This window comes from Xyrauchen texanus, chromosome 45 (genome assembly GCF_025860055.1).
Source record: "Xyrauchen texanus isolate HMW12.3.18 chromosome 45, RBS_HiC_50CHRs, whole genome shotgun sequence".
NCBI classification, from domain to species: Eukaryota; Metazoa; Chordata; class Actinopteri; order Cypriniformes; family Catostomidae; genus Xyrauchen; species Xyrauchen texanus.
The window spans coordinates 13,406,320-13,478,408 of record NC_068320.1 but is presented as its reverse complement, the minus strand read 5'-3'; the positions used below and the strand labels follow the sequence as shown (position 1 = coordinate 13,478,408).

Below are 72,089 nucleotides of genomic sequence, written 5' to 3'. Positions count from 1 at the left end.
CTGGAAAGCACATACTGTAGCTGTACTGCTGTTCTTACAATACCATTGCCTATTCCATCTGTCACAGTCACACACACACACACTGTGGGGAATGTCTGTGTGTGAGAGACATGTGTCATATCGCACTGTTGCTGCCTCACCCCCCTCTCTCTCTCTCCTTGAGGAGCTAAAGGCAGGTTGGGGTTGATTGTTCGAGTCTCCGAGCACCATATGGCTGTATAATTAGTTTTGGCCTGTGATGTGGAGCAATGCTCGCATCTCTGTTGACTCCCAAGCTTGCTCTGAAAGAAACGGTCCTGATGTGTGCTAATGATCAATCTGGACCAAATGCCTTCACACCACAGCACTGGGGCTTAAAAGCAGTAGCAGCAGGCTGAACCACCAGGAGGTTGGTGCCATATCAAACACATACACACACTCGCTGATTGGACATGTGAAAGGTGTAATGGGAGCCAGCTGGTACGTGCTGTGCATTGTGTAAAATCTCACTCCCCTGGCCTCAAGAGGCGCACTAGCGACTGACACTAGGGGCTATAGCCTATAGCCTCCTCTTTAGCATGCCCACCTCCCATGCCGGAGACACCGGCTCGAGTCCAGTTCGGAGTGGGTTAAGCAGGACCGGTAACAGTGGTGCCATGACCTGGATGGGAGTGAGGTTTAGGGGGTTGAGTGTAACTGGAGCCAGCTGGTACGTGTTGTGCACTGTGTAAAACCTCACTCCCCTAGCCTGAAGAGGCGCACTAGGGCCAAGATGCTTTTATGAATGACTATTGTACTGACCTGTGCATATTTTAGATTTTGGAGCACTCATGGTCTGCTGTCTTCACCCCAGATGATTAGTTCCTGCTCTTGGGTGCATGCTCAGGAAATGTTGGGGTCTATAACACAGGAGGACAGGCCTCCATATGAGTATGAAAGCATGAGCACAATGGTGGAGTGTCATTCTCTTGCAAGACAACCTGAAAAGTGATGTAATATATATATATATATATATATATATATATATATATATATATATATATATATATATATATATATATATATATATATGGCAAATAATTAATTAATCGATTATTTATTTAAAGAACTAATTTACAGAATGATAACTTGTCTCTACATCAGAATGTCACTGTCTAAGTTTGAAGAGATATAAAAAATTTTTTTTTAACAATTCAAAAGCACCACTATAAATTACATTTCTCCATAGTGCCCCCTTGTGTTGACTTATTGAAATGACTGATTGAATGCAGCATTTTGAACTGCTGAAGATAAGTCATTCAGTATTGTATTTCATTGTGACACAAACATTGAGCATATTGACTGCAGGGCCTGCCTGTTCCTCACGAAGTTGAACTAAGGTACTTTCAATGAAGAAGAGGCAAGCAAAGAGCATCAGTTGATGAATATTAATATTTAGAAGATATTTAGGTGACAAAGCCCTAAAGACCAGCCAGCAAACACAGCCATGTCCTCTGGCTAATTCACTTTACCTCTGTTTTTTTCTTTTTTACATAACAAACATCTAAAATTCTACCTGGTCTTTGAATACACACACACACACACACACACACACACACACACACACACACACATTCTTTAAAGTTATCTCATCCCGCCAGATGTTTTATTCTCTTAGTTACCTGTCTGTCAGCCAAATCTGATGGATGTCAGTCATTTTAGCAGCTTTGTTTGCATGTTTGTGTTTTGTGTGTGCGCACACTTTCTCTTTGCTTTGTGAAGCCAGACAGGTGCCACACTGCCTATAACCTGTCAGGGTGCAAGCCCTAACCTGTCCTGTGCCACAGGGCAATGTTAAAAAGCACACATAAACACACACATCTTGATGTCTTTATCCCTTTTGAATTGACTGACAGTAAATTGCTGAGTAAACATGGATAGGTCTGAGCTGAAAATGTTGTCAAAAGGGGACATGAGCTCCCTGTGTATAGGAGCTCAGAGCGGTGACCCGAAACTCTTGTAATGGCTCACCCTGACACTAATGATGCTCCTCTCTCTGATGCAAACAGATCTGTCTCACCTTTTATCTCCCTTCAATCATTCTTTCATTCACCTCATTCATTCTCTGTCCCAATTCATCTGTCTTAAACACCTGAAAAGAGATCCTTATGGCCATTCACATTTTCTATGTTGTTATGGTTAGTGAATCATCTAATCTTCTGTGTTTCAGTTCACTTTAAGCCCATAATTGCAGTAACTTCTGACATATTGGAGGTGTTTGCTAAGGCAAGAATTAATATTATTATTGCTCGTAGATTAATTGGAGAGTTGCTTAACTTTTTTTTAACTTTCTTTAATTTTGCGTGTAACTTGTGGCTTGTTTTCGAAGCGATCAGATTCCAATTTTTACTCAGGAAAATATACCATTGATTTACATTTAAAGGAATATACCGGGTTCAATACAAGTTAAGCTCAAAATATTGATTACCACAAATATTAATTTCAACTTATTGGAAAAAGCAAAAATCTGATTTTTTTTTTCAAATCTGTGTTCCAGTGAGGCACTTAATATGGAAGTGAATGGGGCCAATCCGTAAATGTTAAAATACTCACTGTTTCAAAAGTATAGCCACAAAACATAACCAATGTGTGTTAACATGATTTTAGTGTGATAAAAACAGCTTACTAACCTTTTTTGTGTAAGGTTATATCCAATTTTACAACCTCATTGCCATGATGATGTAATGTCAACAAACTCCTTAAACCAGGGGTGGGAAACGTCAGGCCTCAGGGCCGTATAAGGCCTGTGAGACTCTTTTACCCGGCCCATGAGGCCATTTGAGAAATAAATTGAAATGGCCTTGATTCAATTAACCTGAAAAAACTTTACTTTCAAATAATATTTAAAAATAATTTTAAATGATAGCAACACAAAATATTGTATAATAGACAGACCTTTTAGTGTTTTTGGTGTGTGAGCACGTAACAGAATGCGTACATTAATTTCAACCCACAATCAGAAATTGCAAGCAAAGGTATGGCCTGTGAATAATTTCTAAAATACTCAAAGGGCCCTTAATGGAAAAAAGGTTCCCCACCCCTGCTTCAAACGACTGTAAAAATTACGATTTAAACTATTTTACAGCTCAAATAATGCATGAGTTTTAAAATAAGTATTAATGTAAATTTTAAGCTTCACATTTTTGACTAAAAAACCCTCCAAACATTTGGCCCCATTCACTTCCATTGTAAGTGTGTCACTGTAACTTAGATTTTTGCTTTTTTTTACAGAAAAGGAGGGAAAAGTCTAAATAAATTTTTGTGGTAATCAACTTTATGCCACAAATGCTGTCGATTGAGCTTAACTTGTATTGAACCCAAAATATTCCTTTAAAGAGGGACCAGAATATTATAGTATCTTGGAGGTGGGATCTTTTGACATGGACTAGTAAATAACCACTTAAAAAAAAACATATATATATAAAAATGTAGATACCACATTCATCTGGTTCAGATACGTCAACAGCGCCGCCATCTTGGAACGGTCAACAAGAAGACCTGTTTGAATGCAAGTCAATGGAAAAGAAGCCTCAGTTCACTGCATCAACTGCTTTTGTGAGGGAACAGTTCATCATATAATAAATGGACTCACTACGCGTGCTAATATTTAACATCTTTGTTAAACATTGTAAACTGTAAAGGTGTATTTATATTTTTGTTGTACTTTTAAGAAATAAAAAAACTTGTCTCAGTTTAATACAAGCCCAACATATGGTTTATAATCAGGGATGTAGTGGAGGCTAAACGCACGTAAACGCCGTTTACACACCTCCCAAAATTCGGAAATAGCGTTTACCCACCTCCAAAGTGGGTTTATCCACCTCTAAATTGCGTTTATCCACCTCTAAATAGATAGTTCCTAAGCCATTTTAAATTAAGCTTATGTCGTTTTAGTTTCATATTGTTCATTATTAGTTTCATAGGTTGTTAAACCTAAGACGAAGTCTTTCATAATGCGCTGCTGCCAGTGTTTCCCATGCGCGAGCATCGATATTGACTAAAATCAAAAATCCAGCTGTATTCTAACAATAACTTAGCTCTCCTTATTAGCTAGGCTCCTTGCATGCTGGCTAATAAGTAATAACTGACAGTGCTGTGTTGGTCAGATTTATGCAGCGGTGTTCCATGACGGAGAGAGAGCGCGAGAGGTCAGTGTTGCCAACTATTTTCAATGGAAAGTAGCTAAAGCCTGCTCGAAAAGTAGCTAAATGTCGCCAGATGACGTCATGCGTCATTAGCATATTAATGACGTCATCGCGTCGTATTTGCATTCTGCCTAATTTGTCGGTACTGTAGCCTACTTCAGTTTATAATAACGGTTATCTCCCCTAAACCGTGCTCATACTGTTTTTATATAAGTATATAGCGAAAACGGTCAAATTAAATGTTTTGAATTAAAACAAAGGAGAAGGCAGCTGATATGTGATCACTGATTGGTTCCTGCTAACACAGCGTGCACATGCGCAGCTCATTCATGTCTATGTCCGCTGGCGTGCAGTCAACGGAATGTGCTGCTCCTCTCAGCCGCTCACTGAACAGAGCAGACGCAGCGGGGAAGTAAGACCTCACGCTTGCAGTACTGGCGATATTTGGAATTTGGAAAGTTGCTAAGGTTTGTCCAAAAAGTCGCTAGATTTGTCGCTAGTCGCTTTTTTGAAAAAATGTCGCTAAAGGGGTCTGAAAAGTCGCTAAAAATAGCGACAAAGTCGCTAAGTTGGCAACAATGCGAGAGGTACGGGTGAGAGAGAGAGAGAGAGGGACGAGCGAGAGGTAGCCTAGTGCTGCGCGAATGCGCTACGGCTCTCTGCAATCAAATACGATTTTAAATAGGCTTAGTAAAAAATAAAAAATAAATCGAAAATCAATGTGTGGCGGTCAGCGTTGATATTGTGGCCGGCCGCCACAAATAAATGAACGTATGGGGAACCCTGGCTGCATTACTGTCAGTGTTGACCAATCAGCAGGAAGCTTTTTTCTTAAAAAAAAAAGATAGCCCTGGATATAAGCCTCCCTCTCTATCTCTCTTAAATATTTTTGCTCTCTCTGTTTTGTCATTTAGTAAACTTTATAGATTTCAACCATATTATTCCTTCTTGGGTCTCTTTAACAAGAACTTAGATTAATGTATGAATTGAATAGTGATTGTGTGACCTATGATGAGGGAACAACCAGTGATACCCTTGGTAGTACCATCAAATGATAGCCTATAGCGATGTCATCAGGATACACATACACAGGCAGTGGCCCACCTTACCGGGTGACCACGTCATGGTTCACCAGAATTTATAGTTTACTCACCTCTTTTTTTACCACTACACCTCTGTTTATAATATATATGGATAGAAATGACTAAGCTATGTGAATGATGCTGCTATATACAAAATACCTTTACATTAATAACAAATATGTGGTTTAAATAAACATTTATGATTATGATCTATACAACCTTTGCATTCACTAGTCCCATCACTTTTATTAGACGCTTCAAGCAATCAGTCGGTGATCAGATTAAATATTACAAAAAATTAATTATTGTTATATTTTATAAGAGTTTTACCAATACTGCTTAATTCAGACTTTTGTATCATCTATAATATGCAGAATTGTCTGACGTTTATGACAAATCTAATCTTGTGAAAATTGGTCTCAGAAAAGGCTGTTTGTGCTTGTAGCAGACGCATCTGTCAGTTCACTTTCATGTGTTTACAAGTGGAACTTGACCTTTTTAATATGGTGGACACACAGACCACAATATGTGGTCCATTGGAACGATAGCTAAAGCAATATCAAAGTATGCTAGAAACTACCAAATACACACTGGCAAACCAACCAGAACACCCAAGCAACTACACAGCAACAGACTCAGAACATCCTAGTATCGTTGTGGCAAGTTTTGCATCACAATTACCTTCAGAAAATGTAAAAAATATGGTTAAGACTGTAGTATTTCCTTTTCAGGCCTTATCAGTATCACAATTGACTTGCACACATCCCTCAACATCCACAAATCCAACTATCAGGCTAACACGCATTAGCTCTGAACTCAACCTTTATGAAAGGGAAGCATTTACTTGCAGGAGCTGTTTAGAGTCCTCTGAGAGTAGCATTGTGTATTAAACTCTTAGTGTCTTTGACCTTGTGATGGTGTTTGTAGCCTTATGTCGGGCCCGAGGCCCCAGTGTGTGGGCTCTTCAGGGACCTGCAGGAAATGACATGACCCCCTGGCGTCAGGCAGCCCACACTCCTGTTTCACACTGCGGTACGCACACACCGCCTGTACTAATGTCATTAACCTCCTGTGTTCGTTCCGGACAGCCTTGTGACGGAGATAGGCCAGCGTATGCTCATGAATGTAGGGCGTCTGTAAACCAGAGTCCCAGATGGCCTTCACCAAGAAATGGCCTGCAAACACTCCTCAGCCCCTTCACAAACACACGTACATCCATACACACACACACATTTAATAGCACTGCTTCTGTGTGAACCCTCTGCCGGGGGGAGACGAGGCGATCAGAGGCCAAACAGAAGTGTGTCTCTGTGCCTCTGTCTGCAGGGAACAGAGGAGTCCTCTCAAAAAGGCCTGACGTCTAAGAAAGCCAGGCTTAGCGCTAACAAGGTTAAACCCCGCTGAAAAAGAGTGACTTTTTCAATCAGCCAGATTTGTGTTTCTGTCCGCGCTGTAATTAGCTTTGCTGTGGGACAGGGGGATGTGGAAGAGAGGAGAGGAGGGGAAGACATGACAGTGGGGAGCATTGTGGAGTATCTAGGATTGGGAGGACCAAATCTGATTAGCCGCTCGTGTCAGAAGCCAGGCTCAGATGCAGCTTAGCATTCTGAGCAACTTTCTACTTTCTTCCCTGGCAGACAATGAGGCTACTTTTTCCAACTCCTCTCCCTCACTCTTTATTCTGCTTCAACTTCTCTCTTAAACTTTCAGTCCTGACCGAAGCAGCACATTCCATCCCATAGAATACTGAGCAGGCAACCTTGATCTGAGTTCATAAAGGATGCCCAAGTGTGGTATAGTATTTTATAGGGTTTGACTTATAGTGGATTTTGCCAATAGCAATATATAAGGTGGTGGGAAATGCCAATAACCAATTCATTTGCCATTGATTTTACAATCCTGTCCTCATTTCCAAAAAATTTTTATTATACTTTTCTAACTATGGCAGGCACAGAGAAAGTGTCCAAAGTTAATAAAATCCCAGATGAGGTTTATTAACCAAAATCCTACAAAATATTTTGAAAATGCAAAATTATTAAAAACTATCAGCAACAATCGGCACAGATTTTTGCCAACAACCGATAGTTCCAAAAAGCAACAATCGGCACAGATTAATCGGTAAAACCAATATGTCGGTCTACCTCTAGTATTTTAAAAACTTATCTTTAACAAGAGTTCCAAATAAAGCTGGTATGTCAGTTTAGCTCACTAATCAGCTATTTTGGGATTATCGGCATCGGCCGATATCTGTGTGCACTTTGTCGAGTGGTATTTTTCTTTTGTAACAGTTTCAACATCTAATGACAACTTTAACAATGGATATTGTTTTTGTAACTTTGGGTATGTCTTTTTGTCTAAATGCTATTCCGTATGCTTTGTCTAAATGCCTTTACATTTCAGAAAATAATTCTCTGATCATTTACTCACCCTCATGCCATCCCAGATGTTTATGACTTTCTTTCTTCAGCAGATCACATTAAATATCAACAAAATCTGAAAATATCTTAGCACAGTAGTTCCTTAAAATGTAACTGGATGGAGATCCAACCTCTGAAGCTCCAAAAAGAACACAGTCAGCATAAACGTCATCCATTAGACTCCACTGGTTAAATTAATGTCTTCTAAAGCAAACCGATCGCTTTTGGTGCCAAAAAGATCAATATTTAAGTACTTTTTAACTATGAATCATCACTTCCGGTTAGCAGCAGTACGCACGTGTGACATAATCGCGTTTGCATGTTTACGCGAGAACAAACTGGATGTCTCCATTGAGAGAAAAACATGAGATTACATCTGTAACATGCCACAGCACACAAGAGACCACGTGAACTCCACCCTATTAGAATATGCATCCTGCTGCTTAACAGAAGCAATGATAGTTAAAAAGTTCATACATTTTTATCTTTTTGTTGTATGGATGACATTTATGGTAACTGTCTTTTTGGAGCTTCAAAGGTCTTGCAAAAAGTGTTCTGCTGAAGAAAGAAAGTCATACACATCTGGGATGGCATGAGGGTGAGAAAATGATGAGAGCATTTTCATTTTTGGGTGAACTGTCCCTTTAAGGAGCAATATTTGCCCCATGGATTTTATTTTCAGGGGCATTTTTGACCTTCAGTGGGCATTTTTCATTAGTTTATGTCAAATACTTCAATTTAATCAATCGATTCACTAATACAAATTCTAAAGATTGTGAATTTATTACGTCTTACCATAGGAATTAATTTTCTAAATTAAATTTGATATCAATTCATTTCATTTTGATATGTGTAACTATAACAGAATATTATGAACTATATCAGATTATATAAAAAAAAATTAAAAATAAAATTAATTCCTAGGTTTTTTTGTTTGTTTGTTTGTTTTGCCTCACAAATTTCAGGGGCATTTTTTCATTTTAGGCATAGGCGGAAATTGCAGGGGGTCGGGGGTCAGCACCCCCCCATCTGAGGGTTGTCCCCCTAAAATATCATTAAAATATGTGTATTGTAAATAATATAATGATATATTCTTAAAATAATTGTTTAAGAAATAAAATAATACAAATGCAAACGGGGCAACAACAAAAAACCCCTTGGCGTCCCCTTCAAAAATTGCTCTTGAGAATTTTTATGTTTATTGTCCCCCCCCCCCAACATTTTGATGAAATTTTCGCCCCTGATTTTAGGTGCCATTTTTGTCACAAGCCCCTCTAAACTCCTGACCCTGCTATACAGTGTCCCAAAAAAGCATTTGGCTTTTCTCAGAACCAGCTTCACTTTTTTCAGCTGTTTTTGTCAAGTTGATTTTTAGTTGTAAAACATGAAGTGAAGTTAGTTTCCTTCAAGTTCACACCAGAAAGTTTCCAAATACTTTTTGTCTCAATTTAAAACAGTATTTCTATTGTTTTAGATTTGTTTTATCAAATAAAATCTAACCAATTTATTTTTTGAGAAAAGCTGTGCTTAAAAAGTGTGCTTATGCTATCTTTCTTTAAAATAACCGGTTTGATATTTTACCTAATACAATGACATTCATGCATTTAAGTGTGGCTTAAGTGTCCAAATACTTTTTGGGACCATTCTATATCTGCATTATATAAGCCATCCTGCTTTCTAGATGACAGTATCAACATCGGCCATTGAAAAACACATATCCATTGACCACTACTCCAAACAATATATTTCACTGATCCTAAGTCAGAATTCAGGCATGCATTGAATCCCGATCGGATGCCACTGTAGTTTGAATGCCGCTTGCCATCCTGTGGCCACCAGCTTTTATACATACAATATTGTCTGGGACTTATAGCTGCACTCGTCAATAAGAAAGGACTTCATACCAAACAGAATGCATCCAAACCCCAACCCAAATCACCAAACCATAAATCACATTGTAAACAAGAGCGTTTGTCTGTGTAGCGAGGCGGGCCCAGGAGTGTGTTTGCCCACCTGTGCGTGTGTCATCGTTTCGGTGAACAGTATTCATGGCCCTGTCGGCACTCTGATCCTCAGTGATGTGGTCCTGTCTCTGTGGCCACAATGTCCATGGAAACCGTAAAGTATGTGGCCAATCTCTTGTTCTCAATAGAATGTCTGGACTGGAATGACCCTGTAAAGTTCAGAGATTTTGAATGGGTGATGCAGCTTTATTGTTGATAGTGTACAGAGTTGATTTAGGGGGCAAGGAAAATGTGTGTTCCAGTGTGGGTGTGTGATGTTTGGGGATGCATAAAGTGGTGTTTGGGGGAATGTCATGAAACCGTCAAAAACATGCACTCACAAGTATATTTTCAAGATTTACACGTTTCAATTTTATAGCAAATTTCCATCAAATTAAATTGAGCACACTATAACCAAATTATATTAAAAAGCTTAGGTATTTCTAAGTTTTATTAATTTAATTTAGTTAAAGATTACACAATTAAGTTTGATGGAAATTTTTTATAAAATTAAAATGCGTAAATCTTAAATAATAGGCTTATTATTTATTTTTTTGTGTTTCAGGGTCATATCTTTTTTACAATTTTCATTACCACAATGCAAAAATATACAAAAAAATATACAAATATAAAAAATTGTATTACAGTACTTTTGCAATAAACAATAACTGTATTAAAATGATGAGAATCTAATGAGAATCACCTTTGAGAATAATGGGAATTACAAACAAAACAAAACAAAAAAACAAACAAACAAACAAACAGTAAAACATCCAGACGCATTGAGCTAATACAAATTTAGGGTGAAACTTAATTGACATGAAAATGTCACTTATTGTCTTAATGGCCCTTAAACAGCTTCATTATCTTCCTGCAAAATGTAATTTCTTACTTTTGTTTTATTATTATTTTGGGAGGTGACAGTTTTATTATGTTTAATCCTCATTAATATAGTGAAACATGACAAAAACCAACTAGTGAGGACATCGTAGGAGAAAGAAGACCTATAAATTGGCCAAATCATGTTCTTCTTTATATCTACTGATATCAAAAGGTTTCTGTGGGGTTAGGTTTCCTCACTAATATAGTGAGATAAACTTCTTTATACTTATGTGCTAGGCTGATTGTGTGTACTGGTACATATATGTATAGGGGCAAGTCAAAGATGTTAATTAGACAGTAAGAGGCTGGTGGATCTTTGTCCCATTTGTTTTCTGTTTGTTTAAGCAGAGGCCAAGACAGGAAGCCAGCTCACACAAATCGGTGTCCCCATGGTAACCTTTCTGTAGCTTGTGGCACATTCACAGTCTCTGTTTTTTTAAGAGAAAGACAGTGAGGTGGATATGCACAGGTCATCAGTGCATATGTGTGTGTGTGTGTGTGTGCGTGGTTTTGTGATTTACGAGGACAATTTTGTAAGTTACAAATTAGTAATTACAAGGGTATTATGCTATAAATGTGATTTATGAGGACATTTCTAGTGTCCCCATAATTCAAATCGCTTAAAAATCATACTAAACAATGTTTTATTGAAAAAGTAAAAATGCAGAAGGTTTTCTGTGAGGGTTAGGTTTAGGGGTTGTGTTAGGTTTAGAGGATAGACTCTATAGTCTGTACAATATAAAAGTCATTATGTCTATGGAAAGTCCTCATAATGATAGGTAGACCAACATGTGTGTGTGTGTGTGTGTGTGTGTGTGTGTGTGTGTGTGTGTGTGTGTGTGTGTGTGTGTGTGTGTGTGTGTGTGTGTGTTTGTTTGTAGATGTCACATTTGTACATTAGTCTCATTAGAATGTATTGAATGCTAAATTAAATTGTGCTAATTTGTTAAATGTTGAAGCTTTATTCATTTGTTAGACATGCGTCAGACTTGTGTCTTTACAATGAAAGTTTAAGGCACCATTTCAGACAGAGCTCGTTCTTGTGTTTAAAAAAAGCTAGACGCAGCACAATGAATGGAACAAAATTGAAGCTCTTTAAAATGAAAAACATTTCATGGGCGAAATGCTGAAAAACAGTGAGACTCAGTGCAACAGTCAAAGACGTCCGTCAAGCACATGTTTACATAGAAAAACATTTAAATAGCACAAACGGAGGAAAAACATGCTTGTGTAACTGGTGTTCTAACATTAGTACGTGACGTACATGGAATTGAAGACTCACCGTATGATGCTGTCCTTTGTACCGCTTGACACACAAACCAAAAGTAATACGGTGGTGCCTGAGGAACACAAAGCAGGTTTAGATATGGCTAATATTGACATTAATTGAGATGTTTAGTAGTAAAAACAACACAATTAATCTTGCTCTAGTTTTAGCAGTTTGTTCTCAGATTTGGTGTGTAACCCATCCTGCTACAGATGTAAAGAAGGCACATTTGTTGAAATTGTCTTTATAGGTGAACTTTGCCACATCATAAATTAATATAAATATAGACTGCTTTCCTGAAAATTATCCCTGTATGCCTATGGTCAACAACAGATCGTCTCATCCTAAATTCACACTATTGGTTGAGCCAATATCGCTGTGTCAAGATAGTCTCAGTGTTTATGCTTTCTGGGGTATCTATAAACATTGAAGGATTACACTTTTCATAATGTTTCTTGCTTGGTCTCCTCAGATTTTAAGCACAAACTCTAGCTAAACTCAAACACACACACACAAACACACTGTGATTCATAGACCTCCTTCTAAGAGTGTCAGTTGACCCTCTGCCTCTGTCTTTGCCTGAGAGCTGTGTTGCATCTCAATAGTGAATACAGAGCACTGCAGCAGCATTTCTGTGGAGTTCATCATGCCCTCATCAGCTATCTTTGCCTTTAGCTAAGACACAGCCAGCCTGTGGGGGTCTCTACTCCGTCTATGTCTCAGCTCTTTCCTTTCACTTAGTCTGGGCCACTCTCATATGTGCGACCTGTAGCCCAAGGCTCCAGCAGAGACTCATCCATCAAGAGAGAGACATCTCTCCATCCCTCTGTCTATTAGTCTCCCTATCCTATCCCTCTTCACGGAGGTCACGTATCTCTCTCCTCTAAGGTCATCAGTTTCGCTGTGGCAGATGCCAGAGCTTCTGAGTCAGCTCCTGTCTGGTAGCCTGGTGGTTTTTCTCTCTGTCACAGTGGTTGCACAGTGAGGCAGGGAATTGTGGGATTTGAAGCCACCAGCCCACCTGTGGACGACGAGTGGGACCTGCAGAGTGGGACCAAAGGAAGAATATTGATTGCCTGCTTGAACCTGTCTATTGAGGGAGCATTAGGAAAATCACTATTGACATTTCATTGTTGTTCTTAAAAGGTTTTAGGTTGGAACCATTTTAAGGTTTGGTTTAGTTAAAAAATATATATTTGGATAGCTCCTTCAATAAATTCTGATTGAATGAGCCACATTCAAAGATGCTGGAAAATGCAGACAAACACACACTTGTTACTGCACATCCTCTGTAATGTGCCAAGTTTCTACATTGTTTGGGAATTGCAAACAGTCTGCAGTTAGGCTTATGACCTAAATAAGCATAAGCTTAAATGTCAGAACAATTGTTTATTCTGATTTTTAATACTGTACACTTTTACACTAACACAAAAAAAACCACACACACACACACTCAAAAAAACATATAAAAAAAACACCACACAAACCCGGATTATTCTGTTTTTTTTTTATGTCAAAATGTACACAGTCATGCGTGCAACACTTGGTTAAGCCACTAAGCAAGCCAGTTAAGAGGCCTCAATGCAAGAGTGTAGATTTGGTTTAAACTTTGGGGGTGAGGGGTTGCAAAGTGAAGCATTTACATGTTTTCATTGATCATGGTATAAATATTGGAGGGGCTTTTCTTGCTTGTATTGATAATGCCTCCCCCCATCCCCCTTGGAATCTACGCCCCTGATTGTATGTAAGTTAATTTCAAACAATCATAAATATTTGGGATGTGCATGTTCATTCACAATTATCATAATCCACACCCATGAAAGCACATGACTTGTTAGTAAATGCTCTTAACATCTATGCAGAACAGTAATGAAATCATGCTTATGAATGAAGTGCATTCGCTTTGTAAAATATTTATTTAGCAAACACAACAGTGTCTCAAAGAAAGTGAGGGCTTACAGTAAATCGCATGTTTTTGCTGTCATCAGAGGATCTTTTATGAATCAAACAGTTTTGTAAGTCAATAGAAATGGTTTGACATGAGTGTAAAAAAAAATTGAATTGAAGTCAGCAACATTTGTGAAACTTCTCCTGTAAATCATGATGGTAACTGTGATAAAGGCTACTTGCATCTAGAATCTTTAGAGAAATTAATAGAATACTTGAAGAAGATCTTTGACCGAAAGTCAGAAATGCTGTATGATCTAACAGATTTGTGTCAGACTTTTTCTTATTTCTTCCCCGTTGTATTGTGTAGGCCTACGCACCTGTCCGTGATGTGTTTATTTATGGATTTAACAGCATTAGCATTGGCCATACATTATCAACTGAACACAATTTAAAAATGCCTATATTCAATTATAAAGCCCAAATTATAGAGCTCATATCAGATAAATTTAAAAAAACTGTTCAGCCAGTCATGTTAGAGGGCATAAATTATTTCGAAAAAATCAATCGCAAACTGTGTCTTTCAATTAACCTTTTCACCCCAAGGCAAGCAATACTGTTGGAAAAACTATACTTTGAAGATGAATGCAAGCAGCAAAGAAATATTTCTTAATAATTATAGACTATGGTTTAAATAGAAAACCAGTATAAAATAAAAAATCTTTTTTTTAAGGTTAAATACACTCATATAATTATTAGCTATGTGTAATTTCACTTATATTAAAAAGTAATCATGGCAGTTTTCCTAAAAGAACATAAGTTCTGATGTCTTAGGTACGATTTACACGTGGTCTGGAGCAGAATGTAAACTTTGGTCATACCAACTAACATTTTGAAAATTAATGAATACGAGAATTTACATCAGAACAGATTTACGAACGATTTATAAAAAAAAACTATGCCGCTCGTGTTTCATGAAAGGTGTTTTCATGCAATGCAAAATTGGGGTAATGGGCAAAAATCGACACATTTCGATCAGATTTTGCTTAAAATTTTTCCTATATCGGAAATATTTAAGTCATTTACATGATCACACATATTGAGCCTGTTCACAAAAAATCTGCTTATTTAAAAAAATCCAACAAAGCAAGAAAAACGCATTTATGACTTATTCTCTGCTTTTGATATCAATATGTGGAGGCTAGTGCACTTACATGCATTGGGACAGTCAGTAAGAATGCCTAAATAATATTTAAGTCCTTTTAACTATAAATCTCCATTTTCACTTTCAGAATGTAAGAGTGAAAGTGGAGATTTACAGTAAAAAAAGGATTTAAATATTGATCTGCTTCTAAACCACACATATCATATCACTTCTGAAGACATAGATTCAACCACTGGAGCCATATGGATAACTTTTATGCTGCCTTTATGTGATTTCCGGATTTAGGATTTCATCCTAAAAGTGTGCGTATGTACAAAAGTCCTATTTTACCTCCTTTACATACAATTACCATATCCATATCACCATCAAGACATTGACTACTGAGTTTAATGGTACGAGAAGCTATTAACACGGGAGATAATGCAGACTGTAAATGCCACAAGTGCCCATAAGTTAGTTGCTGGTGCTAAAAATTATTTCTTAATATTTGTCTTGTTGTAGATTAAAATATCTAGATCTTTAAAACAAGATCTGTTAACCTGAGAAACATAATTTTTTTAAAGATATGAACTTGTTTTCAGAGAATACATCTTTTCCCTGGACAATTCTTTATTGTCTCGAGAATAAATCTATGCCATTTTGCTTTTCAGACAATATTTTAAATAGTTTTAAAGGTGTTTTATAGAGAAGTTAAATATGTAATACTGGAAGCAAAACAAAGATTATAAAATGATGTGTGCAGTGGTAAACTATTACCTAACATCATTGTATTACTAAAAGAGCTTTTTTTAAATAAAATGTACCAGCTATGCATCCACCACCAGTATTTCCTTATTACAGCTTACTGTATATGTGAATGCCATATTAATTAGTTGCATACAATTAATACAGCCTAAAATGATCTGGATAACAATTCATTTTGATGCAAGTGCTTCACTACATACTTTTTTATTCCATATGCTGTCTGTTCAGTTCATTACTTGTCCAGCTGGAGTCACCAATTCTTTTTGCTTTAATAGCTTTTAACTAGGTCTGGTTCTAAAACTGTAAATGACCGTCTACCTGTCTCTGAACATCATTGCAGACAATATTCCTGACTAATGCCTCTTATTCATAAAACACCCCCTAATTTCTGCTCTTCACTTAAATGATTGCTGGACGATTCACAATGACCAAATCCCTTAGCTGAATTGTCACCACTTAGTGCACAAAAACCAGCCCTCTCTCTAATTACTCCTTGAAATAAAATAGGTTTGGATGCAAATGGGCTAGTTAGGGATAGCATAGAGATTTTGGAAAGGAGACCAGAAGGAAAGAGTGATTGTATATTTGGGTGTACAATGTTGTGTATATTTTGTGAAAGACAACTGTAATATTCAGTTTTCACAGATTGGCAAAGGGACAGAAAAGGATCTCATGAGACCTAGAGATTCATTAAAAGTCACAGTCTGCTGCTGCTCAACACCACAGGCTGTTTAGAAACATCAGGAGGGCAGCTTGGGTGAACAGCTCTCATGATTAGATGTCATATTCATGTTGTAATCCAACTCACTGCTGTAGAGGGCACTGGGTGAAGGGCTTATTCAAAAATGAGCTCTCAAGCAAACATAAATGAGTCCCAGAGAGCAGAGCCATACCAGGTCAAGTCAGCCCACACTTTTCTGCCCTGCTCTCTGAACTCCTCATGATTGAGTTCCATAATGAAATTGGACAGGCGTGATTGGTGTTTTCTGTATTCCATCGTCCAATTCACCAGATGAGATTAGACCAATTCCAGGCAGATGGGCTTTCCATTGCTTCTGTGTCTCAGGGGCGCACCAGTGCCCCTATTCTGTGGGCTCTTCCTGTCAGGGAGGCTGTTTACCATTGCATCATACAGACTGAGGCCAGACAGGAAATGCTATGCTGCTGGTCCAGAGTCACAGGAAATGTGAAGCTTATCAATAACAAGTAGGTGGAAAAAGGAAGATCAAATTACATGATGTACTAATAGGCAAAGTAGTGTCTTCTTCTTCCCCTCCATCTTTCCCTCTCTTGGGGTTTGTGGGCCATCTGTCCATCTTTTAAAGAAAAAGTTCACCCAAAAATGAAAATTCTGTCATCATTTACTCACCCTCTTGTTGTTCCAAATCTTTATGACTTTCTTATGTAGAACACAAAAGGTGATGTCTTAATGAATATCCTGGTCCTGCTTTTCAATACAATGGCAGTTGACTCAAAAGTATCATAAAAGTAGTGTTTTAGTGCCAAACAATGCAAGTTCTCACTAGAAGAAACAAGCAATGGTGAACATGCAACTCATGTCAAGATTTTCACTGAATAATTTCTTATATTTCAGGCTGTTTCAAACCAACACATGCCTTCAGAAGACTTGGATATGATGCAGGAGTCCTGTGGACTACTATTATAACACCTTTGGGTCCTTTTTAAACTTTAATGTTAGTGCTATTGTCTTGAAAAGATACACTCACTAAGCACTTTATTAGGAACACCTGTGCGCCTACTTATTCATGCGATTATCTAATCAGTGGCATCATTATCACAATCATGTGGCATCAGTGCAATGCATAAACTTAAGCAGATATGGGTCAGGAGCTACAGTTAATGTTCACATCAGCATCAGAATGGGGAACATTTTTTATCTCAGTGATTTTGACCGTGGCATGATTGTTGGTGCCAGACGGACTGGTTTGAGCATTTCTGTAACTGCTGATCTCCTGGGTTTTTCACATAACAGTTTCGAGTTTACTTAGAATGGTGCCAAAAACAAAAAACATCCAGTGAGTGGCGGTTCTGCAGACAGAAACACGTTGTTGATGAGAGAGATCAAGGGAGTATGACCAGAATGGTTTGAGCTGAAAGAAAGGCTACAGTAACTCAAATAACCACTCTGTGCAATTGTAGTGAGCAGAATAGCATAAGAATGCACAACATGTCCAACATTGAGGCGAAATTAACCAATGAACCATGTTATTCCATTTTTTTCTAACTTTAACCGGTAACCCAAACCTAAACCTAACCATGATTTTAATAGGAAAATCACTGTTGTGTAATACGGATTGAATATTGTAATATTGTATTGCAAAAAGTAGTGGCTCATGACCACAGTTACAGATATAGGTGGGGCAGATCTAGCTTTATTTCTTTTACATTATTCAACTTGTTCCTCGTTACTCAAACAAGCTGAAACAAAATGTGGTGTCCTTGCAACATTCCACCACAAGATGGCATTCTTAGAACATAACGTTGATTCTAATTTGAAATTCGAAATATGCTTTATCTTAAAATGTTGACTTGTTGTAGATCAAAATCGAAATCAAATGTTGTTTTATAATGTTAAGTGATGTTGAAGAACCCCAGGGAAGAGAGGAAGAGAAACAGCTAATGCCTAATCTAAATGCCATTTACACATTTCCACAGTACTAAAAACTGAATGTTTATAATGATAATAATGTTTTGAATCATAATAAATTTAAAACAGAAAGTTTCAAAAGCCAAGGCTTTTTGACATACAATTTTCGACATACAAAACATACAACGTCTTATCACCTACCCTTATCTTTTGATTGCCAAACTATTTTTTATGTCTGAATTGTCAGGACTAAGTTGTTCGATGGACAATTTGTCTTGAATTTGCAGAAGAAATGACACATTGTTACACACGCATTTATCGATAGCACTCACCATGTTCGCAATCTGTCACACTGCTGGCAGACACTAATATTAAAGTTACCTTTGGCGCTACATTAATAAATTTCTGCCCCAATGGGTATCAGTTAGCGCTCATAGCAGTACCATATTTGACCACAGAATTCCATTGGAAAAACTGATGTGCGCTGTGGAGTACAGGAAGGCAGAAGACTCTCTGCCCCACATGCTAGTATCTATATAAAACACTGTGTAATGGAGTATTCAGCTACTTTCTGACTTACATATAGGATAAAACGTATTATATTATAGGATAGATCTATGTTTTCAAGTGGATGAATATTTGGGTGGAGCTCTGCTCCTGATTGCAGAAATAAATATTTAACGAGTAACCTAATTTGTCCACTAACGTTTACTTTCTGAAAATAAAGTTTTGTATAGGAGGCTAATTAAAATGTTATGCCTGTATTGTATCAATTTAAAATTCTGTTTGTTGATTGCATGGTCTATATGGGAATAAAAGTTGCCAAGTCATACGATTTAGCCATTTCATGCAAATTTTTACTTGTCATGAGACTGTATTGGACTGTTCTATCCTTTAGTGTTCTGCATGTGAAAGAAATTCAAATGAGTTTGAAACAACATGACGGTGATTACATTTTGACTGAATTTTCTGTCAAAATATTCCATCTTGATTTTCAATAGAGAGGACTTTTCAATCTCGCTTGGAGATGATATAATCAAATCACTGTCCAAGCTTACATTGCATTCTCTGACAAACCACATTACACTGATGTCCATGGCTGAGTCCACAACAAGAGAATTACCAAGCTCATACACCACAAATGCACACCCTTACATCATCCACACACAACCTTACAACACAGAACATCAATCAAACCACAAAGGGATGGAGAACACATGAGGAAATCCTTTTTCCCCAAGACAATGAGGTCTCCAAAATGCAACCCTATTAAAAGCCTACAAAAGGGGACAGGCCTTGATCCCCAGCATGGAGCAGACTAGCATAAAACACATGCACAAAACCAACGGCTCACTGACGCTCGCTGGGTTAGCTATGATGAGCTATGAATGTAACCGTCCAACCAATCTGGCTTAATAGAGTCCATCCTCGCCAGCTTTGCAGAGCCAATGGTGTGTGTGCGTGTTGACTCGGAGGGTCAAGGGAGCTCCACAGGTTCCGTGACCCCGAAAGAAGAGGAGAGAATCAGAGGGGGACCCCCACAGCCAGGACAGAGCCCTCTTTATGACCTAATCTGCTAGCATCAGAGATCAATATGGTTAGTGGTACTGCTACAATAGCAAGAGCAGGAGTTAGCACCTTGCCCAATTTCGGAGACTCTCTGGGGGGGCTTAAACCAAAGTTTGCCTTGCTTGCCCAGAGCGGTCCCAATGACCTCTGGCACAGCAGCTAACCTGCTTAACATTCATTACTGAAACATGGGCAGATGTTTCGATTTTAGGCTTGCTGTCCTATCTTCTCAACATGGTGTTGATTCTTAGTGCTTTTTCATTTCTAAATCAGAGATCAGAGATACACTGACAGACCAAGCTTAATGTTATTCATGCTAATGGGCTTTGGATGAACCCAGGGAGGGTGGAGATTCACCATATTTCTCCATGTCTGTAGTTGAGTTGCCAGGCTTTGGTGTTGACATGTCGCCCTGGATAATGAGGGACGCCAAGCCGAGCTCATACAGATCAGGGTTTCCAGGAGTAAAACTGCCATCTACCTCCTTCTTCAGTTGTTAGTATAGTAATTTTTATTTTTCTGTAATGAAACTTATTTAACTTCAAGCTCCAAGATATAGGTGTTTAATGGGACAGAACAAGACCTGTCCCCTGTCCTCTGTGGCTCTCTCTGTTTCTGACTTCTTTTAGTACAGCTAATGAAATGATTGAGAGTGAGCTCATTGCTTCAGTTAATGATTATACTAAATCAGTCAGGTGAATCATTAGTTTTCAATCGAAAATTAAGAAACACACACACACACACACACACACACAAGTCCAAACCACATGAGCGGCAAACAAAGGGCTTTTTAGAGTGTGGAGAGAATGGGTGAGGATCGGGTTCTGTCCTGCTACATGCATAAATCTGCCGTTGTGCTTAATTAAATTACTGAGGATTTGCAGAATCGTTTTAAGGAAACCACACACACTATCAGTCCCACAAATCAAATCTCATTAGTGGGAATGTGTGCGAGTGTGTGTATGACAGTGGGAATGCTGTCTATCTGTCGTCTTAATCATATCTCATTAGCTTGAGAGACTCATAGAGGTTTGGATTTGTTGTGCTCATTTGGTCTTCAACTGAGCCAAAATTTCAAGGGGAAATATTAACCAAACTACTCAACCAAATGTTTGTTCCCATGGTGACACAATAGAAAACAAAGTAGAGGGATAGGTCACTGTATAGTGAAAGTTATGTCATAATATACACACATTCATGTTTTTCCAAACCCCTATGACTTACTTTCTTACAACATAAAAGGAAATGTTAGACTATGATCTGTCCAGTGGCAGATGGGTTTGGCTCAACTATACTCAGATTCAGAGAAAATAGAGTGACTATTTTGGCTGGCAATCAAGAAACATTTAGAGTCATTTTTTACAGTTTCAGAGTTGCCGTGGTAAAAAAAAACTTGATAAACCTGGAATCTGCATTTTGTTTCTGAGAGCTCTGGTACCTTAGGATCGGCAACATTATGCCGTCTCACTGACAAGCACCATCTCCAATTAGACATCTTTGCATCAGCTCCAGCATGGTTACCTTCCATTGTGGTTTGACCGCATTGTGCATTGACACTGTGCGCAATCCTGTGTTGAAACGCAGAAGTAATCGCATTTGCATTAGCGTAAAGAGCACGATTCGAATGTTGCGTTTTTTTCCCTCTAACATTAAATTTTTACTACAGTGATGGTTAGGTTTAGGTTGGGGGTACAGTTTTTAAAATATGCCTTCCATTTAACCCAGAAAATGAAGTTCACACTTTCCCATACACCCAACAGTACTTACTGATTTGGCCGTAGGGTGCAGTGTTTCGAATTTCGGTAAGCCGATTTTTTGACAGACTGATTTTAGCCAAGGAAAAATCTTTGGCTACTTTTTCTGATTGTTTGGCTTTGTTTGGCAGTGCATTTATAGTATTTAGGCATACACAGCCTGTTCTTATTGATTAAGTTTGAAACAGGAAAAACTATAAGTGATAAATGTTATCAAGCATATGCTACTTTGAAACATAATGAACTAATTCTGGTATGTGCATATAAGACTTTGAAATATACATCCTACAATCATAAGAAACCCTAAGTAAATGTGTTTAGTGAAAAAGATCTGGCCATTCTACAAGGTATTGTTACTTAAAAGCTGGAGGACAAAAGCTGGTGGTTTTGGGTTGAGCCCATCCCAGCAGGAGAACTGAACCCCCTAAGGGACAAACTCACTCTAGTTCTAAACTTCATCCTGGGCTGAGAGCCCACACTGGGCAGTTATACACCCGTTCCATCAATCTGTCAAACCAGAACAGACACATGCAGTACAATAAGGCCTCCCCACATCCCTGCTTTAATGTTCTTTCTTCACAATATGGTTCTTGCAACACTTTACCAGTGGACCTACTTCCACCCCACTGAGTCATGTTGTTTGTGAAAAATAACTGTGGCGTATATCTCGACCTCTACACTCTGAGCCTATGAGGGTATTTGTGTTTGTGTTTTGAGGCATTAGCAAATTAGAAACAGAATTACAAAAGCTTTGGCCTTTTTCAGCATTCTCTATATTTGTCATTTAAATAATACAAGATTGCTATCAGTGCACCTGCTACATTAAGATTAAAAAGTGTTCAGTTCACTGGGAATTAGAAAATCGGACAAAATATATGCTGCGTTCACTTTGTATTGGAATTCCTGTAACTACGAGTTTCTACTCAAAATGTATTTGTTTTTATGGCAACGCTCATAACACAAAAATTGATCCACATGTGGCTTTATTGTTATTAACATAAAAATAATTTAATCACTATATTAATTCATTAATTTACCCCTATATGCTCTTAAAAAATGTTTAAGAACAAAGAAAGCAAGTTTTGGTAGTTATCAGCATGTTGGTGTGCATGTAAACGCAATGTAAGAGATGTTTGTGTTTATAGGAATATTCTGGGTTAAATACAACTTAAGCTCAATTGACAGATTTTGTAGCATAATTTTGATTACCACAAAAATTATTCCGACTCGTCCCTCCTATTCTTTTAAAAAGCAAAAATCGTGGGGCCTAGGTAGCTCAGTGATTAAAGACGCTGACTACCACCTCTGGAGTCATGAGTTCGAATCCAGGGCGTGCTGAGTGACTTTGGTCCAGTCAGGTCTCCTAAGCAACCAAATTGGCCCGGTTGCTAGGGAGTGTTGAGTCACATAGGGTAACCTCCTCGTGGTTGCTATAATGTGGTTCGCTCTCATGGGGTGCATGGTGAATTGTGTGTGGATGCTGTGGAGAATAGCCTGAAGTCTCCACATGCACTACAACTCGCCACATGATATGATGTGCGGATTGTTGGTCTCAGACTCAGAGGCAACTGAGATTCATCCTTCGCCACCCAGATTAAGGTGAATCACTATGCCACCATGAGAATTTAGAGTGCAATAGGAATTGGGCATGCCAAATTGGGGAGAAAAGAGGAGAAAATAAAAATAAAAAAGCAAAAAAGTGAGGCACTTACAATGGAAGTGAATGGGGCCAATAAGGGTTTTAAGTCAGAAATGTGAAGCTTATAATTTTATAAAATCACTTACATTAATTCTTCTGTTAAAACTTGTGTATTATTGGAGCTGTAAAGTTGTTTAAATCATCATTTTACAGTAGTTTTAGGGTTTGTTGACATTACATCGTCATGGCAACCAAGTTGTAAAATTGGCGCTCTAAATTCACAGTACAATTTAGTAAATGATTTTAGCACACTAAAATCATGTTAACACACATATTGTTTATGTCTTGTGACTATGCTTTTGAATCAGTGAGTATTTTAATGTTTACAGATTGACCCCCATTCACTTCCATTGTAAGTGCCTCACTGGAACCCAGATTTTTGCTATTTATTTTTAAAGAAAATGAGGGAAAATTTGGAATTAATTTTTTTAGTTATCAAAATTATGCCACAAATGCTGTCAATTGATCTTAACTTGTATTGAACTCAGAATATTCATTTAATTGTGTTTTTGCATGTATGATGAAACCGAGAGGTGCGGCTAATTGAGGGAATGTGCAGAGGTGAGAAACTGTGAACATTTAGACTCTGGCCTGTACTTACTCCCAGACAAGCTACTCGCCCTATATACAAGTATAGAAGAAAAGAGAATTCCAAACTCTCTATAAAGTCCTTTCAGTAGTTAATTGTTATTCTCCTTTTCTTTTCTTTTTTTAAGATAAGAAGAAATAATTGTGGGATGGGGCTTTTAAGGGAGGAGGCCTGAATAAATTTTACATCCTCAAGGCAGTATACATAGTGATTGCTGCTTCACCTAAAAGTTTCTTTTCTCTCCCTCTTCCCTCCTTTTTTTTCAGAAAACACTTTCCTTGCTGAATGGCCATCTATTAGTGACTCCATTATGGAGGCAGAGCACTTCAATGGCTCCTGACTGTGAGGCTGTATGGCAGAGCCTGAGGCTCAGCGTAGCCCACCCCGAACAACCTCCCGCAGTCCACACTCACTGTATTGATAGGTAGACGCAGTGTGGAGTTGGGTGATGTGTGTGTGTTGGGGAGGAGAGCTCTTATCCTCCATTTTTGTGATCTCCAGGTGTTTGGGGAGAAAGTGTGGCTTTATAAGAGGGAGAGAGAAAGTAAAAAAAAAAGTTGGGGGGACATTGTGCAGTGCTTTCCACAATAGTCACTTAAAACCAGAACACAATGTTCGACATGCATTAGCTGATCTCCATAATAATCCCTCCCTACCCCCCGTACACATTCATATACACCTACTGTATTCAACATCTCCCAGCCCCCCCACCAAATACATGATGGACTTGTGGCAAACATACATTATGCACCACAGTTAAAGAAAGTATTCCTTATGGATTGTTACAGATAATGGATAAGGGAATCGTCTGTACATTGTTTTTTAGAGAGAAAGACAGAGACTGAGAAATAGTAAGATAAAGACTGATTACAAAGACCTCCATTTCTGATAATATTCTTCATGTTTTCATTCTATTTTTCTTCTATTTTCTTTTCTTAGAATCTGATTCTAAGTTCCACAGAAAGCATCACCGTTCTGCATCAGTCTCTAAACGAGATGGAGAAATTTAAATGAGATCTCATTACAGTAATATCTAAATTGTTTCTTTTAGACAGTAATGACATTAAACAGAGGTCAAATGGAGACATTTCCTTAAAGGGATAGTTCACACAAAAATAAAAATAAATTATCTTGCCATTTTGTTGCCCTCATGCCATCCCAGATGTGTGTGAATTGTTTCTTCTGGTGAACACAAACAAAGATTTAAAAAAGAAAATCTCAGCTCTGTAGGTCCATACAATGCAAGTGAATGGTGACCAGACATTTGAAGAATCTAAAAGCAAAAGGCAGCATAAAAGTAATACTTAAATCTCCACCCCACACACATTGCACATTTTGTGGATCTCACTTTTCTGACACATCCAGTTCAGGTCTTGGAGTCTCCACTAATGATCTGATCAGTTGAATCAGTTGTGTTTGATTAGGGAGATATCCAAAATGTGTAATGTTTGGGTGCCTCAGGAACAGGATTGGGAACCACTGCTCTAGTGGTTTAATCCGTTTCTTCTGAAGTGATATGATAAGTGTGGTTGAAAAACAGATTCATATGTAAGTCCTTTTTTTACTATAAATCTCCACTTCCACTTCCACTTCCACATTCTTCTTCTGTTGTTTTTGTCGATTTGCATTCTTCGTGCATATCAGCACCTACATATCCTCTGCAGGGAGGATCATTTATAGTAATTCTCCAACTTCTTAGATTTTTACTCCTGAGAAAAAGACCCCAGTAATCTCACCCATCTCAAAAGTGTCTAAAATTGTGCTCAAAGTCTAAGAGTTTTATATGAACTCAACCATTTGTCATCGTAGACTTCCAAAAACAAATTATTTGAACTTTGATACCCACATTAATTTTATAGATCTGTACTCTTACTGTATGTCTAAAATTGTCTCATTTGTGCCCATTTTTATTTCTTCTAAGGAATTTTAAACATCTAAGAGATTATACTTAAATTATTTTATTAGGTCTCCTGAGCTATGAAAGTCAGTTGGGACAGCAAATTCTGTTAAATAATAAACCATTAATCAATCAGCCTATCAAATACTGAATGCCATTACAATGTTTTATTTGCCATCTGTGTTTTGATCCGTACCCATGTAGTGTGCTTGTGCCATAAAAGCAGGCCGACATTTCTTCAGTGTGACCATGATGAAAGGGGAGCACATTAGTGCTGTGTGTGAGTATGATCATGTTTTTGTGATTAGGGCAGTGTGATGGTGTGTGTGTTTGCTAAAGGAATGGAGAAGGCTTCAGCTGGGTGAAAATGGCTGTGTGTATGTTTTGGTGAAGTCTCTGTGTAAGAGTTCAAATGGGCTTGTGTGTGTGTGTGTGTGTGTGTGTGTGTGTGTGTGTGTGTGTGTGTGTGTGTGTGTGTGTGTGTGTGTGTGTGTGTGTGCGTGCGTGTGCCTGTGTGGTTATGGAGAGAGAGAGTAGAGTTTAGAAAGAAGGGCTCTGTGTTGAGTATGGAGTTATTGTTTAGCCATGCTTACCTCCACGGGGAACCATCTGCTCCCTGTCAATGCATCACCTGCTCGTCTGAGCCGTCACCACAGTAACAGGGGGAGGAGGATTAGGAGAGGTTAGGCCTCTGAGGGGAGGGCCCATCCAGGAATATGGAGGAGGTTGCCCTGGGAAACAGTCTGACCAACTGAAAAAATGTCCCCCTCTTCTGGTTAAAATGTCTGGTGTAGTATGGGTTCAATGGGTTGTACTATCCAAATGTTAGATCATGTTTAATTAGCACAATCCATGTGTTCCAGAGTTTTTTGTACACTGGAATTTTTGTCATTACATACATTTTATGTTTCCTCATAGCGTTAAGGTGATATATAAGTGTGGATAAGCTAGGATAGACCAACAGACAGTTTCTTTGTGTTTGTATATACATATGCATTACAGGATATGTGCTGATGCATGTATCATATCATAGCACTCTAATATCTAAAAGGGACAGTTCACCCAAAAATAAACATTCTCTCATAATTTACTCGCCCTCATGCCATCCCAGATGTGTAAGACTTTCTTTCAACTGATGAACACAAAGAGAGAAGAAAATTTCAGCTCTGTAGGTCCTCATGTGAATGGTGACCAAACATTTGAAGCTCCAAAAAGGACATAAAGGCAGCACAAAATAATCCATAAGGCTCCAGATGTTAAATTAATATCTTCAGAAGTTCTATGATAGGTGTGGGTGACAAACAGATCAATATCTAAGTCAGTTTTTACCATAAATTCTCCTCCCTGCTCAGTAGGTGGCGATATGCACTAAGAATGTAAATCGGCAAAAACAAAAGAAGAAGAATGTAATAGCGAAAGTGGAGATTTATGGTAAAAAAGGACTTAAATATTGATCTGTTCTCTCCCACTGCTATCATCCATTGCTTCTTGATTTTACCACTGGAGCCTATGGATTACTTATTATGCTGCCTTTCTGTGCTTTTGGACCTTCAAAGTTCTGGCCACCTTTCACTTATATTTTATGGACCTACAGAGCTGAAATATTCTTCTAAAATTCTTCGTTTGTGTTCAGCAGAAGAAAGAAAGTCACATATCTAGGATGGCATGAGGGTGAGTAAATGATGAGAGAATTTTTGGGTGAACTATCCCTATAAGTGTCAAAGAGAATGTGGAAAATGGTTAGCTGGTTAGGCAACCGCTAGAAAAGCCAAACATTAAAACTCACCTAGAGACTTCAATCAGGGACCAGAGTCAACTGTTTGAGTGACAGGTGAAAGTGACTGCAGTGTGGTGAGAAAACATCCCTTTGTATTTGCTCAAGAGAGGATGGAGGGCTGTCACTTGCCACCAGCCATGTTCAACAGCCCACGTCCCATTACTGATGGGCTCCTCAGGTAGCTGTCGCACTGAGCGCTCTCTAATATATGGGAATATTTTAACACACTTATTCTGTGGGCTGATCATTGCTCTAGCTGGCCACTGACGTGCTGCTGTTTTCTGTTAACATTCATACCCTGAGGCAAGAACTCTTCTTATCTCTCCTACTATTTCATTAGTCCAACAGACCAGTGAGCTATAAATAGATACAGAACTGTGTTTTAAGCATTTGCAGAAATGGGAGTTTGTTGTTGTTATAGTGCAAAGGAAAGGTTTAATTTCCCATTTATCTGCTCTCTGTCATGCACAAATAAAGTTTTGAGCCAAATGGATTTTAAAGCCAACTTTCAACTTAAGTAGTTGTAAAAGTTTACTAGGCAAACACTGTAGGTGTTATAACATGATATAAAGCATGCCAAAACCACCACTAGTGCCCCTTAAAAAATTGGTGCATGACACCCCTGATTCCAGCTGTGCTAAAAGACACAGTATTGGAACAGCTTGTTCATGTACTGTAGCTACCATGAATTTCGCTCCGCAGCACTCATAGAGGCCCACTATTACAGGGATAGTTCACTAAAAAGTCAAAATTGTCATCATTTACTCATTCTGATATTGTTCCAAACCTGTTTGACTTTGTTTCCATCCATGGAACACCACAAAGTTAGATATTCAGCAAAACGTTAGAGTATGTCTCCATCATTTTTCCTTACAGTGAAAGTAAAAGTTGACTGAGGCTGTTATCCTGCCTTTTGTGTAACAGTGAAGCAAAATAATGTCATACAGTTTTGGAACAACATGAGGATGACTAAATGATGACAGAATTTTCATTTTTGTGTGCGCTATCCCTTTAGCGTAGGTTGACACGTTAGGGACTATATCTTCTAGTGTGGGGTTTTTTAAACTTGAGTCCAGGGATGCCAAGGGGGCCATAAGGGAGCACTAGAGGGTCAGTGGAAAATTTCAGAGAAAACAAAAATGTGTAGAAAAAAGTTTAATTCTGAAATGTTGAGCTGAAATGCTATAATTTTAACAGTAAGAAATGAAAACAAATTAGTATTTAGAATAATAGATACTTATTATTTATTTCTAAGTATTCATCTGTCCTTCTTTGCAGCATACATACATACTTTCAAGAATAGTTTGTATTTGTGTTATCTCTTCCTATGGATTGTCTTTGTCACTATCGCCTTTAGCTTGTAATAACAATTTTTAATAAATGTAATTTTATTACTCTAATAGTGGTTAGAAAATAGATACACCATCAACTTAATACAAAGTTAACATTTTCCAGATATATGTTTAATAATTTCATTTAGCTTTAATACAATAACCATGTAAAAGACAATTAGTCTTTATTATACTATGCTTATTTTTCTCACACATTATAAATGAGTCTTAATACATGCAAATATATACCTATTTTTATATTTTAGGGAGAGGAATCATAAAAAGTTTTAAAACCCCTGTTCTAGAGGAAAGATTGATTAATGAATTAATAACTTAATGACTTTTCTAAATAAAATAATGTTTAAATGAAAGTTTATGTCCTTAATGTTCTTTTATTATGTGGCTAACATTTTAGAAAAGTAAAAACTGTGTGTCATGCTCTTGCTTAAATAAAGTCCTGCAGAAAACCACTTGTGTCTGCAAGATTATTTTCTTAGAATTTGTTCATCTTCATTAACATTCTCTCTTCCTCTCTTGTGCTTGGCCTCTGGGTGAGCGTGATCCTGGGAGAGAGGCTGTCAGGGCCACGTGTAGGGGGGTGCACTGAGCTGGGTGTAAAATTTGATTAAGCGATGGGTGAGCATGTCCGAGCGTGGCTGTTGTGTGGACTAGCTCGCACGGCTGTGGGTTCCCAGCGTGCCGTTTGGAGGTTAAGTGCTGCAGAAAAGACTCTCATTATCCTGAGTGAGAACTGCCCATGTGGCTGCCCGCTCGACCCCCCGCTCTCTCTCACTCTCCTTCCTTCTCTTTCTGTCTCTCTCTGTCACTCCCTCACTCATTCATCCCTTCTTTTAGAGCTGCACCACTGAAAGCCTCCAAAATGTTTCATTCACTCTCCCTTGATCCCCTCTCTGTCGCCCTCTCCTCCAATGTCTCTCTCTGTGTCTCTCTAGTCTTTATGTGTAAGAAAAGAGCCCATACAATAGCAGAGGAAGGGCCAGAGCTGATTTTTCAGCACCCCGTGGACTCCACATTCCACATTCGAAGCATGTGCATAGAAGTTGTTCTACATCTATCAGTCAACACTGATTCACTTTTTCTGCACTTTTGCTTCATCCCCTTGAAGTTTTGTCAGTTGCCCCAAAATGTGTTTTTTGTAAACTTAACATGCACTTAAAAATGTTTAAATGCCATTGCATTATTCCATAACAAAATAGTGGCATTTCTTTTAAAGAAGGATAGGATAAGCACATTTTTTTCAAACAAAACACTTGTTAGGTTTATAATTATAAATCAATATAGCATTTGAAATGATGACAGATATGAAACTTCAAGTTGAATATATACTCACTCAGGGTATGTATGTATGTAAAGCCTGTAAAACTAGTTTTATCTTCTAATGTACCTCTGAACTGCCGATGACAGTAGAACTCAGGACATACTGAACAACATTTATTTTCACTTTTCACTTAACATTTCATTTAAAATTATCAGAAGGGGGATTTTTTCTAAAGCAATTCCTAAATGTCACAGAGCACATCTGTTCAGGCTTGTGAGAACAGATCCTCTGTGTTGGACCTCCATTGCCATTCTCAATGCTGTTGTACATTCAGATGTCTGAACCATAGAAACGCAATTGTCTGTGCATTAATGACATTTGATTACACTGTGCTCGTTAGAAATATGAGAGGCAGACGAAAGTGGACATAGCATTTAATGGGAAAATAAGTGTCGCATTGACGCAAGCAACAGCTGGGCCTTAAACACTTAAGTGGCCAGACAGAGTAGAGAGAACTCAAAGCAAAGCATATTGCAAAACGAATTTGTTTGGGTTTTATTTAAATAACTGTTCTTTAAGCTGGGTTCTTTTTGAAGCAGACAAGTTGTTGTTTTTTTCTATTTTTGTCCCATGAAAATGACATAAAGGAATTTGATTGATGCATGTTGGGCACATCTTAGTTATCAGAGTCATCAGGCAATCCTGTCCAGCGTGCCACCATTGCATGGGATGCTGGCGTGCTGGTGTCCCCACCAGGATTTTAAACTAGCCTAACCAGCTTCATCAGAAAGTCCATGCAGCACAATGTTTTGCTGGTGATATGCAGAATAGCACTGGAATTGCATGCTGGATAAGCTGGTCTTTTCCTAAGGGCGCTACAGGAAAACTAAACAAAGCAGCTACATTGCTGTAATGATTGAAACATTGAAGCATCAAACAAGCAATAAGAAACAGTTTGATATAAACGCACAGTGCATAGTTTACCTTTTTATTAGCTATGGAATATCACAATGCTCTCAATTTTAAGAGAATACAAGATGTTTACAACCAGCCAATGAGCTTTCTTTCGTGATGTACAGGCTTGTTGTGGATTTTCATTACATTTCAATTTCATTAAAAAGAAAAGTATCTCTTGTCCTCTTAGGCAGGGCCGTGGAAAGGTATTCTGGGCCCCCTGACACTATATTGCTCAGGGCCCCTTTCCTATTATAAAAATAAAGTTTAGAATTTGTCGTTGGCCCCCCTGGACCTGTGGGCCCCTAGAAACGTTACCACCTTTCACCCCACTAGCTACGGGCCTGCTCTTAGGAGAGAAAGGGTGTAGGGAGAAACTTTTCTTTTGTATGTTTGAACTTTGAAGAGCCCGGACGCCATAACATTTGTTTATTGTTTTATAGCAGCCTCTTGTGGAGGTTGTGGACATTGCCCCTGAATAAGTTCACAATAGGAAGCTATAGGAACCAAGTCTTAAAATATTGCAACTTGATTACACCACATATAAATATTTATCATAAAACGAATAGTTCTGTTCACCTCTTCACCTAGCTACTGTTTTTATTACTGCGCAGCACCCATAGCTGACCATTGTTTTTGTTACATCGCAACGCTAGCTTTTACTGTCAGAGACTATGTCTTCTAACGGAAGCATGACATTTAAAGATTTTGCTTTAAATATGTAACTTTTGTGTCTTAATAAAATATATATAATTACATTATAAGTTAAACATGTATTTTAAAAACACACACACACACACAGATTCAAATATATATATTATTAATTATCAGTTAATTTCTCAATCAGGGGGCCAGGGCCTCAGCAAATATCCAAGGGGGACTCAAGATAACTTCATTTTATTTAAAATAATTTATAAGCAATAATCATATAAATTGCTATGGTCAATCTAAAAAAAAAAAAAATGATATAATATTTAAACTCCCTTCAACAGCTTTGTGTGTGTGTGTGTGTGTGTGTGTGTGTGTGTGTGTGTGTGTGTGTGTGTGTGTGTGTGTGTGTGTGTGTGTGTGTGTGTGTGTGTTTAACATACAGTTCTTGAAACATCTGGAATCACAAAGTTAATTTCAATTCATTATTAATCTATAGACATTAGAAAACAAGCAACTTTGTTATCATTACAGCAGTACCAGAAGAAATATCTTTCCTTCATGGGGGGACTTCGAATACTGCCTTGGCCAATCGGAGGCCTTGGAGACAAAAAGGCTGAGAACCACTTACATACAGTAAGTGCGCGTGCACACAACATCAGCAAGACTGTCCCATGTCTGAAACATGCAGAAGCTCAGTGCACTTAAAAGGATAGTTCACCAAAAAAGAAAGAAAGAAAGAAAGAAAATTCTCTCATCATTCAATCATCCCCATGCCATCTCAGATATATATGTCTTTCCTTCTTGACGATTTTTAGGAAAATATATCAGCTCTGTAGCTCCATACATTGCAAGTGAATGGTGGCCAGAACTTTGAAGGTCTGCATATCATCAGCATATAAATTCATATACGCGGCTAATCAGTCTTCTGAGAACAACTACAAAAACAGGAGTTTCATCATCCTGACTCCCAAAATTTGCGAATAATTTCTAATACATTCCATAGAAAAATATGCATAGGCCTACGCAATAACTCTTCTATAAATTGCATTATATAACGTTGTAAAAAAATAATTTGCGTCTATATAAAATGTTTAATTAAAATGTATACATGTATTAAAACAACACAATTGATAATATATAATTATATTTTTAGTTATTAATTATACACGTCATTTTCAAATGCACGCGCGTTTAATTTACTTTTATTTTGAAAAATAAGAATCTACTTCCTGGATTCCAAAAGTTTATCAGTCTTGTGGGTGCGAATAATTTCTAATACATTCCACATATAAAACTATGTACTCCACACAATTAATCTTCCATTAATTTCATGCCTACATGTAATTATTTTCATGGATCATATATGATATTATAACGTGATTTTATTTTCACAGACTCTTATCTTGTCTGGAGCCCCTATTTGTTTCCACGCCTGTGATTTGTCATTTCCCTGATCAATGGTCGCGTGGGGCAACGAGGACTTCATCTGGCGCAAACAAGAGAAAGTGAAAAGGGAGCAGACTTATGAGCACTTAAAAGGTGAGTTTTTGCGAAGTATTTAGCATGCAGCTGGTGTTTTATTTATTTCTTACAATTGTACCCTACTCAGGATACGCACTTGTACACTTTATAAGGGGTTTGAGTCGTTTAGTAGTATGCACTGATAGATCATCAGTGGTACATGTGTGTATGTTTCTTTAAAGCGTTTCCGTAATCTTAAAAGTATACACTTTATTTAAAATCTTTACTAAGGAAATGACACGCAAGTCCAAACTTAATCAATGTAATGCATCTATAGCATTTTAGCAGTTTTCTAACATCATACTGTGTCTTTCTATCATCCTTTCAGTTTCATTTCAGCTGTGACTTTGAAGAATAACTGCATACAATGGCCAATGACATTGGTAAGTGTCTCTGATTTAAAAATAGTTCAGTCAGCATTCATGGATCAGATAATATTTGCCTACATACAAATAAATCACTTATTTTAACTATTGTCAATAGGAAGTAATAACAACAAAATCAATGATGCTTCAAAGTTAAAAATGTGTGGATTTGAGAGGATAAATTAGGCTGTCAGGATATTTCTTATTACCCTCCTGAGGAGTGATGCAGGCAAACATACTAGTGTGACTCTCCTCATTACATCCCATTAGAGATGCAGAGGTGAGAGACGCGGAGGGTATTCAACAGCAGTGATAACTGTAATCTCAAGAGTGCAATGGGCTAGTGTGTTGTCTAGGAGGTTTGCAGGGAATTAGCGCATGTGCTTGCTTGCCATATCTGATGTGCATATCATGAGACTAAAGTCTTGTTATTTGCAGATGAAGCTCAGGCAGAGCTGGACTCGGTGGAGGCAGAGTTGGAGATGGTAGAACTTCAGATCTCTGAGCTGCTGGAGAAACAGGAGAATCTGAACTGCAGGAAGAGCAGACTTCTCAAAATCCTGGAGGGAGACTGCAGCTCTGCTCAGCCCTCAGGATCCAGCAAAGCTCCTAAAACTTCCAAGCCCTCTTTTAGCAAACAGGACCTAAAGCACTATGAAGAATCAGGTATTTCCCATGTTGTACATTATGAGCGGAAATTACATTCCAGGACTATCAAAGTTATATGCATGAGTATTTCTATTTTATTCATTCATTGACAGATTTCTCCTGGTCAGAAGAAGTTCAGGAGAAGCTGGTGAGTGTATTCAAGCTCTCCAAATATCGGCCACTGCAACTAGCAGCCATTAATCTCAGCATGTCAGGGAAAGACCTGTTCCTTGTCATGCCCACCGGACGAGGGAAAAGTCTGTGTTACCAGCTGCCAGCCCTCTGCTCTAAGGGTACATGCACACTGTCACGCTATATTTATCTAGCAGTTATTTAGAACTAATGTCACGGTGACCAGAATTTATTGCTTGTAAATATTATTGCAACCATGGAACATGCATGTCATACAGGTCTTTTGATGGGCCACAGATCATCTCACCAAACATTGATGTAGATCAAGAATGTATTTTGAATGCTCTAGCATAAATGTCTCTTTGTTTCTTTTAGGTTTTACATTAGTTATCGCTCCCCTGGTGTCTCTGATGGAAGATCAACTGATGTATCTGAAGTCCATTAATGTCTCTGCAGTAACTTTAAATGCCACCAGTACAAAGGTTTGATGTTCCAGAATCTCATAGATTTTTGGGACACTTCCGAGTTAAACAATAATGACTAAATAATAATGATGATGAGTTAAATATATTTTTTTCTCCTTTAACATCAACCTACCCAGGGATGAAAATTAGCCATTTTGGCTAAATCTGGTACTTTTTGTGGACATGATGTTAATTAATGTGTATTGTACCTAAATAAAAATAAATACAAAATTTATAGCAGGGTGGACATTATATCAGATAATAGCATATATATATCATTAATCATAATAATGTGACTGGTGAAAGGCAATGCACTGATATTCATGCTCCTCTGCAGGAAGAATCCAAGTGGATCCTGGCAGGCATGATGGATAAAAACTGTCCCTTCAAGTTGCTGTATGTAACCCCGGAGAAAATCGCCAAGAGCAAGATGCTGATGTCGAAACTGGATAAGGCCTACAGCATGGGTCTACTGGCACGGATCGCTGTGGATGAAGTTCACTGTTGCAGTCAATGGGGACATGACTTCAGGCCAGGTGAGATTGGATTTTTTTTTGGTACATGTCTGTTTAATCCAGGCAGAATAAAGCTTGTAACACTTAATGTTCCTTTACTAGATTACAAGCTCCTGGGGATTCTGAAGCGGCAGTTCCCAAAGGTTCCATTGATTGGATTGACTGCTACGGCAACCAGCAACGTTCTTAATGATTGCCAGAAGATTTTGTGTGTTCAAGAGCCCATCACTCTGACAGCACCGTTCAACAGAGTAAACCTTTATTATGAGGCAAGCATATCATTGCGTTTTACAATAGTGCTGAATATGTCAATAAAATAATACATGAATAATTCATAATTTGTCATCTCAATCTCTGCAGGTTCGTTTTAAAGATAATGAGGACTGTATAGATGAGATTGCAGCATTGATCAGGGGAAGATACAAAAACCAGTCAGGTGCCTGTTGTTCTGTAATTCATTTGCTTTAAAGGGATAGTTCACTCAAAACAAATTCTCATCATTTAATCACCCTCATGTCATCCCAGATGTGTGTGACTTTCTTTCTTCTGCAGAACAGAAATGAAGATTTTTAGAAGAACATTTGAACCCTGTAGGTCCATACAATGCAAGTGAATGGTGACCAAACCTTCTAAAGTTCTAAAAATTACAAAAAGGCAGCATACAAGTAATCCATACTACTTAATTTGTGTTCAGCAAAAGAAAGACATTTTTACATATGTGGGATGGCATGAGCGTGAGTAAATTATAAGAGAATTCTTATTTTTGGGTGAACTAACCCTTTAATGCAAGGTGTCCTCTGCACTTATTCTTTTTGTTTGTTTTTTAACTGTCTCAGCATCCTGGAATAAAATATACAGTCATTATGAATTTATATTAATGTGAAACCAACTTAAAAAGAGAAATCCTGCAACTAATGCATGTTTCACATTATACTTGCAGGAATTGTGTATGTATTCTCCCAGAAGGATGCAGAAGGTGTGGCTACTGACCTGCAGAAGAGGGATATTGTTGCTCAGCCATACCACGGCAACATGCAGCCTGCAGACAAATCTCTGGTTCATCAACGATGGTCCTCCAAAAAGATTCAGGTTTAAATACACCATTACAGTTGTTTTGCTGTGATATATCCTCTTGTTTTATAGGAATATTCCGGGTTCAATACAAGTTAAACTCAATCGACAGCATTTGTCTCATAATATTGAGTACCACAGAAATAATTTTGATAACTTTTCTTAAAAAATCTGTTACAATGAAACTTACAATACTTAAAATGGAAGTAAATGGGTCCAGTCTGTAAATGTTAAAATGCTCACTAATTTAAAAGTGTAGTCGCAAGATGTAAACAATATACGTGTTAATATGATTTAAGTGTGATAAAATCACTTCTTATCTTCTTATTAAATCTTATCTATGTAAAGTTATAAACAATTCTTTTTTAAATTACTGTAAAAAGTACAATTTAAACAACTTAATGGCTCAAATAATACATGAGTTTTAAAAGAAGAATTAATGTAAGTGCTTTTATAAAATAATAAGCTTCACATTTCTGCATTAAAACCCTCCCAAGTATTGGCCCCATTCACTTCCAATGTAAATTTCTCACTGTAAGTGCAATTTTTGCTTTTTGTTTTAAGAAACAGAGGGACAGGTTGAAATACATTTTTGTGGTACAAATGCTGACGATTGAGCTTAACTTGTATTGATCCCAGAATGTTCCTTTTAACCTCTGTTGTTGTTATTGTCTTTGTGCAGGTTGTCGTTGCCACTGTGGCATTTGGGATGGGCATTGATAAGGCTGATGTGCGATTTGTTATCCATCACACAATTAGCAAATCCATTGAAAATTACTATCAGGAGAGTGGACGTGCAGGTAAGCAACATTCTACCATTGAATTACTGTACATTCTGTCCTAACCAGCCCAACAAAATGTAACAAGTTTCAATAGGAAACAATACTGTAGTATCTTAGTTTAACTGAAAGCCAATGTTTTTTCAGGAAGGGATGACAGTCCAGCAGACTGCATTGTGTTCTATGGGTTTTCGGACATCTTCAGAATAAGCACAATGGTTGTGATGGAGAACACTGGGCAGCAGAAGCTTCAGAATATGGTGGCTTATTGTCAAAATGTGGACAGGTACTGGTTCTGATAGTTCAAAAAGAGCTCATTAAGACCCTCAGATGTGTGTCATAATACACGATATTTGTGGCATACCAGTGTTCAGATTCAAACCTTGGTTTGTGAAACGATGTGTTGTTTCTACCTTTGACTTTCAAGGTAACATATATCCATGTGGCATGTACTGTATGTTGTAGGACTGCTGTTTAATTTAAGTATGTCGTTTGTGCTTATAGGTGTCGGCGTGCTATGATGGCCATTCATTTTGATGAAGTTTGGAATGATGACAAGTGTAATAAAATGTGTGATGTGTGTCGTCATGGCAACGGTGAGCTGAGTTTCTCTCATGCCACATGAACCTGGATAATTCTGTGTAATTAGACCTTGGTCAAACTGTTTTTTTTTTTTTTTTCTGTTCTTCCTGTGTCTTAGACTACATCACAATGGATATCACCAAGCATGCACGTCAGGTTGTTGAGATAGTAGAGCTGGCCAGATCGATGGAAGAAAAGTTGACCCCTCTGAAAGTCTGTGATGCTTGGATGGGGAAGGGGCCTGCTAAGCACCGCAAAACGACAAAGATCACATCCCTGTCACTCTATGAGGTGGAGTGCGTTATCATTCACCTCTTGTTGCATGGATACTTCAGGTACTTTCAGGTGTATCTCATGGCTTATGTAGAATTGGAAAGGTTTTTAAAGTGCTTTAACATGGTTCAGAACATCATTTAAACTTCTGTCTGTTCACCCACATCATGTAATGAAATCATTATCTTATTTAAGATTTATGATTGATGACTTATTTAAAGGGGTATTTCACCCAAAAATGAAAATTCTCTCCTCATTTACTCACCCTCATGCCATCCCAGATGTTTGTAACATTCATTCTTCCGCAGAACACAAACAAAGATTTTTAGAAGAATATCTCAGCTATGTAAGACAAAACAATGCAAGTGAATGGTGATCAGGGATTTGAAGCTTCAAAATAGATATAAAGTCAATATAAAAGTAATCCATAAGACTCCAGTGGTTTAATCAATGTCCTCTGAAGCAATCCTGTTGGATTTGTGTAAGAACATACCAAAATGTAACTCCTTTTTCACTGTACATCTTGCTATTGCAGTCTCTAGGCACGATCATGATTTCAAGCTCGATTACACTTTCTAGTGCTTCACTTTCTAGATGGTGCTAGGAAGAGCAATCAAGCTTGAAATCATGATTGCCAAGAAGACTTCTGTTAATATGTACAGTGAAAAAGGAGTTACATTTTCATCTGTTCTCACCCAAAACCAATTGGATCGCTTAAGAAAACATGGATTAAACCACTGGAGTTGTATGGATTACTTTTATGCTACAGTTTGTGCTGTTTGGAGCTTCAAAGGTCTGGACACCATTCAATTGTATTGTATGGACTGTCGAGTCAAGTGGTTTTTATTGTCGTTCAACCATATACAGTTAGTACAGTACACAGTGAAACGAGACAACGTTCCTCCAGGACCATGGTGCTACATAAAACAACATAGGACAAACCCAGATCCACATGAGTCTACACAGACTAAATAACATACCTATATAAAGTGCACGTGCAAACGTGTGCAAAAAGTACGGTACAGTACAATAAATTACTAAAAATTAAACGGACAATAGGCACAGTGAGAGACAGTGCAGCGCCGACCAGTACACAGTAGTGCAAAAGATGACAGTCTAAAAATGCCAAATGTAAACGTTAACATACTATGAGATTTTGAGGTAGTAACCAGGTATAAAGTGACAATAATTAAAGTGCAACTCTGGACGTGTGTGTGTGTGTGTGTGTGTGTGTGTGTGTGTGTGTGTGTGTGTGTGTGTGTGTGTGTGTTTATCACTTTATGGGGACCAAATGTCCCCATAAGGATAGTAAAACCTGAAATTTTGGACCTTGTGGGGACATTTTGTCAGTCCCCATGAGGAAAACAGCTTATAAATCATACTAAATTATGTTTTTTGAAAATGCAGAAAGTTTTCTGTGAGGTTTAGGGTTAGGTTTAGGGGATAGAATATAAAGTTTGTACAGTATAAAAAACATTATGTCTATGGAAAGTCCCCATAAAAAATGGAAACACAACACGTGTGTGTGTGTGTGTGTGTGTGTGTGTGTGTGTCAGTCCAGTCTCTGAGTATTGAGGAGTCTGATGGCTTGGGGGAAGAAGCTGTTACACAGTCTGGCCGTGAGGGCCTGAATGCTTTGGTACCTTTTGCCAGACAGCAGGAGGGTGAAGAATTTGTGTGAGGGGTGTGTGGGGTCATCCATAATGCTGGTTGCTTTGCTGATGCAGTGTTTTTTTGTAAATATCTTTGATGGAGGGAAAAGAAACCCCAATGATTTTCTCAGCTGTCCTCACTATCCTCTGCAGGGCTTTGCGGTCCGAAACAGTGCAAGTCCCAAAACAGGCAGTGATGCAGCTTCTCAGGATGCTCTCAATAGTCCCTCTAGAGAATGTAGTGAGGATGGGGGGTGGGAGATGTGCTTTCCTCTGCCTTCGAATAAAGTAGAGATGCTGCTGGGATTTCTTGGTGATAGAGCTGGTGTTGAGGGACCAGGTGAGGTTCTCCACCAGGTGAACACCAAGGAATTTGGTGCTCTTGATGATCTCCACAGAGGAGCCGTCGATGTTCAGCGGAGAGCGGTCACTCTGTGCTCTCCTAAAGTCAACAACAATCTCTTTTGTTTTGTCCACATCAGAGACAGGTTGTTGGCTCTACACCAGTCCGTTAGCCGCTGCACCTCCTCTCTGTATGTTGACTTGTCGTTCTTGCAGATGAGACCCACCACAGTCATGTCATCGGCGAACTTAATTGCTTAATCGTGAGTCAGCAGAGTGAACAGCAGTGGACTGAGTACACAGCCCTGGGGGCCCCAGTGCTCAGTGTGGTGGTGGTGGAGATGCTGTTCCCGATCCGGACTGACTGAGGTCTCCCAGTCAGGAAGGCCAGGATCCAGTTGCAGAGGGAGGTGTCCAGGCCCAGCAGGTTCAGCTTTCCAATCAGGTGCTGAGGAATTATTGTGTTGAATGCTGAGCTGAAGTCTATGAAGAGCATTCAAACGTATGAGTCCTTTTTATCTAGGTGGGTGAGGGCCAGATGGAGGGTGGTGGCTATGGCGTTGTCTGTTGAACGGTTTGGACGATACGCGAACTGCAGTGGGTCTAGTGAGGGGGGCAGTAATGTGCCTCACGACGAACCTCTTGAAGCACTTTATGATGAAGTGCTAAGATATTCTTAAGATATTCAACAGAGCTAAGATATTTGTCTAAAAATCTTTGCGTTCAGAAAAAGAAAAAAAGTCATACACATCTGGAAAGCATGAAGGTAACTGATGAGAGAATTTTCATTTTTGGATGAACTAACCTTTTAAGTAATAGTTGAATCATCTTTTCGCTATACAAGCATCCTCCTCTGCATTTTGTTGAGTTTTACACTTTGATTCATTCATATTTTCTCTTTGCATCCCTTCAAATAAGTGAGGACTTTAGCTTCACTCCTTACACAACCCACTTCTACCTGAAGCTGGGGCGTAAAGCAGCTCTCCTGAAGAACGACAGTCACTCCATCACTGTGAAGATGAAGAGGAGAGTGCCGTCACACAGCACAGTAAGATCAGCAGCCGTGCAAGGGCTCTGCTTATGTTTTCCTTGTTCTTTTCCAATGTACGTAATTCTAGATTTAGAGTTTTTTCTTGGTTGTTTGATTGTCAATATTTTCCTGAACATGTTTTCAATGGTGACAATTGGCCAGATTCTTTCCAAATTGCTGCAAACTTGTACCCTCGTGTGACCCTGCAAACAAATGCATGGACGCTATATACAAAGCATGATTTAATGTAGTTTAAACCGGCTGATCTCAGTCCAGGAGACTCTGGGCTGTCAGTAAACAGTTACATTTTCGACGTACGGAGTCATGTGACAAAACAACATGTCACTGATCACAGCAGAGTTTGTCTTTGGGAGAAATGCCAACAAAACTACATCTGGTATGAAACCTAATAAAGTTTTTAATTTCATCCGATGTACCATTTTTTTAAACTTGAGCGATTTATCGCAAAACACCACGGTGCCAAACACAATGTACACGATAGTTTACAATAGCACAAGGTTTTCATTAGAAATCCTATATTTACTGTGCATTTTCACAATATGATAAATATTTTGTTTTCAGAGGATTTATATGATGTTAGGATGAAAATACGGTGCATTTTGAACTGTTCTGAGACCAGTGCAGACAAACAGCACACTGGAGGTTATGTCATTCACTAAATAGGGAGCATCCTATAGCTCTCTATGTAGGCAAGTGTATTAAATTCAATCTTCCAATTAAAAGTTCAGTTTCAGGCTGCAGATGATGTTTGGGATCACTAAACATGTTTGACTGATATGGAGTAATGGTAATCAGTACATAGATTAGAATTTATAATGTATAATTTTATTTTAACATGGTTGGCAGTGATTTGACGATGCTGGCATTACTTGTATCTGAATTAATTATGCTAATTTCTGATTGGTAAAATGCTTCAGCACTTGGTATCACTTGTTTATTTGACACTGCAAAGAGAAAACATTGAAATTTTGTTGCCAGAGAAAAAAAAAAAAAATTGTAACAAGTCAAATAATTTGTATTTTTATAATTTTTTTATTTGTGCTTTCCCCAATGCACATTGATCCAAAGCAGCTTTACAGAAAATCAGCAGTAATTTTCAACACTCCTTGAAACATTATAAACAATCTAATTAAAACGATCTGACTTTCTTTAGCTTGGTATTATTTAAAATTTCACAGCTTAGTCTCACTGTCCTCATATGTGGACATAAATATGTAATTGTTAGGAGAACTATTTGCTTTAGATTTTTTATTATTATTTTTTGCTTGTTTATTAGGTGCTGATAGTTAAAAATCATATAGGGAAATGCACACAGCAGTCATGCTCTGGTCTCATGAGGATACAAGGTTTTTCTCTTGTTAGATTTGGCCACATGAAAACAGAAATAATCACTCATTTATTATGTTGTTTTCCATGGAAAATTGATTTTTTTTCTTCATTTACTTTTTCATTTTAGAATCTGGCCTTTGGTCTCTGTTCTGTTGTATCTATTAAGCTGTTTTTGTTCACCTGTTTTATGCCTCTTCCAGTCTTATTCTGTTACAGGTAGATGTCATCAGAGTTTTTTAGGCGTGCATCACAATTCACAAAGTTATAAATGCTTTTCTCCCAGAAACACATTCGTTAAACTTTTTGTTTGTTTGTATATAATCAATGCATTTTTGTGGTTCATGTATGATTTTCACAAATTTACAGTCTTTAGATGTAGTGTTTCTTTTTCACATAAAACTTTAATCTTCTCATCAAAATGTTTGCTAAAGCTGAAGTATGTAATTTCTGCAACACTAGAGCCACTGAAAGTAATTGCAAAAATAAACCATGTTTTCATAACAGCTTTCTGAATAGACCAATCCTATTGTTTATAATAATTTCAGGCTACGCGTGGTACATGGTGGCAGAAAGTCAATAGACTGTTGTGTTCGATTTGACAGATTAGACGATTAAACGAAAGAACGGCACAGAACCATCATAAATATATAAATAAATATTTTTAGCTATACAATTATTATAAGGATTTGCGTTAATAACATATCTGTTATATGTTTATATGTTTGCTGCAAAGCAGTGAGTTGAAATGATCTCCTCAGTCCAGTCAGCTCTGTTGGTGGCTTGAAGCCTACAAGAACCCTCAAAATTATTTTTCAACAACTGAATCCGATAAAAGTTTACTGTTTGTGTACGATTTCTGCCATCTTGTGACACATAAGCGGTGATGTTGTCAAAGGATTGGTCTATATGCCCCTCGTCTGCTGTTTCCAATCAGTCAGATAGTCCTGTCCCCAACTCACGCCATTGGTCGAGTCAATGTTATTGTCTCTCTTGAGGCGGGTCTCAAAACAAATATAATTTTTATTTTCGAGCGCCACATAGACATATAGTGTACAGTTTTCAAGAAAATTAACCTACGAATGGCTTACTTATAGTTGTCTCTGCATAATAAGCTGAGATAGGAAAAATTATGTTTAACACCGAAAAAGTTACATACTTCAGCTTTTAAATCTTACCTTACAATTTCATATTTTTATTTACCCAAAAAAACTCTAATGTTCTTCACTAATTTTCTTTGCATCATGTTGAAAACAAAAGATTTCTCCCTCAAATGCAGACACATTTCAACATAGACTAATAATCAGTGTTCACATAAGGAAGTTAGCTGTCATCTCTTAAATCAAAATCCTTTGCGAAGAAGTGAGGGATTTCTCTAATCATACTCTAAACAGCCCTGTCCCAAAACTTGATCTGTACCAGTCACAGTTGAATTGGATCAGCCACAAACATATTGTCTAATACAAGCCTTTCCGATCATGTCGTTGTTGGATTGCCCTTGCAGTGAAACCTTTGATGATGTTGGTATCATTTCACCCCGTCTATCTGAATTCAGATACATGATCCTTCATTTATGCTGTAACGCCTGTCTCTTTTGTATTCCTACAGTTTATAGTACCCACTCACTCAGCCAAATTACTTATAAGAACCCCACAGGTAAAGAGCTCTTGTGCCGCCCCACAGGTAAAGAGAATATCAGAAAGTGCTGGGGAGAAAAGTAGTACCAAAATAGAAGGCAAAAGACCTGCTGACAGTGACTGCAAAATATCTGTGGCCAAGAAAGTCAAGAAAGATGCCCTTCCATAGTCTGTATGGAGAAGCGACCAAAAGTACAGTTCATTTACACAATATTCACACAAGCCACAGCATGTAGACATTGTCTAAGAAACATTTGAGAGTTTAATGAGGGAAAACATCTACCACTTACTTGTTTGCTTCTGCTCATGTTTATACAACATCCCAAATTATTATCTGTATTGCATCCCAGAGTTCATACTGTATAATATGTCTTGGCTATGAAATGTGTGGTATTTTGGTTATCACAGTCCATCGTTTTAAATATTATCATCACTAACAATCTTTGATGCTTTGCATGGGCCACTAACCCCACCATATCCCTATAGCTCTATTTTCCTCTCAAATGTGTTTTAACCAGTAAAAGATTTCTAATCTCCTTCTCACTCCTCAGGATGTTCATTTAGAAGGTGAGTCTCAAGAAGAAGGAGAGACGGCCTTGACTGCCATTAAGAGACTTGACAAAACTAAAATTCACAAGGACCACCACAACATGGAGAAGAGATTTGCTCAGAGCCAGATAGATGATCTTCCTTCAGAAGGGAGTGAATTTGTAAGGCAAACCTCAGTGTTTGATGTTGAGGTCAATGTAGTACAACACAACAGTGTGACTGAAGAAGAAGAAACAACTAGTAAATATCTTCAAAACGCCCCTAAACTACAATCAATGACAAGACAAAAACCACTAACTACTAAATCAAACTGCACTGCCAATGCTGAGCAGCCAAAATCAGATCTAATGAGCACACCTTCTGAGATCTCCATTACATCCGCAGCAGCTGTGGAGGAGTTACACCATCTCCAAAGTTATTATAGAAAACAGTTAAGAAGGATCAACTACATTTCCCATGAGCACTTGCAAAGCTCCCAGCCTGGAATGCTGACATGTATGAAGGAGCCCTTCAAAAGCCTTCAGTTCCCATCAAGGACAACCATAACCAGAGGTGCAAGAAATCTATGGACTCGTGTTAGTATGAGAAGAAAGCTCATACAGTGATTGTGTTCTGATCGTTTGTTGTTTAGGCCTAACCTAAATTTTTTTTTTTATTTTTATATTAATTATGTTTGATTTAATTCAGTGATTAATGTTGCTAGAGGCACTTTTAGATCTCCTTTTGTTTATTAAAAAATCCTTTTCAGTAGAAATGGCCATATGTGAAATGTATTCCTCCGAAATGTGGAAGACTCTCTTTAACTGCTGAAGACAAGCTACATCTTTTGACATTAACTGTATATTAATATCATCATAAAATTTTCACTGTGTTCTGCATGTGCTTAAGTCAATGTATTTTTCCATGGTGACCAGAATGGATGTATTTTTGATCAACGATTTCTGTAATTTATTCACAAACGCCTAAAACGGTATTTCTTTAACTTTTTTTCTTTTTTTTTTTCTTCTCCCAATTTTATGTTGCATATTTAATCATCCAGAACTATTTTAGGAATGTAAAAGTCAAGCATCGGGCAAAACCAATCAGTGTCATGTGTAATAAATCAATGTCACTATTTGTAGCCTATAGTTTTCACTGCTGTAATTGCAATGTGCATACAGAATCACCTGCTACAATTGCTTCAAGGATGTGTTTTGCTGCTGTGTTGTTTGCTTCACATATGTAACGTACATAATCTGTATGTTGACGTTTCATTTGGTTTGGGATTAATTTGTTGCACAGAAATATAGAGTACATTTGAAACACATCTGACTCATATTTGTGTTCAGTTTTATGTGTTTGCAGTATTTTGCATTGGGCTATATAAGCAATGATGGGTATTAATAGCATATGATGAGGGCCTCAAATCAACCCAACCTCCCACTCAAAATCAACTCTAGTCTTTGCATGGGAAGGATTCTTTGTGAAACTTTAAGAATCAGCCATCATACTGAATTGAAAACACAATGACTTTCTGGAGAAAAAAAAAATCTAAACAAATATGATCTTATTTAAACACTGTAAGAAGATTTCAGAATCAATACAATTAAAAATATTTTTGTAAGGGGTGGCATCTTTCAGAAGATTAGTAAAAAAACATTAAAAACGCCTAATGATCATTAAAAAACAAACAGCTAATCAATATTATTTATTAATAATAATAACTAGATCAAAAAGTTTGTGAACAAACTTCAGGTTGGCTTGAGAAAGCCTTGTCTGAAATTTTAAGATAGATAGATAGATAGATAGACCACTTGGTTGCTAGGGTGATCCCATTTGTTTGCTAGGCAGTTACCAGGGTGATACTCAAAATGCTCCTTGCTACCCTGAGTCAATGAACGAAACCGGAATTCTCTACGATGTTCTGGTGCATAGATATGTGATTTGTTACTTGGTTGCTAGGGTAAGCCCATTTGGTTGCTAGGCAGTTTCCAAGGTGATACTCAAAATGCTCCTTGCTACCCTGAGTCAAATGAACGAAACCGGAATTCTCTACGATGTTCTGGTGCATAGATATGTGATTTGTTACTTGGTTGCTAGGGTAAGCCCATTTCGTTGCTAGGCAGTTTCCAAGGTGATACTCAAAATGCTCCTTGCGACCCTGAGTCAAATGAACGAAACCGGAATTCTCTACTATGTTCTGGTGCATAGATATGTGATTTGTTACTTGGTTACTAGGGTAAGCCCATTTGGTTGCTAGGCAGTTCCCAAGGTGATACTCAAAATGCTCCTTGCTACCCTGAGTCAAATGAATGAAACCGGAATTCTCTACGATGTTCTGGTGTATAGATATGTGATTTGTTACTTGGTTGGTAGGCAGTTCCCAAGGTGATATTCAAAAAGCTCTTTGCTTTCCTGAGTCATGTGAATGAAATCGGAAGTCTCTACAATGTTCTGGTGCAGAGATATATGTTTTGTTACTTGGTTACGAGGGTAACCCCATCTGGTTGCTAGGCAGTTCCCAAGATGATCCTCAAAAGGTTCCTTGCTACCCTGAGTCAAATAAACAAAACCAGGAGACTCTACGATGTTCTGGTCCGAAGATATCCATCTAAGCTCATTTTAATGGAAGTCAATGGATTTTTGTTTCTAGGGTTCGCTAAATGATGACAGACAACAGGGCAGGCGCCTGGGTGGCCCTGGCCCACCCAATCATGAAATTGGCCCACCTTGAGAACTATACCTACCCCTCCAACAGTTCGGCCCACCCAGCAGGTCCTATGCCCCACCTTACCTCTTAGAGCTGGAGCCAGGCTTGATAGATAGAATAGCAGCCTTTATTTTGGTCACATATTATACATACTTTTTTGCTTATATACAGTGAAATTTATTTGTTTTCACATATCCCAGCTAAGCTGGGGTCATGATGCAGAAGAATAATAATATTTCCAAATCTCTTTCAAACCACCCTAATAATGTTCAGGAGATGTGCATATTGTATAATACTGATTTTCTGTAAGTTAATGCAGCGATAAAGGGCTTTTATTTTGAAATACCGGAATCGTTCTGTATAGATCACGTGCCATAGTTTGTATTGGACAGACCGTGTAGCGGAAATATGATTTGTTTTCACCACTGTCCACTGCTTTGTACGTGTAATTTAAAATATTTAATCAGTTAAGTGTCTAGTGGTAATGTTTTAAAAACATGCGGTCGTTAAGTTATGTTCAGAGAGTGAGTTTAGACTTCACAGGAACACTCTTCCCTCACGCCATCTGTCTTGGAGATGCAGATAACGACTCTGTAAGTTGTGCACTTGTGTTTTAGACAAATGTGAGATCCAATAAATAGAATATTCTTTATAAATACTCCAGCTATGAGTGGACAAATCATATGAATAGTGCTTTTATTGCTGCCATATCATCTGCTGTCTTAAAGGGATGGTCAACCATGACATTTACATTTTGTAATTTACTCTCCTATAAAGGAATATTCCAGGTTCAATACAAGTTGAGCTCAATCGACAGCATTTGTGGCGTGATATTAATAACCACAAAATTGATTTTGACTTGCCCCTCGTTTTCTTAAAAAAAAAAAAATCTAGAATCTGGGTTCAAATGAGGCACTTTCAGTGGAAGTGAATGTACAATCTGTAAACGTTAAAATACTCACTAATTCAAAAGTATAGTCAAAAGACATAAACAATAGGCACGTTAACACAATTTACTTTACAGCTCAAATAATACATGCGTTTCAACAGAAAAATTAAAGTAAGTGCTTTTATAAAATTATTAGTTTCACATTTCTGTCTTTTAAACCTCCAAAAGTTGGCCCCATTCACTTCCATTGTAAGTGCCTCACTGTAACCTCATTTTTTTAAAGAAAATATGGATGACTTAAAATAATTTTTTGTGGGAATCAACATTATGCCACAAATGCTGTCGATTCAGCTTAACTTGTATTGGACCCGGAATATTCCTTTAAGTTATTCCAAACCCAAATTACATCCTTTTTTTTTCTGTGGAACACAAAAGGAGATGTTAGGCAGAATGACATTCTTAGTCACCATTCACACCATTCACAAGGCTTTATTGCATCATACTTCCATTTTCCACAGTGAGTGGGACTATCATCCTGCCTTGCATCTCCTTTAGTGTTCCACTGAAGAGAGACAGCCATATGGGTTTGTAACAACATGAGGGTGAGAAAATTATTACATCTTTTTTATTTTTGAGTGAACTATCCCTTTAATTACTTTTTATGCAACTGTTACAATAGAAAAACTAAATTACTCATATTTTTCCTTTAGTTGAATGAGCTGGTGGTGGGTGACACAAGTGGGAAGCTGTACATCTATAAAAGTGATGACTGTAAGCCCTGGATTACTCGAACATGTGTGGGCATGGTGAGTAACATGACCTTGCAGATATTAAATAATGAAGAATGAATAAATAAATGCACAGACTGACGTAATTATCATATACTTTTAATATCTCAATTAAAAAAATGAATGACTCCGTTTTGTTCCCAGTTAACGTGTGTGGGAGTAGGGGATGTCTGCAATAAAGGCAGGGTAAGACACATTCTCTTTCTCTCTCTGTCTCCCTCTCTCTCACACACACACAAAAATGGCATTACAAGGTTTCATGGCACATTGTTGGTCTCAGATGGTAATACAGTGGTACTTTGATATATGACTTGGGACTGCATGAATATCATGCCAGTACCATGGTTTTTACATGGTATTCCAAGGTAATTCAAAGAATACCATGCTACATGTCCAGAAACCATAGTGTTACCATTGCTTTTGGATGTATCTTTCCTTTTTAATTAAATCATGAAAAGACAAGCATCTTAGTTATATAAATCTCACAAATTTCACTTTCATATGTTGTAACATGCCTTGCTTTCTGCACTTGCATGCTGGCAGAACTTTGTTGTGGCTGTGGGTGCGGAGGGCTGGTTTCACCTGTTTGACATCAGTGCTGCTGTTGCCAAGTCAGACTCATCAAGCCAGCAGGACGGTTCTATTGGTGACGAGCAGAAGCCCAGTTTTACCCAGCACATCCCTGCCAACACCAAAGTCATGCTCATCAGTGATATCGGTGAGGACACTCAAAGATGTTTTGTGACACTTGTTAAGTTAAATGATATGGATATTGAAGTGTCTGTGTGTTTAAGATGGGGATGGGCGCTGTGAGCTTGTTGTTGGCTATACGGACCGGGTGGTGCGGGCGTTCCGTTGGGAGGAGCCCTCCGATTCTTCAGACGTGAGCTGTGGCCAGCTGGTCTTACTGAAAAAATGGCTTCTGGAGGGTCAGGTACTGAAGAAGGCACATTAAATATCACTCATATTTGCATCCTATGGTATTTGTCTGTAGAATCAGAAAATAAAAATGTCTCCAATCATGCTCTAAAATGTTAGAGAGAAATCTTTCTGTGGCCCAGAAATTGTTTATAAGTGGATGATGTCTCATCGAAATAAGTCACAAATGAGATCTCTTTAATATGTCAGTATATTCTAAAAGCAAATTGAGAATTTTACTTCCAGTATGTCTCTTGCTTTCTAGACTTTGAAACTGAGAAAAAGACCTTATATAGGGTTCACCCAAAAATGAAAATTCTCTCATCATTTACTCACCATAATGCCATCGCAGATGTGTATAACTTTCTTTCTTCTGCTCAACACATACAAAAATTTGTAGGTCCATACAATGCAAGTGAATGGGGTCTGAAACTTTGAAGCTCCAAAAAGCAAATATACAGCATAAAAGTAACCCATAAGACTCCAGTGGTTAAATCCATGTCTTCAGAAGTGATACGATAGGTGTGGATGAGAAACAGATCTATATTTAAAAAAAAAATTCTCCCATCAATTCTCCTCCCTGCTCAGTAGGTGGCGAAATGCATGATGAATGTGAATTGCCAATAACAAAAGAAGAATGTGAAAGTGGACATTTTTTCGTAAATTATTTTTTTAATATTGAACTGTTTCCCACTCACCTATCATATTGCTTCTGAAGATTTTAACGAATGGAGTCGTATGGATTACTTTTATGCTGCGTTTGTATGCTTTTGGAGCTTCAAAGTTTTGCTCTTACATTATATGTACTTACAGAGCTATGATTTTGTTCTAAAAGGTTTCATTTTGTGTTCTGCTGAAAAAAGAAAGTCATACACATCTGGAATGGCATGAGTGTGAGTAAATGATGAGAGAATTTGCATTTTTAGTTGAACTATCCCTTTAAGATCTCAAAAATGTCACAAACTGTGCTTAGATTTACCAAGATGCCAAAGTCTGCAATTAAAAGCAAGAGATCCATCATTTGAATGTAAACAATTTTCTTAAAGCTGTTCTATCCAAATTATCTGATCTAATGTGATCCACATTAATTTTATAGCTCTATACCCTTACTGTATGTAAACAGTTGTTTCATTTGTTTCTGTCTTTTATTTTTCTAAGGAGAAACATCTGAGACAAAGTTAATACTCCATTAATTCTGTTGAGCAAACTCTCAGCAATAGAAAAATTCCTTTCGAATTGCAGACTGGAACAAAAAAGCAGACACTTAAAAACTGCTATATGGCTTTAAAAGATAATTGTACAATAATTGAACAATAAATTGCCTTTCTCTGGTTTCCTCAGGTTGATAGTCTTTCGGTTAACCCAAGTCCAGAGGGTCTACCTGAGCTCATGGTGTCCCAGCCCGGCTGTGGTTATGCTATTCTGACGTGCTCTTGGACACAAGATGGCGCTGCAGAATCTGGGGATGAAAGCACAGCCACTCCTAGCAGGTGAATCACAATGAGAAATGGACTACTATGAAAGTTACACCACTACTGAATAGTTTAAATAATATCCAGAACTGAATTTGGGAATAACTCATAATGTTTGAATTCATATCATATGTGTTAATGTTTACAGGGAAGGTCACTCCAGAGATGTCATCCCTCATCTTACAACTGGACGCATCCATAACAAGAACGTGTCCACTCATTTGATTGGCAGCATTAGCAGAGGTACTGAGAGACCATGATGTCACACATATAGATTGCATACTGTGCATGTAGCATGAAAAAAACTTGTTAGTTTTAGAGTATAGAATGTGGCTTACAAATTATCCTCTATTTCTCTTCTCTGTAGGTTCAAAGGATGATTCCTCTAAATGTGGCCTATTTGCTCTTTGCACTCTAGATGGTGAGATTGTTACCACTCGTAGAAAAACAAATATATGAAATCATAATGCTCACTTAGGTGGCTGTAGGAATAGAAGTCCCACCTTGCAGTTAAAAGAGCCAGATGCCTTTTTGACAGAGTTTGTTTACTATAGAACACACATGCAAATTAACTGGAGCTGCCTGAAAAATATATTTTAGGGTAATTTGAATTAAAGAAGCTACATTTATGATGTCATTATTGTCCGTTTTTAATTGTGATTTGAAATATGTTACAATATTTAAGTGTAATCTTGTCAAACAGCCATTCAAGTAGAGCTGTACTTGTATGTCTAGTACCTAGTTAGAAATATACACCTTCATAAAACTTGCCTTAAAGGGATAGTTCACCCAAAAATTGACAATTCTGTCAACATTTACTCACCCTCATGTTGTTCCAAAGCTATATGACTTTCTTTGTTCTTTGGAACCCATGAGGAGATGTTAGGCAGAATGTAAGCCTTAGTCACCATTCACTTTCATTGTATTTTTTCCCCATACAAAAAGTGAATGGTGACTGGGTTGAAACTTTCTGCCATTTCTCCTTTTGTGTCCTACAGAAGAAAATAATATGGGTTAGTAAATGTTGACAGAATTTTCCATTTTTGGGAGAACCTCTAATTAAAATGGGTGTTGGTATTAGTCCATCACTGTGAAGTCTGTCACATCATCTAGGTAAGTAATCTAGTGTGAAAAGCCAAACACACTTTGTTCTTTGTTCATTGTGGGCACAAGTGTGTATGAAGATTTACTTTTTTTCTCTTTACTCTAAAAGCATATGCTTGTTGTACACATTTGTTTCCATGGCCACACTGTTCCATGGTGCCAGAGGCAGAACCAATTCAGAACGGATGTTTTTATAAATGTATTTATTTTTGAAAAACAAGCCATTTACAGTTGACTTCAGCCATGCATTATTGATATTGATTGGTTAGCTGTTTTTGTTTTCCATTGAATGGCGGTCTTCTAGGAACCCTTAAACTCATGGACAGCTCTGAGACGCTCTTGTGGTCCGTACAGGTGGATCACCAGCTCTTTGCTCTTCAGAAGCTGGATGTTACTGTAAGTTTGATGACTATATATGTGCATGCTCAGTAATTTTCTATACTTGAACATTCAAATATATCGAACAACCTTTTGTTTCTTTATTGATCCCACAGTACTCTCAGAATTAACTACTGTAGGTTTTATTCCCAAAGTAGAGTGCCTTTTGTTTATTGAAGTATGGTTTGTGTGTTCTAAAATGAAATATATATGTGTGCACTCAGGGTGATGGCAGAGAGGAAGTGGTGGCCTGTGCCTGGGATGGCCAGACTTACATCATCGATCATACACGTATGGTGGTCCGCTTCCAGTTCGATGAAAATGTGAACGCATTCTGTGCTGGTGAGGTTCTCATTTACAGTATAGTCACTATCAACATTTTACAGGTTTCCCAAGGTCATGGAAACCCTGGAAAGAGCAGGGCATTTAAAAAATATATATTTCCAATAGAACATCACAAATTCATTCTACAGTATGCATATGTTGGGAAAATCCAACCACAGAAATGTCAACCACGTCATCGAAAAGTTACCAAAGGAACAAAACGCACTTTTAAGTTTTGTTGTGGTATAATGGATAGTGGATAATTCCATACATATCGCTAGATGCTGATTAGTCCCAATCCTGTAAATTCTCGTCGTCTCAAATTGTGTGTGTGGAAATGCTCTAACTGTGAGTTCTGCTGTCCTTTTTTTTTTTTTTTTTTTTTACGATGTGACTTAACCAAGCATTTTAGTGATCTCCGACCATGATCGTTCAAGATTTGTTTCTGACCACTTTTCTTCCATGGTTCACCACTATCCTTTCAGGATTTAATAATGCGTTGTGCAGTTCTTAACCCATTTCCAGTGATTTCAGCAATCTCCTTAATTGTTCTCTTTGCCCCTTCTGAAATGCAGTAACATCTTATCCATGACCATGGGATATGTCTTCCAACATGGTTTTTTAAGAAATGAGAAACAATTAGGATTAAAAGAATTGTTGCCAGCTGAAACATATTAATCACTGCAATAATGAGCCAATCATAAGCTCTTAAGTTTCTGCTTATTTAAATCCAATCGGCAACTTTTTTTGACCAGACAGTGTATTATTTTCTAGTTTTGCGCTACTTAAAGTATTTAATTGCTTATTGTCTGCAATACAGCATGAAAAATCAGTTAAATGAGGGTGTTGTTATTCTATTAACTCAAAAGATTGCTCTATAAAATTATTATTTAAAAAATGAATTACCTAGTTAACTGGAAATGTCATGGAAAATGTATAGATATTTATTGGCCAAAAAGTGTGGGGGACCAGATTTTAAAAACAAAATTTATTTTTAAATGTATTTATGTATCTATTTATTTTTTTACTTTTTGATTTACATTTTATTATTATGATTATAAATGTTATTATTAATTTAGTTTTAAATCTGCAGGACATGGAAGGTAGACAGAAAAGTTTGGGGGGAGAGACGGGAATTGATTTGAACCTGCTCATGCATGAGCACTACGCATTGGGCCATGTCTCTAACGAGACTGTATTTCTGAAATTTTACTGCATATTTTGGTTAATATTCAAAGCCATTACCATTTTTTTTAAATGGATATGTGAAGAAACGGCAATATAAGAAATATCACTGCTTCAGCTCTCTCACTTCTACCTTTACTTTCATCATCCCTTCTTACTCTCTCGCTCTCTCTTTCTCTCTTTCTCTCTCTGTGCACCTTGATAAAGTTCTGAAAGGCCTCAAATTGATGCATTAAGAGGATTTCATTAATGAGAGAGCTTTTACAAACAAAAACACGAGGACTTGCATTCATGTTGACTTTGAAAAGACTCATGTGCCACAAAGCCTCATATAGTACATATAATGTTTATCTGCTCACACACCGCTGCCTTCTTTTTCATCTTGTGAAAATGCAAAGAGTGAATGTGGAGACAGCGTGAGCTCATTATAATTCAGCCCCAGACTTTGTGAGTCTGCTGTATGTCGAAGAGAGGTGCCGTGCTGTCACTCTTTGGAGAAAAGCATATTCTCATGCTAAAAACATTAGACATTCTGTGAAAATTTACACAGACTCATCCCTACAGCGCCACTGTATTCGTGATCTACATGTTCTAAACCTGTAGATTGATGTAATAATGATTTATACATGCCAGCTTGAGAAATGTTGATTGATCGTTTTATACTTAGCAATTACAGTAAACAGAGCCTTGTGTGCAGCCTTGGGGTTTGTGTGCAGTTTAAACTAAGTAATAGATGGTGGCTTAAATGCCTTTCAATCAATCAGGCTATCAATTGGGAATCAGGTTATCAATCAGGTCTCAATGGTTTAAAAATTCTAGAACTGATTTCTGACCAGTAGTCACACTGTTGGTGCAAGTATTGCATACTGTATCTTCAATGTGCATGCATGTATGAGGTATGTGCATGCTTTATTTTGAATAAAGTCACCACTATATAACATGGCTTTAAGATCCTTCTTGTTTTTTAAAACTGTTACTCTATCTATCTATCTATCTATCTATCTATCTATCTATCTATCTATCTATCTATCTATCTATCTATCTATCTATCTATCTATCTATCTATCTATCTATATTATAAACAAATTATGCACACACATTTTTATTTTATTAAGGTTTATTTTATTTAAGGTCTGATTTATTTTATTAAATATTATTACATTTATTATTTTATTTTTATTCCTTATGCTTGAAGACATAGTGCTTGAGATGTAAACTACAACAATGTTATTCAATGGGTGCCATCTAGTGATATACCCAGTAGCTCGCTAAACCAGGGTTTTGCATCATAGATGCTACTAAACTCTGCAAAAAAAGAAACGTCCTCTCGCTTTCAACTGCTTTTATTTTCAGCAAAATTAACATATGTAAATATTTGTATGAACATAAAAAGATTCAACAACTAAGACATAAACTGAACAAGTTTCACAGACATGTGACTAACAGAAATAGAACAATGTGTCCCTGAACAAAGCGGGGGTCAATATCAAAAGTAAAAATCAGTATCTGATGTGGCCACCAGTTGCATTAAGTAGTGCAGTGCATCTCCTCCTCATGGACTGCACCAGATTTGCCAGTTCTTGCTGTGAGATGTTACCTCACTCTTCCACCAAGGCACTTGCATGTTCCTGGACATTTCTGGGGAGAATGGGCCTAGTCCTCACCCTCCAATCCAACAGGTCCCAGACGTGCTCAATGGGATTGAGATCCGGGGTCTTCGCTGGCCATGGCAGAACACTGACATTCCTGTCTTGCGTGAAATCACGCACCGAGCGAGCAGTATGGCTCATTGTTATGCTGGAGGGTCATGTCAGGATGAGGTAGGGTACCTCATGAGGGAGGAGGATGTCTTCCCTGTAACGCACAGTGTTGAGATTGCCAACAATGTCAACAAGCTCAGTTCGATGATGCTGTGACACAACGCCTCAGTCCATGACGGACCCCCCACCTCCAAATCGATCCCGCTCCAGAGTACAGGCCTCAGTGTAACGCTCATTCCTTCAACGATAAACGCGAGTCCAACCATCACCCCTGGTGAGACAAAACCGTGACTCCTCAGTGAAGAGCACTTTTTGCCAGTCCTGTCTGGTTCAGCGAAGGTGGGTTTGTGCCCATAGGCATCATTGTTGCCGGTGATGTCTGGTAAGGACCTGCCTTACAACAGGCCTACAAACCCTCAGTCAAGCCTCTCTCAGCCTATTGCGGACAGTCTGAGCACTGATGGGGGGGATTGTGCTTTCCTGGTGTAACTCGGACATTTGTTGTTGCCATCCTGTACCTGTCTCACAGGTGTGATATTCGGATGTAACAATCCTGTGCAGGTGTTGTTATACATGGTCTGCCACTGCGAGGACGATCAGCTGTTCTTCCTGTCTCCCTGTAGCATTGTCTTCAGGGTCTCACATTACAGACATTGCAATTTATTGCCCTGGCCACATCTACAGTCCTCACGCCTCCATGCAGCATGCCTAAGGCATGTTCACGCAGATGAGCAGGGACCCTGGGCATCTTTCTTTTGGTGTTTTTCTGTAACATTTATTGCACTTAGTTAACCATTTTTAAATGACTATGTTTACTATTGGCAAGATATCTGAAAAACTGCAGTAGCATAAAACAATGCATAAATAGCTATTTAATGATTGGTTATTTAACATTAGTATAACGTTAATTAAACAGCATTGGTGAAGTCAGCCAAAGGAAAATTGTTTCAGAGGTGGAGCAAATTGTTACATGTTGCTGAAAGATTACAATGACCATGTTGTAATGAATCGTGCACAATTAGACCAAGAATGTGTATTAAAGGAATATTCCAGGTTCAATACAATTTAAGCGCAATCGACAGCATTTGTGGCATATTGTTGTTTACCACACTATTTATTTTGACTTTTCCCTGCTTTTCTTAAAAAGCACAAAGCAAAAATCGAAGTTACAGTGAGGCACTTACAGTGGAAGTGAATGGGGCTGGTTTTTGGAGGGTTTAAAGGCAGAAATGTGAAGTTTATAATTGTGTAAAAGCACTTGCATTAATTCTTCTGTTAATACTTGTGTGTTATTTGAGCTGCAAAATTGTTAAATCATAATTTTTACAGTTTGCGGATTAGCTCCATTCACTTCCATTGTAAGTGTCTCACTGTAACCAAGATTTATAAAGAAAATAAATTTTTGTGGTAATCAACATTATGCCACAAATTATGTTGATTGAGTGTTACTTGTATTGAACCTGGTATATTCCTTTAAGAAATTAAATATTATGCTTATGTTAACTTGTAATTTTTTTTTTAAATAGCCTCTAATGTAATATTTGCGCTTCAATGTGCTTTATTCCTCCATTAGGGCAGTATGCATGTAAGGATGGAAAGAACAGCCCCTGCTTGGTCTATGTGAGTTTTAACCATAAGATCTATGTGTACTGGAGGGTGGAACTGGACAGAATGGAGCCCACCAACCTGCTGAGTGTGCTTGAAGAGAGGCCTGATTATACAGCCCTGCTTCACAGACTGGGAGTGGGTAAGTGTGCATATGATCGCATATGACCATCTGGAGGAACCAGACGTATGCTAAGATGTATAAGCAAGGTCTGGAGTCATTTTCTTAAATTCGACAAATTCACTGTGAACTGAAAATATGTGCTTATTCCTGTGTCATTCTAATTCCACTTGGACATGACCACATTTATTTTAATGAATCTTTATAATCATACATCTAGTAAATGAATGTCAATGTACATTTATGCACCAATATAGAACGATAGGTTCTATTTTAAGGGTTTGAAATATAAAATTATTAATGTCGACATGGCCAAAACATTCCGTTTAAAATAGTACATCCTTCACGTGAAATCAGGCATAAGATCATCTCATACATTTGAATGTATAGTACTTAATACTTAGTAACTTGGCAGAAAAACGCTGCCAATTCAATAATTTTTTTGTTTTTTTTATTACCAAAAAATATTGCTAACATTGGCCATTACCATAATGCTTTACATCTCTAGTTAAAACCCCTCTCAGACCTCTAATGATGCTGTTCTTTTGACAGTGTTGTATAGTTAATTCCACCACAGGGGCAGAAAAGACTGTTAAACACTTAAACATTCTTGTCTCATGTCATTTAAATTTTGTGGGACGCAGCACAATTTGCCTTCATATTCAAAAGCGTTTGACTTGGCCAAAGGGGGGGGGTCAGGTCATTCTGCTCACTCAGACTCCTGCCGCATGCACAGCTGTTAATGAAAAGCCAGCATGACTTCCTGGTGCCACTGTTAATAATTCATCCTCCGAGTCTGATGTGCTCCCACAATGTGATTTTCAAAGTATGATTTGCTAAACGTGCCACGGGACACAGCCGCCCTGAACACCTGCAGGTGAGAGTTCGCCAGAGATGGAGATGTTATAGAAAGGCTCTGTGACTCTAGGATGAACTATAGGTGGAGATTCATGCTAAATGAAGCACAAAATGTGCTTGGTCTCGCACTGTGTATTGCCTTTTTACATCACCTATTCATCATAAAAGTCAAACAAACAGTCGCTCTACCCAAGTCAGACACATTAATACAAAAGCTTTTACATACTGGAGTGAAAAATGGGAGGGGAAAAAAAGTAAAGATTTTTTTGTGAGAGAGCGCTTTTATTACCATGTTAATGGATGACACCTGATTGATTCAAAGAGGGAAAATACATACATTTCCAGGTCTTTTAACATGTATTTTATGCTTGTTTTATTTAATGTCTGGAGAAAACCCGGTGACCTGGTTTTTATTGAAAAATGATAATAATCTGTTTAAATCTCTGAAAAATCTGTTTATTACGGTTTATATTTGATTGCATAACTCAAATAATGAGCCTACCTTTTTAATTAGTGGATCTGCATTTTTTTAGTTGAATCATTCTGAATGTACAAAGTATCTATTATTTTTTTTTATGCAAATGCATTCAAAAAGATACTCAAAAAAGCATTAAAGGCTTCAAATATTTAGGCGTTCAAATGAATGCCCCTAACCTCCCATAAGCCATTTATCCTGCCTCTCCTATCTTAGATGTGCCTAAAGTGGATTCTGATAAAGGCAAGGCTCCAGTTGTGTCTGATTTTTAATTTATAATTAATTTATGCAATGCCTTCAGCCCATTACTATGCATAACACACAGAGTTTCTTTGTTTCTACACTATCTTCGGAGAATATTTGCAAAACAAGCATAAGAACTATGGGGGCGTGTGTGTTTGTACACCTTACAGATATCAGTGACACTTTAGCTGTTCGGAAACTCATTGGAGACGTGCTTTACAGGAACATACAGAGGGATGACAGAGAATGACTCAAGACTCCTTTGAACACAGCTTCTCTTTTCTGTAAATAGTCTTTTAATAAAACAGCATCCAAGCATTCATTGTTTTTTGTGTATCATTTGCTACAATCACAATCTAAATCACTGAGAGTGATGTGATGTGAACATTAACTGAATCTCCTGACCTGTATGTGCATGATTTTATGCACTGCACGTGCATGATTTTATGCACTGCACTGCTGCAACTCTATTGGCTGATTAGATAAGCGCATGAATAAGTAAGTGTAAAGGTGTGCCTAATAGACCTTTTTCACGGGCTGTGATGATGCGTTTCCACCTTATTTAGCAGCGTAAATCTTGCTAACTTTTTTATATTAGCGATTTTTTTTAAATATTGTGTGTAAATGTATAACATCATGCTTTGTGATATAGGACCCTGGAATAAGTAAAAAATACACCCACAGCTATATATATATATATACAGGTGAAACTCGAAAAATTAGAATATCGTGCAAAAGATCATTAATTTCAGTAATTCAACTTAAAAGGTGAAACTGATATATTATATAGACTCATTACAAGCAAAGTAAGATATTTCAAGCCTTTATTTGATATAATTTTGATGATTATGGCTTACAGCTTATGAAAACCCCAAATTCAGAATCTCAGAAAATTAGAATATTGTGAAAAGGTTCAGTATTGTAGGCTCAAAGTGTCACACTCTAATCAGCTAAACACCTGCAAAGGGTTCCTGAGCCTTTAAATGGTCTCTCAGTCTGGTTCAGTTGAATTCACAATCATGGGGAAGACTGCTGACCTGACAGTTGTGCAGAAAACCATCATTGACACCCTCCACAAGGAGGGAAAGCCTCAAAAGGTAATTGCAAAAGAAGTTGTATGTTCTCAAAGTGCTGTATCAAAGCACATTAATAGAAAGTTAAGTGGAAGGGAAAAGTGTGGAAGAAAAAGGTGCACAAGCAGCAGGGATGACCGTAGCCTGGAGAGGATTGTCAGGAAAAGGCCATTCAAATGTGTGGGGGAGCTTCACACGGAGTGGACTGAGGCTGGAGTTACTGCATCAAGAGCCACCACACACAGACGGGTCCTGGACATGGGCTTCAAATGTCAAAAGTCTTACCTGGGCTAAAGAAAAAAAGAACTGGTCTGTTGCTCAGTGATCCAAAGTCCTCTTTTCTGATGAGAGCAAATTTTGCATCTCATTTGGAAACCAAGGTCCCAGAGTCTGGAGGAAGAATGGAGAGGCACACAATCCAAGATGCTTGAAGTCCAGTGTGAAGTTTCCACAGTCTGTGTTGGTTTGGGGAGCCATGTCATCGGCTGGTGTTGGTCCACTGTGCTTTATTAAGTCCAGAGTCAACGCAGCCGTCTACCGGGACATTTTAGAGCACTTCATGCTTCCTTCAGCAGACAAGCTTTATGGAGATGCTGACTTCATTTTCCAGCAGGACTTGGCACCTGCCCACACTGCCAAAAGTACCAAAACCTGGTTCAATGACCATGGTATTACTGTGCTTGATTGGCCAGCAAACTCGCCTGACCTGAACCCCATAGAGAATCTATGGGGCATTATCAAGAGAAAGATGAGAGACATGAGACCAAACAATGCAGAAGAGCTGAAGGCCGCTATTGAAGCATCTTGGTCTTCCATAACACCTCAGCAGTGCCACAGGCTGATAGCATCCATGCCACGCCGCATTGAGGCAGTAATTAATGCAAAAGGGGCCCAAACCAAGTACTGAGTACATATGCATGATTATACTTTTCAGAGGGCCGACATTTCTGTATTTAAAATCCTTTTTTTATTGATTTCATGTAATATTCTAATTTTCTGAGATTCTGAATTTGGGGTTTTCATAAGCTGTAAGCCATAATCATCAAAATTATATCAAATAAAGGCTTGAAATATCTTACTTTGCTTGTAATGAGTCTATATAATATATTAGTTTCACCTTTTAAGTTGAATTACTGAAATTAATGAACTTTTGCACGATATTCTAATTTTTCGAGTTTCACCTGTATGCACTACAGTTCAAACGTTTTGAAACACTTGTCTGAAAAGCTTCTCACGATCTTAAAAATCTTTTGACATGAAGGCGTATGCTTAAATGTTTGAAATTAGTTTTCCAGACAAAAATATAATTGTGCCAAATATATTCATTTATTTAATTAAAAAACAAAGATTTTATAAAATGTTTTTGAAATTGATGACTTGGACTGAATAATAAAGAAAAGCAGCTAATAAGTGCCCAACATAGATGGGAACTCCTTCAATTCTGTTTTAAAAGCATCCCAGGGTGAAACCTCAATAAGTTGGTTGAGAAAATATCAAGAGTACATGTCTGCAAAATCTAGGTAAAGTGTGGCCACTTTGAAGATGCTATACAGTTTTGAATTATTTTGGATTTTGTTTAGTCACAGCATAATTCCCATAGATCTATTTCTATTATTCCATAGATTTGTTGACTAAAAAGTGAGTAAGTGACCCTAAACTTTTGAACGGTAGTGTGTGTGTGTGTGTGTGTGTGTGTGTGTGTGTGTGTGTGTGTGTGTGTGTGTGTGTATATATATATATATATATATATATATATATATATACATATATATATATATACATATATACATACGTTTTCTTTAATGCATTGTGTAAATGTTAAAAATAATGCATTGTGTAAATGTAAAAAATAAAAACAATATATTTGTCTGTGTGTGTGTCCCTGTGTGTATTAGAGGTTTTAGGAGTAACTAATTGTTAGGGGTGGGAATCAGCGATAATACAGTATCAAAGATATTATATTGCAATCTGCGATACCACTAATATTAACATTATTTGAAGTGTGTGTGATTTAAAAACATTTATTGAAAAATGTGATTGAAAAATTGATATTGTGATCTTGTACTCACTTGTTTCTCATTCATCTTCATTGGACTTCGGTGCTTTGCTCAAACTTCTTTTTTTACCTCATCGTAGACAGTATAGAAAAAAGAAAAGTAGAATAGTATAGAATTTACTATAGAAAAACAAATAATTTTTTATTGTATACATTGTTCGTTTAATTTTGATGTTTATTTCATGTTTATAAATAGAAAATAAGTTACGCATAACAGGGTTTTAAAGAGCGTTTAGACATGGGTTGCAACTTTTCAAATTTGATACAATGCGTAGATAAAATCAATAGAAAATAAAATGGATCACATAATATTTAGTTTGGCCTCCTGATGTTGACGACCACTATTGTCTGAAGTTTAACAGCACGGGCACATTTACCTTTGCACATTGAATCTGCGCAATCAGGAATTTCACAGAATGGGCAAAAATTTCCCAACACAAATTTCCTGTTGGTGGTGAACTCTGCAGAATTGTCTAATGAAGTTCCCTGGATGGGCAGTGCTTCGTACATAGCAGCACTGAATATTTACAATGGACAAGGTAATATATTTAGTGGTGAGTTTCATTATTACTTCACTCTCTCAGAGTATACAGTGCAGCATTAAATGTGGCTGCCTGGCTCATTTTACAGATTTCACACAAGCTTAACATCCACCAACATAAAAGCGCAGTGCAAAGGTACATATGACCAAGCCTTAAAGTGTTTGTTCACCCAAAAATGAAAATCCTCTCATGATTTACTCGCCTTTAAGCCATCCCAGGTGTGTATGACTTTTCATCTTCAGTAGAACCGAAGTGAAGATTTTTATAAGCACATTTCAGCTCTTTTTGTCCATACAATGGAAGGATACAGGTGCCATCAGTCTGCTGGATATTTGATGGTGCAGATGCATATTTAGGCAGCATTAAAGTAATTTAAATTACAGTAATTTTTGTGAAATAACACCTCCTTTAACTGACCATACATTGAAAAGGCCATTTTTAAGGGTTTACGGCCTGATTTTGTACCCTATCCATGTTAAGTGTCAGATATCTTTTCCCTGATCAGCAGGTCAAATCAAAAACAGGAATGTATAGCTCCACTTTTAGAGTATTGATTATCATTTAAAGTGGTGTCTCCAGGTGAATAGCCCCAGGAATAGAGCAGTAGAGCTCTAGCTTCCAGGGCAAGAGTGAAATCCTTCTGCCTGTAATGTATGAGAAGCCCAGGGGGAGGATTCTGTGTCCCGCCACCTGCTCAGAGCCTGTGGAGCTTCATGCATTATCAATGGATTATAGAGATATTTTGCTTTGGGAACTGGAGGAGGACACATTGATTTCACTTTGTGTGTTTGTATGTGTGCATTTCTGAGTTATGTTTGGCTCAGGTGTCATCATGCATTATGGGCACTCTTGTTGCTGAAGATGGAGGAGAGATTGAAGTGTGTGTGCAAATGCAGTTGTACTGAAATGCTCGTAGTCCCCTGTGTGGCTGCCCTTGAGACGGATCTGAGATGGGCACTGCAGTTTACTTCAGAGTACTTCAATTTATGTGTTCTCCAGACACAGCTTTATGTACTTAAGTTAACACAAACATCTCTTTACCCTTTTACCAGTTCACACATTACTGGTCAGCAACTGAATCTTGTAAAGACAAATGAAACTTATTAAAGTGTGACATTTCTGTGCCAGTTGCATCATCAAATAGAATGGCAAAAATAATTGTCTCCAAACAGGATTTTCCAGAACACTCTCCCATCATCCAGTCTTGCCCCAAACTCAATGAAGATCCTGTATGTTGAGCTGTTTGGGATGCTCAAACATGAAGAGCAATGATCTGTTACAGAGACCGAATTGAGGGGGGTATCAACCCTCAATTGACTTACAGTATTTACAATATCTCTACAAGCTTTGCATGATGCTTGTTTTGAATACACTATTGCTGTAAGGCTATTTTGAGCAATATGAAGCAAGTTCAGTGAGTTTCCTGTTAGAATTTGGATTGGTCCCCCAGCCTCCCTGCAAAACGTCAAACGTTGCCCTTAAAAGTGCAGAGTAGAATGAATACCGAAGCTGCTTCCTGTTTAACCGTAGATGGGCACGCTGGCCATCAGAGAAACCTGCTGCTCAGGGTCTCACTGTAAACCTGGTGGCATTATGTGACGTGAAGTTTTTATGATGGCTTTGGCCATGTTAATGACACTATTATTGTAATGTTTGTTTTTCTTAATTTAATTAGAGAAGAAATGCAATATTGAAGCATTTTTACAAGTGCTCTCATACATACAGTATGTTCTGAACAGATTTAGCATGGAGGTTCTACTACCATGAACCTCAGACCCTTTTTTGTGTGTGATGTGTATGATGAATTCTGTGTGAACAGAACTCTTTGCCCAGCTGAAGAGAAAATATTGGGCAAAAAAGTAGCTAATGTAAAAAATAAATAAAAATAAACAGGCAAATATCTGACCCTGGGAACAGACCACCCCTGGGAATCTTTCTGGCCAAAATGTGAAAGATGGTTCAACTCCTACTGTATATGTGTGTGATGCAGGCTTCAGTAGTGTATTGGTGTGTATCTGTGTTTAGGTGTTTTAGGTGTAATTGTTAGAGCTGGGAATCAGCAGGGACCTGGCGATACGAGGTTATTTCAATATCTGTGTTGCGATGCATTAATATGGCAATTTTTCATAAGTTTCATCTAATCACTGCTTCCAGTGGCCGAAGCTGGAAGTATATTTGAACGTATGGCCATGCGTGAGCTCCAGTTTGTGGGTGAAATGTCCACAGATTGGTGACAAAAGCAAGTAGTATTTTTAGTTGTAAATTATATAAAACTGCTAACAGGAATGCAAATTTAATTAAATAGCACCGTAACTCAAGCTCCAACCCTAAACGTAACCATCAGTGAAGAAAAAATATAATTTAAGAGTGAAAATGCAACCTCCGAATTGCACTCATCATTGGAATCCATGAGACCCATGTCTCAGAGTTTGCTCAGTAGAGCTTGAAGGAAAGGTGATCACACTTGATCCAAAAATGTCTGATTAGGGATGTTGCTTGTTAGTAACTCGGCAGAATGGCGTTCATTTCAGGGTGCATGAACTTTCGGAAGCAACATGTCGATTTCCCATGTAACTATATTGATAAGTTTCACCTCCTCACTCCTACTGTGAAAAATATAACTTAAGATATTAATCCTTGGTGTTAAATTGTCAATACAGCATTGTGAGGTTAAATATTGCAATATTTGAAAAATCGATCCCCCACTAGGAGCCCTCACCTCTAATATTTGAGTGTTTGGAAACAGTAGGGCAAAGATTTCCTTTCATCTACACTTATGATCTTTTATGTCCACTATATTTATTTAGAGAAGAATAATTGAATGCAACTACAGTATGAAACCATTGGAAAGCGTAAGAGGGGGAAAAAAGTGTGTTGTCGTCTCACTCTCTTCCAGAATACTGTGACAGACTCTGTTTAAATTAGAGGGAGTAATCCACGCTCGTCAGCAGAGCTGGAGACTATGGCAACTGACAGCCTGAATCCGAGCTCTCCAGAAGCAAGTTGACCTATTTACACACAGTACAAGTCTTGTGTAGGCGTAAGTTCTGATGTCTGTGTGCATTTATGTTCATGTTGACGTTGTCGGTAGCAGATCAAGGTTAATTGCTCCAAAAAAAAACATTTTATGTTGGATGAATCTGACTCGTGCTTTGTACAGTAATTGATTGTACATATCATGAATTATGTTGGGTCTTTTGACTCATCAGCATACATTTGCTCATTTATTCATGAATTATGAAATGTAGAATTTACATTTAGAACATGGCACATTTTGGAATGGTACTCGAACAGGGTTCAATGGAAAGGAGGAGGAGAGAACCGGATAAAGCATCAAAGTAATGTTTTTAATAATCTTGAACGCAAAGACACACAAACGTAAGCGCACACAAGGCATCTGCCTGTTGCTTTCTCTCTCCCGAACTGCCGCAATCCCTCTGCTCGGCTGATTAGCCCGATGGGGGGCCAGGGCGAGCATAGTCACGGCCCGGCCCCACCCTCCTCCTTGTCACAGGTACATTTCAAATGGTTATTAAAATTACTAACAAGATAGGACTGCCCATTTAAAAAAATTATGAACTTTGGATTTGACATATTGTGACCCAGCATACCTTAAACCATATTAGACCCTCCGCTCATAATTGTAAGGTCACAGTGTCCTCGAGTACAATCTTTGGAAGCTAGCCAGTCAACCTATGAAATCTCTCATGATGCTTATGACGCAGACACCGATGAGCCAAAACATTATGACCACTCATAGGTGAAGCAAATAACGTTGATCATCATCTAACAAGGCCCCATGTCAGAACTAGACCTTGGAGCAGTGGAAGTAGGTCGCCTGGTCTATGACTTAGACCGCCATGTACGTGTGTGCCTTTAACCTGGGAAAGTGATGGCACCATAATAATCTGTGGGAAGACGGTGGAGGGTGTGTGACACTCTGGGAAATATGCTGCTGGGAAACCCTGGGTCTGGCCATTCATGTGGACGTCAATTTGACACGTGCCACCTACTTAAATATCGTTGCAGACCAGGTACACCTTCATGGCAATGGTATTTCCTGATGGCAGTGGACTCTTTCATTAGGGTAATGCGCCCTGCCACACTGCACACATTGTTCGACAATGGTTTGAGGAACATGATGAAGAGCTCAAGTTGGTGCCCTGGCCTCCAAATTCCCCAGATCTTAATCCGATTGAGCATCTGTGGGATGTGCTGGACCAACAAGTCTGATCCACAGCGGCTCCACCTCGCAACTTACAGGACTCGAAGGACTAATGTCTTGGTGCCAGATACAACAGGACACCTTCAGCGGTCTTGTAGAGTCCATGCCTCGGCAGGTCAGCACTGTTTTCAACGCAGAAGACCAACAGCATACAGTATTAGGCAGATGGTCATAATGTTTTGGCTCATCTGTGTACTTAAAGTATCTGAGGCTTATTAATCTACTTTTTCCCTCTGTAAAATACTCTGATAATGCATGTTTTATGTATCATCAGCCTTTCCGTTTTAGAAGCCTGACCAGTATATTATTATTGGCTAAAAGGTGTCCAAAGGTCATAACATTTTCTTGATTTTCTATTCATCATAAGTCATTTTAAATTTATCATAATAAAGTAATTTATCATGATTACATCGTTTATTTGTTGTTGTTGTTTTTATTTCACAGTGGCCCCAAAAGGTATTTAGACACTTAAGTACTTAAGTGACACTTCAAAACCAAGTGGCATCTGCAAACAAACAATGATAGACCTTATCTTAAAACTAGCTTCTGAAGGTCAACCAGTCTGAAGGTAGTTGTCATTTTTTATGGATGTAAGTCAGTTCCCCTCAAGTTCACCCAGGTTTTCTAGCAGAGTAACTACAACTATGAACATGTTCCAGTAAGTTTGACAACCACAACATGTCCTAATACGTTTAGCTAGTGCTGTAAATCTGTTGTTTTGTATAGTAGAATTGTATCTTTATTTGAGAACAGCTTCTTGGTTTGGTATCTTGTTATCTAATTGATTAGATTCAGCTAAGACATTAATACAGTTTTAACTATGACTTTAGTGTCCAAGTACCAATTTTGGAGCTACTATCTCTTCGATAAAACCATTTGAAAAGAAGGTTTCCTCTTTATGTGCAGTAGAAAAGCCCCTTTAACCCATGCCATATCCACACCAATAAGACAGTGAAAATTGAGCTTTTTGAAAACGCTCTCCCAAGAGGATACATTTGAAAACACCGTCATCGCATTGTAGTGTGGACAGAGGACACTGAGATATCTGAAAACTATGACTTATTTGTTGTCATGTGACAGTCATGTGATCATTCAACCCAAAATATTCAAGATGGCAGCCCATGTTGTAGTGGCATTGTTCTGCCTAATATCCACTTTGATAGCATTGTTAAAGGTAAATGTTACTTTGTGCAACCTTCACATTGCATTCCTTCAAAGGCAGCAGGAAGTTTACTCTGAATTGCTGTCCAGCGACGGAACATTTGCATTTCGCATGCGCAGCAAGGGGATTTAAGAGTTTTCATATGTTTTAATGGGGACAAACAACTTTTAGAAAATGCTTGAAAATTGCAGTGTGGACTGAGAGCATTTCAAAAATGAAAACGCTGTTTTCAAATGTATCTGGATTAACGTGGACATAGCCCCAGTCACTTGCGCTTTTGATCACCGTGGGAAGGAAGTGAATCATGAAAGATAATGCTTCTCCGAATCCCAGTAACTAATTCCTGTGTCTCTCATCCTCACTTGTATCTGCACACATTTGCATGTGGAGACAGAAAGGGATTCTAGCCTGTTGATTGGCAGTGAGGTGGTATCTTGAGGATTCTCCATATGCTACCAGCATTCATTCACTGATTCCTGCCATTTGCTTAATGGACACTTAACTCCTTAAGTGCGGGTCCTGACACTCATTCATTCTATCCTCTCATCACTCCCCACCTGTCAATGGAAACACAAGTGGCAGTTTTTAATAAGTCCACACTGCCAGCGGGATTTCCATTTAATGTGATCAGAGGTTCCTCTATCGGTTCCTGTGCTAATAAACGTAGGAGCAAAGCTTTATAGATCTAGATATTAAACACTGCTGTTCTTCCGCTGTGTTCTATGAAAACTCAGTGCCTCACATTCCTAGGAGTGTTTATTATAGACAGGAAAATACTAATTCCCTCTCTCCAGCACACACAAAACAAAATCATTCACTGCATGTGTAAGCTGTCTGAATCATTCAGACTAAATCGTGAACTGATCCAGATCATTTTGCTTACTCCTTTGACTGATACATTGAATGGTACCAACTCAAAACAGCGATGCATCCAAATATGGGACACACAACATTAATTTTCTATAAAATTCTGAATTTAAAAAAATGATGAGGTCAAAGGCATACTTTGATGTTGACTTGACAAAGCATTGTCTGAATGTTAGTTGTCATGCTTTTGTTTTCCAATGTTATTTTTTTCCTTGAGGTCCACTTAATGCTAGTAAAACATTTGCACCAAAAACAGTCAGAATTTTGTTTTATATGATCATTTTAAACTCTCTGGCCCTCTGTCTTTTTGTCTCTTTTCCCCTTTAAGACCTCAATGTTATGATTGGCCAATATTGTGCAACCTCTCAAATACAGCTTTTACAGTATGTGTGAAACTCAGTCAGAAGAGAGAATGAATCAGCTCCACAACAACAACTATATTTTTGGGTTTGCACATAACACACGTCAAGCATGAAATAATAACAGCAAAGTCATTGAAACACATTGCATCTGAATATCAAACTTTTTACTCAAGTCCAGTTGCACCATAAAACATAAATGACAAACAGTAATCATCAGATGAGACATTCATTAATTAAAACTGGTTACTTACGGTTTTGTGGTCAGGTCCAGTAGTGGGTTTTTAAACATTTTTTTTATTAATGAGCATACTATAGGAAGTGACATACTATAGGAAGTAGGGAACGAGACGTTTTTGCTGCTTGGTTTCAGTAAATACTTTTTTTTTTTCTTCTAATGTTTTTTTGCATTGGGGAAGAAGTTTTGAGTCCTGAAACTTACAGTATGTTTTTATGACCTCTTAAATGGCAAAATATGAAGTTTGAAGATTTTTGAAAGATTAACATCCTTGTGTTTTTTTTACATTTGACTTTTTGACAGACTCTGTTTTAGACTCTTCATTTGAACAGTACATCAATGCAACACTATGGGAATTTTGGCAAAAAAATAAAACATTCTCTCCAATTTGGTATGCCCAATTGCCAATGTAATGGTGTAGTGACTCGCCTCAATCCAGGTGGCCGAGGATGAATCTAAGTTGCCTCTACGTCTGAGACAGTCAATCCGTGCATCTTATCACGTGGCTTGTTGAGTGCTTTACCGTGGGGAACTAAAGTGTCTGGAGGCTCACGCTATTTCCCGTGGCATCAACGCACAACTCACCACATGCCCCACCGAGAGTGAGAACCACATTATAGCGACCACGGAAAGATTAAACCAACGTGACTCTACTCACCCTAGCAACCGGGCCAATTGGTTGCTTAGGAAGCTTGACTAGATTCACTCAGCACGCCCTGGATTCGAACTTGCTTCTCCAGATGTGGTAGTCAGCATCTTTATTTGCTGAGTTACCCAGGCCCCCCGGAATTTTGGCCACTTTAAATGTCCGCTTCAGGAAATCTGTAAGTCCGATCAGTTCGAAAAGTCAAAATCAACCTGAACCGGTCAATCTAGGCTTTGGGCTATTGGTTTTAATAAATTCTAAATCACAATTAACAAAAATATTACGTTCGAAATGTTTTGAAATACGTATCCTTTGAATTGGGTCAAGAGGTCAGTGTGTGACATTTCAGTCTTCAATTGGTCACAAGTCTTCTCGTCCAGATTAGCAGTTCAGAGTTCACCAAACTTGAACTTTCCTCCTCTGCATATTGCGAAATTTCTTCACATGAGCTTTCATTTCTGGTCTTCCGTGTTCAAATGAGTTTGAATAGGAATGAATGGAGTGTACATTTTTGTGTGACCGCCCCTTAAGTCAAAACAGTTTGAAAGACTGTGCCAAAAAATTAGCTTAAAAAATTAATTTTGATCTTGGTTCCGGGATTTTGATACAACCCTAACCAAAATCTGTAGGATAACACTATGTTGGCTTTGTCAAACGAAGATGAAAAGGTCTTGCGATGCTCCAGGCCATATAAATATTGCTGTCATGTCAAGGCATAAGTTGAATCATTTAAGTCTTTTTTTCCCTTGCTCCTTGTTGGACTAGCCACATTGGTGTCCATCATGCTGTGCAGGTGAGTCTATGCCTCCAATCAATGCGTCTCTTTCCATCTGCACACCTGATATGGATTTTGCCTGACCCCCCAGTTGAGAGCTCTGCAAGGGGGTGAAAATATCACAACAGCAAGGATGGAGGAAGGTATTGAGGTTGGGAAGGGGTTAAGGAGAGCGACAGATCACCTACAAAGACACATATCAAACTGGCGTCTGTTATTTTTTGTTCGCTTCCAACCAGACATGTTTCATCAAATACTTGAGTAACATGTCAGTCATAAATTGACCCCCGACCCCACATATGTGGTGTGAGATATCTCATTGCCTGCTTGTTAGTCTTGTATGTCACTGGACTTTGTGTTTGCTCATCAAATAGCAGTGGTCTCAAATGTGTTTGGATGTTGTTGATTCAATAAATAAGCTAGCAGATTACACAAACTTATGATCCTAAATTTCTTTTGTGGTGTGTTTTCTTTTGTCAACCCGCTACTGTAATTTGCAAGTGAAATTTCTCTCAAATTATCACAGGTTGATTCATGTTTTCATGGGATTTGGCTATATTTAAATATGGAGTTAAATTTAGAGTGAAATTTTCAGAACTGATTATAATATTCATTCCCCTTACAATACTTCACCCTCACATTTTACTAATGCACAAACGCATATACTGTAATACCAGTCAAATATTTGGACACATCAAATTATTCTTTATTA

At 38.0% G+C, this 72,089-nt stretch overlaps 2 protein-coding genes across 4 annotated transcripts; both read left to right on the top strand.

The window, feature by feature from the left end:
* The first annotated feature begins 33,131 nt into the window (after positions 1 to 33,131).
* On the top strand, positions 33,132 to 45,922 carry recql (RecQ helicase-like). 2 transcript variants are annotated; one of them, XM_052118629.1, is made up of 16 exons: positions 33,132 to 33,257; positions 33,568 to 33,622; positions 34,043 to 34,270; positions 34,366 to 34,545; positions 34,760 to 34,866; positions 35,186 to 35,384; positions 35,466 to 35,632; positions 35,724 to 35,799; positions 36,304 to 36,452; positions 37,117 to 37,234; positions 37,361 to 37,499; positions 37,718 to 37,809; positions 37,914 to 38,130; positions 40,981 to 41,110; positions 44,123 to 44,268; positions 44,628 to 44,766. In XM_052118629.1, the coding sequence occupies exons 2-15, from the start codon at positions 33,607 to 33,609 to the stop codon at positions 44,243 to 44,245; spliced, it is 1,941 nt and encodes a 646-aa protein (XP_051974589.1). In that variant the 5' UTR covers positions 33,132 to 33,257; positions 33,568 to 33,606; the 3' UTR covers positions 44,246 to 44,268; positions 44,628 to 44,766. The 2 variants fall into 2 exon arrangements, with proteins under 2 accessions (XP_051974589.1, XP_051974590.1); XM_052118630.1 differs by lacking the exon at positions 44,123 to 44,268 and having other exon boundaries at positions 44,628 to 45,922.
* Positions 45,923 to 47,691: 1,769 nt separating this feature from the next.
* itfg2 (integrin alpha FG-GAP repeat containing 2) lies at positions 47,692 to 60,107 on the top strand. Of its 2 annotated transcripts, XM_052118829.1 has the most exons (13): positions 47,759 to 47,907; positions 48,722 to 48,805; positions 48,914 to 49,009; positions 49,136 to 49,177; positions 49,535 to 49,709; positions 49,786 to 49,925; positions 51,251 to 51,399; positions 51,530 to 51,624; positions 51,749 to 51,802; positions 52,790 to 52,881; positions 53,088 to 53,205; positions 57,706 to 57,879; positions 59,605 to 60,107. In XM_052118829.1, exons 2-13 carry the CDS (start codon positions 48,800 to 48,802, stop codon positions 59,682 to 59,684), a joined length of 1,221 nt encoding a protein of 406 aa, XP_051974789.1. In that variant the 5' UTR covers positions 47,759 to 47,907; positions 48,722 to 48,799; the 3' UTR covers positions 59,685 to 60,107. The 2 variants fall into 2 exon arrangements, with proteins under 2 accessions (XP_051974788.1, XP_051974789.1); XM_052118828.1 differs by lacking the exon at positions 48,722 to 48,805 and having other exon boundaries at positions 47,692 to 47,907; positions 59,605 to 60,106.
* The last annotated feature ends 11,982 nt before the right edge of the window (positions 60,108 to 72,089 follow it).

What these genes read in the sequence shown, in the direction of transcription:
- itfg2 (XM_052118828.1), top strand. Translation starts at nt 47,812, where the DNA reads ATGCGGTCGTTAAGTTATGTTCAGAGAGTGAGTTTAGACTTCACAGGA. An exon ending in GATTGGCAGCATTAGCAGAG is followed by an intron (nt 51,625 to 51,748) that starts GTACTGAGAGAC and finishes TCTTCTCTGTAG; the next exon opens with GTTCAAAGGATGATTCCTCT. An exon ending in TGTGAACGCATTCTGTGCTG is followed by an intron (nt 53,206 to 57,705) that starts GTGAGGTTCTCA and finishes TTCCTCCATTAG; the next exon opens with GGCAGTATGCATGTAAGGAT.
- recql (XM_052118630.1), top strand. An exon ending in GAGTAAACCTTTATTATGAG is followed by an intron (nt 35,633 to 35,723) that starts GCAAGCATATCA and finishes CAATCTCTGCAG; the next exon opens with GTTCGTTTTAAAGATAATGA. An exon ending in TTGTTGCATGGATACTTCAG is followed by an intron (nt 38,131 to 40,980) that starts GTACTTTCAGGT and finishes CCTTCAAATAAG; the next exon opens with TGAGGACTTTAGCTTCACTC.